The sequence below is a fragment of the Anomaloglossus baeobatrachus genome, chromosome 3, assembly GCF_048569485.1.
Source record: "Anomaloglossus baeobatrachus isolate aAnoBae1 chromosome 3, aAnoBae1.hap1, whole genome shotgun sequence".
Lineage (NCBI taxonomy): Eukaryota > Metazoa > Chordata > Amphibia > Anura > Aromobatidae > Anomaloglossus > Anomaloglossus baeobatrachus.
In genome coordinates this window covers 619,795,679-619,867,767 of record NC_134355.1, presented here as the reverse complement: position 1 = coordinate 619,867,767, position 72,089 = coordinate 619,795,679, and the positions used below count along the sequence as shown (strand labels likewise).

At 50.2% G+C, this 72,089-nt stretch overlaps 1 long non-coding RNA gene across 1 annotated transcript; it reads left to right on the top strand.

The window, feature by feature from the left end:
- The first annotated feature begins 20,822 nt into the window (after positions 1-20,822).
- Positions 20,823-53,705, top strand: LOC142295660 (uncharacterized). The gene is made up of 4 exons (XR_012751511.1): positions 20,823-20,931; positions 30,625-30,668; positions 50,776-50,926; positions 51,008-53,705. It is a non-coding gene; the product is annotated as an uncharacterized LOC142295660 (long non-coding RNA).
- Positions 53,706-72,089: the final 18,384 nt, after the last annotated feature.

Genomic DNA, 72,089 nt, shown 5'->3' with positions numbered 1-72,089 from the left:
TCTGTAGGATGTCTCCTATCTGCCTGTGCCATCTAGTACCTCTGCTACCTGTTTGTGGTCTCCAGAACATCTCCTGTCTGCCTGCGGCTTCCAGAACCTCTGTGACTGGTAACTGCTTAGCATTAGAACCCACTGTCAGTCAATGCAGGGGGGACACGGTTGTAACGGGGTACGGGGCGATAGCCATGGACAAGTGCTGCATTTTCTGTGCCTCGGCAGGCTACAGAAAATTGGGGTTGCTGGGTGTATGGTCTTCTTTCTACCATGAACACCTTCACCTTCAGGCCTGCCACATTCTGTATGTAACTTTATTATTATTATTATTATTATTATTTATTATTATAGCGCCATTTATTCCATGGCGCTTTACAAGTGAAAGGGTATACGTACAACAATCATTAACAGTACATAACAGACTGGTACAGGAGGAGAGAGGACCCTGCCCGCGAGGGCTCACAGTCTACAGGGAATGGGTGATGGTACGATAGGTGAGGACAGAGCTGGTTGCGCAGTGGTCTACTGGACTGAGGGCTATTGCAGGTTGTAGGCTTGTTGGAAGAGATGGGTCTTGGGGTTCCTCTTGAAGCTTTCCACGGTAGGGGAGAGTCTGATGTGCTGAGGTAGAGCGTTCCAGAGTAGGGGGGATGCACGGGAGAAATCTTGTACGCGATTGTGGGAAGAGGAGATAAGGGAGGGGCAGAGAAGGAGATCTTGTGAGGATCTGAGGTTGCGTGCAGGTAGGTACCGGGAGACTAGGTCACAGATGTAGGGAGGAGACAGGTTGTGCATGGCTTTGTATGTCATGGTTAGTGTTTTGAACTGGAGTCGTTGGGTGATGGGAAGCCAGTGAAGGGATTGGCAGAGTGGCGAGGCTGGGGAGTAGCGAGGGGAGAGGTGGATTAGGCGGGCCGCAGAGTTTAGGATAGATTGGAGGGGTGCAAGAGTGTTGGAAGGGAGGCCAGAGAGCAGGAGGTTGCAGTAGTCGAGGCGGGAGATGATGAGGGCATGCACTAATGTTTTTGCTGATTCTTGGTCCTTGATCCTTTGTCCCCAGGATGGGGAAGCCAGACAAGTGGGTAAAAACAAATTTCGCTTTACTTCACAATAAACTCATGACCCATCTCTTCCAACAAGTCTACAACCTACAATAACCCTCAGTCCAGTAGACGACTGCGCAACCAGCTCTGTCTTACCTATTGTACCATCACCCATTCCCTGTAGATTGTGAGCCCTCGCGGGCAGGGTCCTCTCTCCTCCTATACCGGTCTGTCTTGTACTGTTAATGATTGTTGTATGTATATCCTCTTTCACTGTAAAGCGCCATGGAATAAATGGCACTATAATAATAAATAATAATAATAATAATAATAATAATGTACACAAAGCAGCAGGCATTATACTTCAATAACACTTCTGTATCATATAGCGGCATGTTCATCATGATTACAGACGACGGCGCTTTAGTTGTGTATGATATACAGCCTAAACAGATGAAATTAACCTCTATCTTCCTGGTTCAGGGCCACACGGGTCATTGTGTTACATTGTGAACCCTGCAACCAGACTTCTGGCTGTTATCCCTGGCAGGGGTCACTCCAGGAGCCACAACCTTCTTCAAGTGTCCACAGCCGGGCAGATCCTTTTCCTCTCTAAGGGGCCCCACATGTGGCCGACACTGGACTCACTTCTCTTCCAAGTCTCTCTCTAGCAGGCTTCGCCCACCTGCCTGTGAGCTGGATCTCTGTCACCAATTATGCTTTCTTTTTGTTGTTCTTGCTCTTTTGTTCTTGTCTGTTCTCTAATGGTCTCCACAACACACTAACTGGGAAAAAACAGTCTCTTTCTTTGCACTCTAGCCCCTCCCACTGTTGGCTAATTTCAACTGTTAACTGTCTCTGACCCTGTAATCTGTTGCTGGGCAGACTTAACCTTTCACCCAGTTCTATGCAGGTCTACTATGCTTTACGCTTTAGTCTAATACACATACATTACATTATCGACAATGCTACATTTTATACATTACTATACCTTACATTATACATTCCTATAACACTGCTATACATAACTTTATTACAGCATACATTATACAGAAACACAATACAGTTCACATTACATCAATACAATTGGTGTCCTCAGGGGGAAAATGTGAGAGCTGTCCACATCCTTATACAATTACACAGAGCAGTGACTGTACCCACGCCTGCGCAACTCCTGTGACTGAAACCCAAAGGCTTCTAAAGTTACTTTGCTCCTAGCAGCGGAGTTCAATGTGCAGGCAACGGTCAGGTTCCAAATGCTATTAAGCAGCAGATTAACTTCAAGTCTGCAGAATAACAACTTTCTATGTCGCGGGCAGGGAGGGGACACTGCGCTCACCACGCTCGGGTCCGGCGCTGCTGCTGCTCGGTGGCTCGAGTGGTGGGCCGGATCCGGGGACTCGAGCGGCGCTCCTCGCCCGTGAGTGAAAGGGGAATAGTTTTTGGGGTTTGGGAAGTCGGTCCGTGACGCCACCCACGGTTTGTGGTGAGGTTGGGGACACCACCGCTGCTCTGGACGGGGATCCCGGGAGCGATGACAGGGAGCAGCCGAGATGTTTCTCTCCCCTCCATGGGTAGGGGGTTTTGGTGGTCCCGGGGCCCGGTGATGGTGACTGAAAGGTGGATGGCGGGGTTTGGTGAGGTGCAGGGTCGCGGGGGCAGCGCGGTGCCAGACGGCACGGTGGTACTCACTCAGCCAATAACGTAGACGGAGTCTCTGGTAAAACAAATGGCTGGATGGACGGGTCCCGCAGCCGGCTGCGGTGGTCACTCCAGGTAGGTTGGCGGTGACTGCCTCTCCCTGCACCTGTGATGTGTTTTCGGCTCCGATGGCTTCCCACCGGTAACCCACTCCCCAGCGGTGTATTTGCCAGAGGAGCCCCTTTTTGCCCGCAGGCTCTGGCCCTGGGAACTCTAGCTGTGGCGGTAGCTGTATTTCCCTTCACGGTTGAGCGGTTGCCTTCAGTCGGGTCTTTGCTGCTGGGAAACCCTGGAGGTTCCCGTCGCTGATGGATTTGACTGGTTTAACGGCGACTCCCAGCCTGGTCGGGGTCCGTAGGCCCTGCCGAATGGTGCTGGCTTCTCTTCGCTCCCCGGTTCGGTACCGGCGGGCCACGGTCAGTCTGCTCTTGCTCCTCAACTACCACTTCACTCAACTCTTTCCACTCCACTCCAAAACTCCACTAAAAACTTCTCTCTGACCTCCTTTTCCCGCCTCCAGGACTGTGAACTCTTCAGTGGGTGGGGCCAACCGCCTGGCTCCACCCCACCTGGTGTGGACATCAGCCCCTGGAGGGAGGCAACAAGGATTTGCGTGTGTGACTGATGTGCCTAACCGGGGTGTGGGGTGTGTTGTTGCAGTACCTGTGACGTCCTGGCTTGTCAAGGGCGCCACATCTACATGTGACAGGTTCCCTTTAAATGTGGGTATATGTGTATGATGTGTAGCGTGAGTGTATTAATATACTTACCTACTGCCACTCTCATCATATCCAGCTGGTCTACTCAGGGACACTGCGCTCTGTGTGACAGACAGTGACTATTAAAATTGACGTCTATGGAGAATCAGAACGATGTTCAGAAGGAGGCTCTATAGACTTACATTATAAAAGAGATCACTATAGGACAAGTTCTGCACCATGAGAATAGCAGATCAGATAAGAAAATGTGCATCTGAACCAGCAATAGGATTAACACAAAATGTTGGTGTTCGAGAATGTGATCACATAATTACAGTGCCTACAAGTAGTATTCAACCCCCTGCAGATTTAGCAGGTTTGATAAGATGCAAATAAGTTAGAGCCTGCAAACTTCAAACAAGAGCAGGATTTATTAACAGATGCATAAATCTTACAAACCAACAAGTTATGTTGCTCAGTTAAATTTTAATAAATTTTCAACATAAAAGTGTGGGTCAATTATTATTCAACCCCTAGGTTTAATATTTTGTGGAATAACCCTTGTTTGCAATTACAGCTAATAATCGTCTTTTATAAGACCTGATCAGGCCGGCACAGGTCTCTGGAGTTATCTTGGCCCACTCCTCCATGCAGATCTTCTCCAAGTTATCTAGGTTCTTTGGGTGTCTCATGTGGACTTTAATCTTGAGCTCCTTCCACAAGTTTTCAATTGGGTTAAGGTCAGGAGACTGACTAGGCCACTGCAACACCTTGATTTTTTCCCTCTTGAACCAGGCCTTGGTTTTCTTGGCTGTGTGCTTTGGGTCGTTGTCTTGTTGGAAGATGAAATGACGACCCATCTGAAGATCCTTGATGGAGGAGTGGAGGTTCTTGGCCAAAATCTCCAGGTAGGCCGTGCTATCCATCTTCCCATGGATGCGGACCAGATGGCAAGGCCCCTTGGCTGAGAAACAGCCCCACAGCATGATGCTGCCACCACCATGCTTGACTGTAGGGATGGTATTCTTGGGGTCGTATGCAGTGCCATCCAGTCTCCAAACATCACGTGTGTAGTTGGCACCAAAGATCTCGATCTTGGTCTCATCAGACCAGAGAACCTTGAACCAGTCTGTCTCAGAGTCCTCCAAGTGATCATGAGCAAACTGTAGACAAGCCTTGACATGATGCTTTGAAAGTAAAGGTACCTTACGGGCTCGTCTGGAACGGAGACCATTGCGGTGGAGTACGTTACTTATGGTATTGACTGAAACCAATGTCCCCACTGCCATGAGATCTTCCCGGAGCTCCTTCCTTGTTGTCCTTGGGTTAGCCTTGACTCTTCGGACAAGCCTGGCCTCGGCACGGGTGGAAACTTTCAAAGGCTGTCCAGACCGTGGAAGGCTAACAGTAGTTCCATAAGCCTTCCACTTCCGGATGATGCTCCCAACAGTGGAGACAGGTAGGCCCAACTCCTTGGAAAGGGTTTTGTACCCCTTGCCAGCCTTGTGACCCTCCACGATCTTGTCTCTGGTGGCCTTAGAATGCTCCTTTGTCTTTCCCATGTTGACCAAGTATGAGTGCTGTTCACAAGTTTGGGGAGGGTCTTAATTAGTCAGAAAAGGCTGGAAAAAGAGATAATTAATCCAAACATGTGAAGCTCATTGTGCTTTGTGCCTGAAATACTTCTTTTTTTTTTTTTAAAATTCTTTATTTAACAATAAACATGGAATCACACCAATCTGAGTCAATTACGATACAATTCCCAACCAGTACATGACAATGTATAACAGAGTAGCTGCGACACGAGAAAATTTTCAACAATGAGACCTTTCCATGTTTACCAAAAGTTTTATATAGCGGGAATACCAGTTTAAGAAGAGAAGAAAATAAAAACAAAAAAGAGGAAAAGCAAGGCGAGAGAGAAAAAAAAAAAAAAAAAAAAACGAGTCAGACAAGAAAGGTTTAGCGAGAAATGGGAGGAAAAGGGGGAACATAGGGGGAACGAGGTGGGGAAGGGGAATACACTGGGACACGAACAAACACAAAGCAGGGATCCACCCTCTCAGAGTAACTTCTTCCCACGGCGTCCACGGGTCCCCCCTTCAATCTGGGGGGATCCATGTGCCGTATTCGTTAGAATATTTAAACTCGATCCATGGGAACCAAGTCTTGTAAAAAGCCTCATGTCTATCGTGGACAGACGCTGTCAGGTCCTCCATATACAGCAGTTCGTTTACCCTACTTGCCCACATCGATAATGTCGGCGGGGAGGGGGATCTCCATCTCAGAGGAATGCACGTCCTAGCGGCCATCACCAGAAAGCTTAACAGAGACCCTTTGTACGCACGAACAGAGGACTCAGATAGTTGGAGCAGGAAGAGTTCCGGGCCCAGGGTCTGCGTGTATCCAGTCACATGCCTGATCACTCCCCGTACCCCCTCCCAAAACTGCTGTAGCCCCGGGCATTCCCAGAAAGTGTGTAGGAAGCTTCCCTCCCCTGTGCCACATCTCCAACACCCCGGATCTGCCGCGGGGAACATCCTGTGAAGTTTTGTTGGGACCCTATACCATCTGGAAATGCATTTATAATTGGCTTCTTGAAGTTTTGAACTGATGGAAGCTTTGTGAGTAATGGACAGAACCTTGTTCCTCTGCGTAGCCGAAAGTGTGAGGCCCAGGTCAGATTCCCACTGCAGGAGGAATCTAGGAGGTGACAGATCCGAGGAGTTGACCAGCATGGAGTGTGAGATGGAGAGTGAGTGTCTAAGGGTCCCCCCCTCCATACATAGCTTCTCGAAATCCGTAAGAGGTCTATCAAACTGACTGTAGTCCGGTAGAGAGCATAGAAAATGTCGAAGCTGCATGGAACGCCACGGGCCCAGCGGTCCGGGAACCCGGAAATTCCGGAGTTCCCCGGCCGTTGGCCAGTGCCCCTCGACCCCAATTTGGCAAGCCCGAAATCTATTTCTGGAGATCCATAGGCGAAACACCGGATCAGAAAGACCCGGGGAGAAATCTGGGTTGCCAACGATCGGGGAAAGGGGGGAGGGTAAAGGAATCAGAGATCTCCGGACCCCCTCCTGTGAGCAGCAGGAAAGCGTAGCACCAATCGTGGGGTGAGTCCTAAGTCCTGTACTAAGTGGGGAATTCACCCATGGGAGCGCCGCTAATGGAATATCAGTGAAGCTCTGCTCCACCGACACCCAGGGTTTGGCCTTGGAGTGCCTACACCAGTCCATCACTCTGGCTAAATGTGTGGCTACATAGTAAGATTTGAGATCCGGGAGGCCCAGCCCACCCCGGATTCTAGGTCTGCACAACAGCGACCGTGCCAACCTCGCCGGCTTGTTTGCCCACAGAAACTTCGTTTGCATATACGAAACTTCTCTAAAGAAAGACTTGGGTATCCCAATTGGCAGGGTCTGAAGAAGATACAGCAATCTTGGGAAGATATTCATCTTCAGAATCGCTGACCGTCCAAACCATGTGAACGTGCCCCTTGACCAGGTTTTACAATCTTCTTTTATGTTTTGGAGAAGAGGGGTAAAGTTCAACTTGAATAAGGAGCTCACATCTGCTGACAATTTGAGCCCCAGATATCGCATATACTGCGGGGCCCATTGAAAGTCAAAGGCTCCCCGCAGCTGCGAAACTACTCCCATGGGGAGGTTAACGCTCAGTGCCTCCGATTTAGACAAGTTGATCTTAAAGTTCGAGAGTGTGGAGTATCGTTTAAATTCCTGCATTAGCGCAGGGACCGATGTGATTGGGTCTGTGATGAAAAATAATAGGTCGTCTGCAAAGGCCGCTATTTTATGGGTCACATTACCTATCTTGGGGCCTTTGATGCTTGAGTTTGTCCGAATGTGTCGCAGCAGGGGTTCTAGTGTGAGTATGAAGATTAATGGGGAGAGAGGACAGCCCTGCCGCGTGCCATTGGCTATTGGGAATCTATCTGACAGCACCCCGTTAACCCGTATGCAGGCCGACGGTGAATTATAGAGAGATCCTATCCATCTGAGCATGTTGCCCCCTAGTCCCAGAGAGGCTAGGACCCCGTTCAAAAACATCCAGCCGACCCGGTCGAACGCCTTTTCGGCATCTGTGGACAACAGCATAAGCGAACCACCCCCCGACCTAGCCCTGTGGATCAAGTTGATGGCCCTCGTGGTGTTATCTCTAGCCTCCCTGCCCAACATGAAACCCGCCTGATCTGCATGGACTATATCCCCTAACAGAGGGGACAGCCGATCAGCTAGGATCTTAGCAAACAACTTTAAGTCCACATTGAGCAGGGAGATCGGACGATAGTTGGCACAACAGGTGGGGTCCCTCCCCTCCTTGGGAATGACCACGATGTTAGCCGCAAGGGAGTCTCTAGGTAATGGAGAGGATGTGCACGCTGAGATGTTATTGAATGCTGCCAAAAAATGAGGAGATAGAATAGGACTTAACCTCTTGTAGTAAGACAGCGGAAGTCCATCTGGACCCGGTGCCTTACCCGCGGGGGATGCTTTGAGGGCCAAAGCAAATTCCGTTTCTGTAATCGGAGCCTCCAGTATCTCTATGTCGTCTGGTCTAATCCTCGGGAGGCCTGAGGATCTTATGTATTCCAGGATGCGATCCCTAGCTATCTTCCTATCGTCCTCCGTCCGAGTGTCATCAATGGAGTACAGGGCAATGTAGTAATCCCTAAATGCTGAAGCTATGTCAACCGGAAGTGAGGCCCTCCCCCCTGATTGCTTCTGTATATGGGGGACATATCCCCTCAGCCTCTGGGTCCGCAAAGCCCTGGCCAAGGTCCTACTGTTTTTGTTACCGAATTCGTAAAAATGCCTCCGGCAGCGCGCTAGCGAAGCCTTGGCTTTATTAGAGAGTAACGATTTCAGCTTTTCTCTTTTTTGAATGAGAAGGGTTTTGGCACCGTCGTCTAACCGGTCTTTGTGGATCCTCTCCAGAGCGTGAATGTCAACTAGTAAAGATTCCATCTCCGCATTCCTCTCCCGCTTCATACGGGCTCCATGTTTTATAAACAGTCCTCTGACTACGCATTTGTGAGCTTCCCACGTTACGGCGGGTGTGGTATCACCCCCCGCGCAGAGGTCAAAATATTCTTTCACCGCAGTCTGTACCTCCTGCATAGTCATCTGATCTGCCAGGAGCGAAGTATTCAATGTCCACTGGCCTTGTTTGATGATCGGGCACGTCAGGGAAACACTAAGGATTAAGGCGTGGTCAGCAAACACTATTTCGTCTATTTCGGCGTCCAGCATGCGGTGTAGGTCTCTGTGTCTAACAAAGAAGTGGTCTAGCCTTGAGTAAGAGTCATGAACCGCGGAGTAAAATGAGTAGTCCCTGTCTGCCGGATGCAGCGACCTCCATGTATCTACTAACTGGTGTTCGTGTAAACCCCGTCTGATCCGACTGTGAACGGCCCTGGGCAAGCTAGAAATCTCCCTAGAAGTATCCACCTCTGGGTCCATAACAAAGTTAAAGTCCCCTCCCATTATCAATGTGCCCTCTGAAAACTCGTCCAGGGTGTTCAGGAATCTCAACAGGGCGCCACACTGTCCCGTGTTGGGTAGGTAGAGGGCCGCAAAAGTGAAGACCTGAGACTGGATCCGCCCCTTTATTAGGATCTGTCTCCCCTCTTTGTCCGTGCTGACCTCTATCAGCTCCCATGGCAGAGAGCTCGCAATTAGGATGCTGGTCCCCCTGGACCACGAGTCAGGAGATGGGGAATGATAGACCGTAGAATATCTCCGGTCTGAAAGCTTGTAAGGTTTGTCTAAACAGTAATGCGTTTCCTGTAGAAAGATTACCTGAAGTCGCCTTCTCCACAACAAATTCATGAGGATTGAACGTTTCTCTGGGCTGTGAAGGCCCTTGACGTTTAGGGATCCCACTCTTAGGTCAGGTCTGGATGACTGCTTCATGTCGGTGATGAGGGCCTACGAATAGACGATAAGGGAAAGACAAACACACACACCACCAGGAAGGACTCTGAGGGAGGAGGGAAGAGGGGGAAGGAAGGAAGAAAGCTGGAGACTGTGAAAGGAAACGGGAGTAGGGAGAGAGGAAAAGAGGGGAAGTTAGAAACGAAAGGAAAAAAGAAAAGGGGAGAACAAAGAAGCAAAAAGAAAGAGGAAAAAGAATAGACAGCTCACGAGGAGCTCGCAGACCTATGGACCAGCCCTAGGCCTACTAGGGTACTATCGGCGGGGTCGAGTATGAACACTCATGTGTTACCCCCCCCACCCACCACCCTTAAGTTATCTGACTACTGCCCCCCTGCAAATGCTAGAGGCGAAACAAATGTTAAACTCTGACGGCCTCTCCTCCGTCATCCCCCAAACCATGCAACGCCCAAAGACCCCCCCCAGCGAGGCGAAGAGGGGTGCAACAACACATGCCCCTCCCAAAATGATAGGCCACAGTCCCTTTCCAACATAAATAGGCACCGTTTAACCTCTCCTGGAACTAGACACAGTGCCAGGTTGACTTTTCAGCCCCATCCCCCTGATGTCGACGGTGTGGAATCCTTTTCTCTCCTCCGCGTCGGGGGGCCCATGGACTCCCAGGATAGCCAATCAGGGATGTTAAAGACAGGCAGTTCCAAAAACTTGAACAGTCCCGGCAACTCCGCAGGGCGTCTCAGCAAGAATGTAGATGGGCCCTTCCGGACAATGAGGTGGAACGGGTGCCCCCATCGATACGAGGCGTTCACCTCTTTGATTTTTGCCAATAACGGATGAAGCTGATGCCTCATGTAGAGCGTGCGACTGGAAACGTCAGGGAAGAGTTTGATAGTCGCCCCCTCCATCTTCACCGGTCCGAACTCCCAGGCCTTCCTCAGGATCTGTTCTTTATCCGTATAATAATGTAAGCGGCAAAGGACATCTCTTGCAATGGAGGGATTGGCTCCTTGGAAGGATCTAGCAACTCTGTGGACTCTGTCACATAGGTACGTAGCATCCGTTGGTCTGGCGGTGACTATATTAAATATTTCTTGCACTTTATGGCGGAGAGTCTCTGCCGGCCAGCCCTCTGGGACACCCTTTAATCTTATATTGTTTCGGCGACTTCTGTTCTCTTGGTCATCTAACAGTAATGCCATGTCCCTGGATTGGTTATTATATTTCTCACAGTCCTTTTCCAGGCGAGATACTCTGCTTTCCAAGGACTCCTGATCTTGCTCAGTGGCCGTGACTCTATCTCCTAGGACCTCTATCTCCTCTCTCACTGAAGCAATGGCTTGCTGGTGGGACTGCTCAATTCTGCGGACTAGGGCATCCAGGTCACTCTTGCTGGGGAGGGCCAGGATGAGCTCCCTCAGTGCCTGAAGGTCTTGTGTGGCCTGGGGGTGGTGTGCCTGCAGTGCAGAGTTGGGTGGGCTGCCCAGGGGGGGACCCTCCTCGAGGGGGGAAACCGCCGGATTATCCCCTCCATGCGATCCCTCAAGCAGGGGCACAAGACATCTCTCCCTCTCTGGACACTGGGGCGGCACAGACCGAGGCCCCGCCAGCGTCCCTCCACTCAGGGCCCCCTCCCCACTGCTTTGGGTCACCTCACCTTCCTCCATGTGGAGCCGCACCTCCCCCATCGCTGACCTGTGTGCCACGCTGCAGACCTGCTCTCTGCCGCCTTCCTTATCTGTCTGCGAGGACCCACACGCCGCTCCAGCTCCTGGCTCCACTTCCTCCTGCCGTCTCGCTCCTGTGGCTGCTGGCTGCTCCCGGGCCGCTGAGCCTGGGGATTCCCCTCCTGGAGGACGCTTTGTGGGGGACGGCGCCATCTTGCCGCCGCTGCTCGCCGCTCGCTTCAGGGCAGGAGAGGGCCCACTGAGGAACCGCTCCATCCTCCCTCCTGCTTTCTGGATCACCGGATCGGGGCCCGCGGTGAGTACTGCCTGGGGCTTCTTTTTGGGAGGCATTAGTCGGCGGAGAGGCCGAGATATATCAGAATTTAGGCGGTGGGTGTAGGAGCTCTGCAAGGAAACGTCCTCACACCATCATGTCCAGGCCACGCCCCCCCTGAAATACTTCTTAATACTTTAGGGGAACCAAACAGAATTCTTGTGGTTTGAGGGGTTGAATAATAAATGACCCTCTGAATAAACTTTTCACAATTTAAAAAAAAAAAAAAAAGAAATAACATTCTTTTTTGCTGCAGTGCATTTCACACTTCCAGGCTGATCTACAGTCCAAATGTCACAATGCCAAGTTAATTCCAAATGTGTAAACCTGCTAAATCTGCAGGGGGTTGAATACTACTTGTAGGCACTGTATATCTGAATAAATGTTGACTTTTTGTTCAAGAATAAATGTCCATTGTTGTTCATTGGAAAAACTAAGGGGTACTTTGCACGTTGCGACATCACTACTGCAATATCGTCGGGGTCAAATCGAAAGTGACACATATCCAGCGCCAGTAACGACGTCGCAACGTGTAAAGCCTAGATGCACCGATAAACGATCGCAAAAGCGTCGTAAATTTGTGATCTGTGTAGTGTCGGTCATTTCCATAATTTCACTGCAGTTACAGGTACGATGTTGTTCCTCGTTCCTGCGGCAGCACACATCGCTGTGTATGAAGCCGCAGGAGCGAGGAACATCTCCTTACCTGCGTCCCGCCTGCAATGAGGAAGGAAGGAGGTGGGCGGGATGTTTACGTCCCGCTCCTCTCCGCCCCTCCGCTTCTATTGGCCGCCTGCCGTGTCACATCGCTGTGACGCCGCACGACCCGCCCCTTAGGAAGGAGGTGGGTCGCCGACCAGAGCGACGTCGCAGGGCAGGTAAGTGCGCGTGAAGCTGCCGTAGCGATAATGTTCGCTACGGCAGCTATCACAAGATATCGCATCTGCGACGGGGGCGGGGACTATCGCGCTCAGTATCGCTACAATCGGCTAGCGATGTCGCAGCGTGCAAAGGCCCCCTAAGACATCCCCTGAAAATAAACCCTAGCAAATCTTTCAGAGCAAAAAATAATATAACACCCTGTCTTATTTTTGGGATAATATTGGTATATACACAATGATAAATGAATTGTCAAATGCAGGGTAGTACATATTTAGAGGCCTGCCCATGTAACTGTAATATCCTGACCCATACCAAGGACAGGGTGTAATTGATAGTCCATAGGTTAGCAATATAGAAACATGGTACTTGTTGGTGAATCTTGTATAGCTGCCTCAATGTGTTTCCCCCAAAAGTTCATCAGGAAGCCGATAGTCATTCATGACATTCAGATATACACAATGTGCAGAATTATTAGGCAAGTTGTATTTTAGAGGTTTTTTTTATATTATTCATCAACAACTATGTTCTCAATCAACCCAAAAGACTCATAAATATCAAAGCTTAATATTTTTGGAAGTTGGAGTGGGGTTTTTTAGATTTGGCTATATTAGGAGGATATATGTTTTTGCAGGTAACTATTACTGTGCAGAATTATTAGGCAACTTAAAAACCAAATATATTCCCATCTCACTTGTTTATTTTCACCAGGTAAACCAATATAACTGCACACAATTTAGAAATAAACATTTCTGACATGCAAAAACAAAACCCATAAAAATTAGTGATCAATATAGCCACCTTTCTTTATGATGACACTCAACAGCCGACCATCCATAGATTCTGTCAGTGCCTTGATCTGTTTACAATCAACATTGCGTGCAGCAGCAGCCTCCAGACACTGTTCTGAGAGGTGTACTGTTTTCCCTCCCTGTAAATCTCACATTTTATGAGGGACCACAGGTTCTCTATGAGGTTCAGAACAGGTGAACAAGGAGACCTTGCCATTATTTTTTCATCTTTTAGACCTTTACTGGCCAGCCACACTGTGGAGTAGTTGGATGCATGTGATGGAGCATTGTGCTGCATGAAAATCATGGGGTTTTTTTTGAACGATACCGACTTCTTCCTGTACCACTGCTTGAAGAAGTTGTCTTCCAGAAACTGGCAGTAGGTCTGGGAGTTGAGCTTCACTCCATCCTCAATTCGAAAAGGTCTCACAAGTTCATCTTTGATGATACCAGCCCATACCAGTACCCCACCTCCACCTTGCTGGCGTCTGAGTCGGAGTGGAGCTCTTTGCCCTTTACTGATCCAGCTTCTGGCCCATCCATCTGGCCCATCAAGAGTCACTCTCATTTCATCAGTCCATAAAACCTTTGAAAAATCAGTCTTAACATATTTCTTGGCCCAGCCTTGATGTTTTATCTTATATTTCTTGTTCAAAGGTGTTCATTTTTCAGCCTTCCTTACCTTGGCCATGTCCCTGAGTATGGCACACCTTGTGCTTTTTGATACTCCAGTAATGTTGCAGCTCTGAAATATGGCCAAACTTGTGGAAAATGGCATCTTGGCAGCTTCACGCTTGATTTTCCTCAATTCATGGTCAGTTATTGTGCGCCTTTTTTGCCCAACACGCTTCTTGCGACCCTGTTGGCTATTTGCCATGAAAGGTTTGATTGTTCGGTGATCATGTCGCGGGCGGAGGAGGGGACGCCGCGCTCTCCCACTGCTCGGGTCCGGCTGCCGCGGCTGCTGCGGCCTGCTGCTGCTCGGTGGCTCGAGCGATGGGCCGGATCCCGGGGACTCGAGCGGCGCTCCTCGCCCGTGAGTGAAAGGGGATTGGGTTTTGGGATAGTTTATTGTCCGTGACGCCACCCACGGTTGTGGTGATTAAGTGGACACCACCGCTGCTCTTTCTGGGGAGCCCGGGAGTGATGGTACGGAGCAGCCAGTTGTTGATTTGCCCCTCCGTGGGTAGGGGTTGTGGTGCTCCCGGGGCCCAGTGATGGGATTGGAATGGTGGACAGGCGGGTCTGGGGCCTGTGGAGGTGCAGGGGCGCAGGGGCAGCGCTGTGCCGCACGGCACGGAGGTACTCACTCAGCCAGTAAACACGACACAGTTCTCGGTAAACAAACGGCTGGTTGGACGGGTCCCTTGGACGGTTCACGGTGCTGATGTTCCCTGCAGTTAGCGGTGACGGTCTCTTCCCTGCACCTATGAAAGTCTCTTTGGTAGCGATGGGTCCCCACCGGTTACCCACTCCTCGGCTTCAAGCTGGGCCGAAGGAGCCCTACTTTGCCCGCAGGCGCTGACCCTGGGAAACTGGTGCCCTGGCGGTGGCGGTGTCTCCCCTTCACGGTCGGGCTGTTGCCTTCAATCGGGACTTGGTTGTTAGGAGACAGACGTCCCCTTCACTGACGGATTTGGCAAATTATGGCGACTCCTAGCCTTGCCGGGATCCGAAAGGCCCCTGCCCTGGTGCTGACTGTTCTTCGTATACTGCTCCGGTACCGCCGGGTCACCACCCGTCCGCGGTCCTTCCAGCAACCTCCAAGCAGTCCCCCTGCAGACTATCACCGCCGTCTGCTGACCTTGCTGTCACAGTCCGGGGCACACACCCGGACCAACTTCAGGCTTTACAAACTGTTTCTTTCCACTTTACTTCAGCTTCTCTCCTAAGCTCCTCTACCACTTCACTTCCTTCTACTTTCACTTCCCTCACTTAACTGCCTGGTTCCTCCCGCCTCCAGGGCTGTGAACTCCTCGGTGGGCGGAGCCAACCGCCTGGCCCACCCCCTGGTGTGGACATCAGCCCCTGGAGGAAGGCAACAAGGATTTTGGGTTAGCCTTGGTGTACCTGCAGGGAATGTGGGGGTGCGTGTGATGTTGTGACCTGTGACCCCTGGCTTGCCCAGGGCGTCACAATCACGCTTCAAACGTTTGGCAATTTCAAGACTGCTACATCCCTCTGCAAGACATCTCACAATTTCGGACTTTTCAGAGCCCGTCAAATCTCTCTTCTGACCCATTTTGCCAAAGGAAAGGAAGTTGCCTAATAATTAAGCGCACCTTATATATGGTGTTGATGTCATTACACCACACCCCTCCTCATTACAGAGATGCACATCACCTGATTTACTTAATTGGTAGTTGGCTCTCAAGCCTATACAGCTTGGAGTAGGACAACATGTATAAAAAGTATCATGTGATCAAAATACTCATTTGCCTAATAATTCTGCACACAGTGTAGATGCAGTCAGCTAGTGCCCTACATTTGACAATTCATTAATCATTGGGAATATGCATGTATCTGTAAGGTGACACTGGTCACAAATTTTGTCTGTTTTTCCTCACCCACTTGCCCTATATGTGAGATAATCCGTTTAATGCTCTACTTGTCTAATGTATCTACTTCCTCAGTGTCCATTCCTCCATGATTCCAGTGTGAATGATATTGACTATACAATGGAGCAGATATCAGTGACCTATACTTAGTGCAGTGAACTGTGACTCTTTAGTTTAGAGGAACAGAGTAATTACAGAATCCACACACATTCCAAGTCCTGAATCATTACATTTCCACAATAGTGAGACCCTCATGACACCAGCCTGTGCAAATGTTTGTCATTCCTGGACACCTACATAATGCAGTAAGGGGTCAAAGAGCACAGGATGAGATCATTGCTTTTTACACTGCATGTTGTAATGTGCACAGACGGCCAATGTCTAATGTCGGGTCATATGCAAATTGAAATTTGAATTGAATCAAACAACTATCTGATATCTATAATCAGAAAGACTACCAGCAAAATGTAAATTTTGCATGTGACTGTGTGGGGTAGGGGTCATTCACACACCAAAAATGTAAAATTGTTTCTTGTATGCAAAAATTGATCTGAGTTTCGGTAATATTTTTGATCAGGTTTTCAGTTTGGGCAGCGTATCAGTTTTTACCATCAGAAAAAAAAACTTGTAGATTTCTTAAAGTGAACCTGTCATCAGAAATTTAGCTATAAAGCTAAAAGTTCCCCCCACTGCAGCTCCTGGGCTGCATTCTAGGAAGCTTCCTATAGTTTTTGTGGCCCCTTTTATTACAAAATAAATACCTTACAAACTTGTACCTTTTCGTATGCAAATTTCTTAAATCTTCCATGGGGGCGGGCTGCCTGATGTACGTTGCTGTCCTCCTGCCGATTTACGCCGCACCCGGACGCTGAATTTCAAACCTCAGGACACCGCCCCTGGGCGCCCGTGGTCCCGCGCATGCGCTGTTGTTAAGGTGAACTCATAACCAGAGATCACAAGGTGCCTACTGCCTGGCCGAATTGATATGGGCCAAGTGCATGCATAAAAGAATCCACACCAGACACAGTCGGATGTGTAATCTCTTCTTGGTCACAGTAGAAAATGGCACCAAACAACAGACAGAGAAAAGCATGCGTCCTCTTGATATAGGCTAGGGGCGTACACAAGTTCAGATATGCACATTTAGTGGGACAGTTCATTGACTAGCCAATGGGGAGATCCGTGTTGCTGTTGATGGGCGGGTCTGACTCCAGTGGATGAAACCATGACGATGGCAGGGAAGTCATCTGGTGCATCCATGCTGATGGTTTGGTCTGTGATTTCCAGCTTGACCAGTCTTCCCTTATATGGTATCTTCTTACATCTGGACATTCCTTGCATTCCAGGCAAGGTGTGGAGAAACAGGCAATGGCAGACACCTTTATATCTGTGTCATTTATATGATCTGAAACCTGAATTATGTAAGGCAAATCGACATATTTCCCCCAATGCCTTGTCAAGAGGTTAATTAAGTATTTCATCTTATGGCTCTCCTCAACAGTCCCCCCTAAATACTTTATTAACCTTCTGACCCTACCGTGGTCCTCTAACACATCAGCTCTAATGCTTTAACTGCAACCTTTTTTTCATTTTTCCTATCTGCTATACAAGCAATACTAAGCTTTTGCCCCACTGATACAGACTGCTGATCAGAGAGTTGATCACATCCCGCACACACAGTTCACAGAGGCACAGGTAACTAGAACAGATTTATTTAATGCTGAAGAGCTTACTCAGAATTTGAGATTAATCGATTAGAAAGAGTAAGGCAATTGTAAGAATAAGCTTCTTACTGTTATGCTGCAGCTTTTAGCGTTACTGTTTCTGAAAGGCTGATTCTCAGTCAATATCCGAGTGCTGTCCGCGTCTTCGAGACTTTTCTACCCGAATATACCTGATTGTATCACAACACTAATGGATCTCTTCTTGTCTCTGGTCTATAATCTACCACCAGGAGGCCTTTAACAAGATTTCCCTTACACATGGATCCGATTACCTTCAGTAACACAGAGTAGCACTTTTACGGCTTCAAATACCAACAAATAAAACAATACCAGTTACCTATAAGTGTATGTTATCCTTAAGTCACTTAAACCCTTAAAATAATTGATCGGTTCAGGTCAGATAATGTCTTTCCCAACATGAGCCCTTATTTGTGTAATATTCCTGTACCCATTGTTCCCTTATGGTTATTTCCCATGTATCATCCCCAATCTAGAAATTCTCCATAAAGTTCTATATGAGATAATCCAGCACTATGTGTGTTGTGACCCTCATTCTGCTGGTACGATGGACTCTTTACAGCGGCTGCTGTCTCCAGATGGGTTTTCCCTCAAGCTTCATGGAAGTTGCTGTGGTTGGGATAAGCTGGATCGGTCCACCTGATTCTGACTCAGGGATCATTCTGACTTGTCTTTTTAGGATCACCCGGTCTCCTGGCTTGAGACCACGTGCTCCTGACACTGATATAGGATCTGGAATTGGAGGATACACATGTTTAACACACTATATAGGCAGTTGTATACGGCTCGTACATCATTGGTCAGGATATCACACTGTATCTGAAGTATCTGTGAGAAATATAATCACGTTCTAGGTACTAAGCCAAAAATACCTTATATAAAGATCGAATTATTAAAGGAAAACGAACATTTGTTACATGATTTGCAGCGTCCACCATTATCTTGTGGATCGTTACATGATTATGTTATAATCATTAAAATTCCAAACAACATACATGTGACTATAGACACAATAAGATATTCCAATACAGGAGGGGGCAGGGATTGGGGCAATAGCCCTAAACTCTCCCTACCTCGCAGCGGAGGTCGGCACCCTATAAGGCGAATTGGCGCCCCCGCTCACCGATGGCTCACCCTCCCTATCCCTACACTGCTAAGCTAATACGTGCTGCTAATGTCAGTGAGGGAATATAGAAACCGTGAGATACAGGGATAAAGAGGCGTCAATATGCAATTATATATATCCAATTCATTCCCAAAGATTAAATATTCACACTCTGTATTTACATAGCTGTTTGTAGCTTAAATCAATATGATACAGCAAAGTCAAGGACCAAACCCTAAAATAAATGAAATATCTCACATGTATAACATGTACCCACTATATCAATATAATAATAATAAGGCCAGGTAAAGTCATGAGGAGATCTCGTCCAATCATAGGCCCTCCACTGTACAATTCACACTCAGGCTAATAAAAATAAACACATATTTATCAGACACTTAGCATGAAAGAAGCCCAACGCGTTTCTCCCCTCTTCACAATGGCAGATGGAACTCCATCTTTACATACCACCAGCACCATGAGTTTTTCAGCAGTAACGTTTTCCACACTGGATATGTTTCAGAGCAGACCTGAAAAGAAATTCACACAACACGCACAAAACTCATATAAACCTACTCATGGTAGATGTATATGACTAATCTGCAATCACCGAAGCAGTAGAGCGGATGAGGGGGTGTTGCTACGAAGTCTTTACAGTTTTTTCTACCTTAATAGGCACACGTCTTACAAGACTGGATGTGTCTGGCCACCTGGGTACTGAGCAGTGGTGCCGCCCAGATCTTGTCCATCCCAACACCTTTGTCACATGGGTTACCTGGGCCATTATTGAGTAGAACGCTCACGGCAGAGAAAGCTTACCGCCCTTTATCCACAGACCTTCCTCAGTCACTGGCTCCCTGCGTCTCACACGCCGTTCCTTGCTGAATCGCTTGTTCCTGTAAGGATTTAAGAACACAAGGAGTGACCAATGTCACGGACGACGTGACAGGAGCCACCGAGGTACTGGTCTGCATTGGACTCTCAACTCTAGGCCCATTCACTGCTTCTTTGTTGCCTGCTCCATCAGTCACCGGCTCTTTTGATAACAGGAGAGCGCCTCCACCTGGGCTCATATACACTCTCTACGGTCTTTATAGATTTATGACGTCACACTCCACATTTTCCTATCTTACCCCCCTCCGCTCTACAAACCACAGTGATCGCAAATCTTCATCTCATTCTCCTATTACGATGAGACAGGAGGGAGTGGTTTGATTTTTAATACCTCATGTTGTGTAACCTCAGCATATCCAGTGCAGAATCAACCAGCATCTTGGTATCTGGATCCATCTACGGAAAAACTCAAAATCTGCATTAGCAATGGGCTCATCTGAGACATGTTCAAAACCTGACAATTCTTGTTACATCAGAGCAATCATGAGACATATGTGTGTCTGCTGTATCCTCCTCACAGATAAAAATATAAAGACAACTTAATAGAAAAACTCAATCGATGAACAAATTAAAACCTTAAATAATACGTGTGACTTTCCACATCATCTTTCCCCCCCTTTTTGAATCTATTATCCAAAGCATAATTAGATTCAAAAAGTGTGTGGCCCCAGAGCTCTACATTTAGGCATGAGAGTCACATTGTATAGATTGTACCTAACCGGGAACACCAGAAATATTGTTTTTATCTGTAACTTAATAATGGAAAACCCTTTCAATGGTTTTTATAACCTTTGCTTAAACCACAGAAATCTGCACTGCAAAGAAAGCAGATTATTCAATACATTAAATATAAAACACAGAATTCCATAAATAATCCACATTCCTTAAAACAAATTATTGTAATTATTAATAAATATATTAATAAATTTATTATATTATTATTATTATTATTATTATTATTATTATTAACTATAATAACGTAGCACACCTTTGGATATTGGATGTAGGGGCGTTCATTTTTGAGTCATTGAGGACATTATCAGCATCTCTGTGATACTGTCCTATAATAAATAAACTGGCCATGTGGGAAAACAAAATGTTGATTTGCCATAGAAAAATTATCTAACAGACCTCTATGCTTGAAAAGCTATCAATGAATCTAAAACATGTCCACAGTTAACTTTTATTTCTTTGGGATAAAATTAGTAAAATAAAACTATTGTCAATGACCTTTTTCCAATATAAATTGCAATGAATTAAATGCAAGAAGCACTTTTTTTTTTTTTTTTTTTTTTTTCTTGGGCTGCTCTCACAATAGATCGAAGGTGAGATAATAAGCCTGCCCTACAGGTTTTTTTTTTTTTTTTTTATCTCTAAAAGTTGTTCCTTCCCCCAAAAACACACTGTTCATTTTCCCCCCGGACACGAGTGATATCTCTCTCCTTCTGTTGGATTTTTTTATTATTTATTTTCCTTTCTGCAAGACATGGATATCCCATGGATGTATCTATTTATTTATTTATTTATTTTTTAAAACATTCAACTCTCAGGATTATTCGCCATATTCGTAATTGGAATATGTATTATTTATCATGACATCTGCCGCAAAGGTACGTTTATTTTAAGGTTTTTCTCTTATTCTTTTATTGCTTATTAATTAATAAGATATTCCTCCTTGTGACTGTCCTGACTCAATCCAACCTGCACACTGGATCTATATTAAGTGTCTTCCACAACCACCCAATCATTCAATATTCCATCTTTTAGTGCTATAAACATTTACTAACACTTCATGTTATTCAGTGGCTGCAGTTTTGTCAGCTGCACTGGAGGGCTCCATACAGATTTACTAACAAAATGGCCACTGCCAGAATAGCACATGGCTTCTTTTGTATAAGGGCGGCTGAACCACATGAAAGGGGGAAGGGAGAAACTGATTTTACTTCTGCTAAACTTACAAGTTTAACCAATTATCCTTCCTGCCTATATTCCATACTCTATACATATACACACAGATTTACATATCCACAGTCCTGGTCCAACTACAGTTAAAAACACTAATTTTTCTGTCTAAGTATGTACTACTCCATTCAGCCATGTGCTTCATCCACCATTTTAAAATCTGTAGGAACATGTGGCAGAGAAAAAGGGAAAACTGACCTCACATCTGCTCAAACTCTGTCTCCCCATTTTCTATAGTCTGTACTTATACATATATATATATATATATATACATATATATATATATATATATATATATATATATATATATATATATATATATATACATATACACACACACACACACACACATATGTCCTATATCTAAGTCTAATTATAGAAAAAAACACTTATTTTTCTGGCTAAGTATATAGTACTCCATCCAATCCATTGCTCAAACATTTACAGAGCACATGGTCTTCTTCACACAAACCCCTGACTCACTTTGTTTTCTTTGTCTCAATCATGCTGTAGCCATGTGCTTCGTCCACCATTTTAAAATCTTACCTAAAATGTCTGCCTCCATGACTAGCACATGGTTTATCACAGGATTGCGGCCTAGAGTCCCCACATCTCAACACAGTCCACTCATCCGGATCTTTCCGGCACAACTAGACGCAACTTCACCAATTTCTCCATCTTTCTCTCAAGATAAACAACACCAAACAATCTTTCTCTATGCAGACCAAGATAAAAACAACAGACAAACAAAGATGGGGAGATGATTCACAACTGAAACACTAAAGAAAACCTGCAGTTTGCAGCACACACTTCCAAATCCTTCCTTATACTGCCACGTGGTCCCTGTCTGATTTCTGCATTCCGTAATATACAAAAAACAAGGTGTCTATACCGGCCGATTCGCCTCTCTTGGAGGACTTATAACTAGCCTCTACAACACAGACTTCCGTTAACCTGCCTCTCTCGGAGGACATGTTAACTAGCCTAATAAAAAAAAACCACCTAGTATCACCCCTGACTACAAGGTGTCTATACCGGCCGATTCGCCTCTCTTGGAGGACTTATAACTAGCCTCTACAACACAGACTTCCGTTAACCTGCCTCTCTCGGAGGACATGTTAACTAGCCTAATAAAAAAAACCACCTAGTATCACCCCTGACTACAAGGTGTCTATACCGGCCGATTCGCCTCTCTTGGAGGACTTATAACTAGCCTCTACAACACAGACGTCCGTTAACCTGCCTCTCTCGGAGGACATGTTAACTAGCCTAATAAAAAAACCACCTAGTATCACCCCTGACTACAAGGTGTCTATACCGGCCGATTCACTCCAGGAAAACACTTTAAAAAAAGGTTAGATTTATGTATAACGTAAGACTCTGCACTCAGTCTAGCTAAAGCTGGGCCCTCACATCTGGCTCTGCACTCAGTGAGCTGGGCCCTTCAATCTGGCTCTGCACTCAATCTGAGCTGGGCCCTTCCATCTGGCTCTGCACTCAGTGAGCTGGGCCCTTCAATCTGGCTCTGCACTCAATCTGAGCTGGGCCCTTCCATCTGGCTCTGCACTCAGTGAGCTGGGCCCTTCCATCTGGCTCTGCACTCAGTGAGCTGGGCCCTTCCATCTGGCTCTGCACTCAGTGAGCTGGGCCCTTCCATCTGGCTCTGCACTCAGTGAGCTGGGCCCTTCAATCTGGCTCTGCACTCAATCTGAGCTTGGCACTACAAAAACCACAAACCGTATCACAGGCAACCACAAACCATATACTTTACACGTTTTACAGACACCACTCACAAACCCACATGCTCTCTTCACAAATACACAACAGGCAGCAGGCAACTGAATATGTGACGGTTCTTCCGAGATTAATATGGCCAATAGCCGTGAGACCCGTCTGCCCGTCAACAGATACCCCAACAAACCGGACACAGTCAGGCAATCAGTGCCACACACCCCACCGAGACCACGGGAAGACTACAGATTATGAAAAATCAGCAGACCTACCGTACTCTCGTTCGGAAGTGATCAGTTTCCTGGGGTGTCCAGCACGTCATGCCATTCCAGTTGCCGGTTCATCAGGATTTCAGGTGTCTTCGTCTATTGGCCGCACGTTGGGAGCCAATAATGTTAAGGTGAACTCATAACCAGAGATCACAAGGTGCCTACTGCCTGGCCGAATTGATATGGGCCAAGTGCATGCATAAAAGAATCCACACCAGACACAGTCGGATGTGTAATCTCTTCTTGGTCACAGTAGAAAATGGCACCAAACAACAGACAGAGAAAAGCATGCGTCCTCTTGATATAGGCTAGGGGCGTACACAAGTTCAGATATGCACATTTAGTGGGACAGTTCATTGACTAGCCAATGGGGAGATCCGTGTTGCTGTTGATGGGCGGGTCTGACTCCAGTGGATGAAACCATGACGATGGCAGGGAAGTCATCTGGTGCATCCATGCTGATGGTTTGGTCTGTGATTTCCAGCTTGACCAGTCTTCCCTTATATGGTATCTTCTTACATCTGGACATTCCTTGCATTCCAGGCAAGGTGTGGAGAAACAGGCAATGGCAGACACCTTTATATCTGTGTCATTTATATGATCTGAAACCTGAATTATGTAAGGCAAATCGACATATTTCCCCCAATGCCTTGTCAAGAGGTTAATTAAGTATTTCATCTTATGGCTCTCCTCAACACTGTGCTGCTGTAGCGGTGCCGTGCACTGCGTGCATGTGTAACCGCTGGTGACGCTTTTGCGCGGGCACCGACTGCTCCGTCCGCTCCTCCCATCTATTTCCTGCTGCTGAGCAGAATGGGAAGGAGATGACGTCTGGTCATCTGGCCAGCGAGCGTTTGCGCAGAACGCTGGATGAAGAGGGGAAAGTGCGGTCACGAGGTTATGGGTGGCACTTGCTGATGACACTCACAGCGCCGCCCATAACCTCGTGCCCACGCAAAGTGTCACTAGCGGTCACACGTGCACACAGTGCACGGCACTGCTACAGTAGCACAGCGCATGCGCGGGACCACGGGCGCCTAGGGGCGGCGTCCTGAGGTTTGAAATTCAGCGTTCGGGGGCGGCGTAAATCAGCAGGAGGACAGCAACGTACATCAGGCAGCCCGCCCCCATGGAAGATTTAAGAAATTTGCATACGAAAAGGTACAAGTTTGTAAAGTATTTATTTTGGAATAAAAGGGGCCACAAAAACTATAGGAAGCTTGCTAGAATGCAGCCCAGGAGCTGCAGAGGGGGAAACGTTTAGCTTTATAGCTAAATTTCTGATGACAGGTTCCCTTTAAGCTTCTATCCAACAATCATGAAAATAGGACAGCACAAAGATGGCAAGCAAGTGCAGTCTGATTTTGTTCACGAACCTATAGACTTGCCTTGCCTTGCATGGCTCTATATTTTGATATATAGCACTCAATCCTAAAAGTAATGAGACGTATGAACATCACCATCCCCACTATAACGTATACAAGTCCTGTATGCAAAAATCTGAAGTCTGAATGAGACCAAAAAGTTGTGTCAATGAAATATTCTCTACCCTTAATAACGCTACCCTTATTTATGTTGAAATATATTTGCACTCTATGCTGTAATGCAATGTTGGTGTCGTTGGGACTGAAAAATGGTGATTCATCAACATATGTTTTACTGTTAGTGTATAGCACGCACATTATGTACACTCTGTAGTGCACATAAATACATATTTCCCCATGTAAACCAAATGGACACTCTGATCAGTAGTATATACGCACACACAGCTCTGCTACATACAAACACAGTTCTTTTACATATACGCACACAACCCGGCTACATCGACACACTCACCATTGCTTCATACACACACAGATCTGCTACAGTGCCTCACGAAAGTATTCGGCCCCTTTGAATTTTTCAACCTTTTCCCACATTTCAGGCTTCAAACATAAAGATAAAAATGTTCATGTTATGGTGAAGAATCAACAACAAGTGGGACAGAATTGTGAAGTTGAACGAAATGTATTGCTTATTTTTACCTTTTTTAAAAATAAATAACTGAAAATTGGGGCGTGCAATATTATTCGGCCCCTTTAAGTTAATACTTTGTAGCGCCACCTTTTGCTGTGATTACAGCTGCAGTAGCTTGGGGTATGTGTCTATCAGTTTTGCACATCGAGAGACTTAAATTCTTGCCCATTCTTCCTTTGCAAACAGCTGGAGCTGAGTGAGGTTGGATGGAGAGCGTTTGTGAACAGCAGTTTTCAGCTCTTTCCACAGGTTCTCGATTGGATTCAGGTCTGGACTTTGACTTGGCCATTCTAACACCTGGATAAGTTTATTTGTGAACCATTCCATTGTAGATTTTGCTTTATGTTTTGGATCATTGTCTTGTTAGAAGACAAATCTCCGTCCCAGTCTCAGATCTTTTGCAGACTCCAACAGGTTTTCTTCAAGAATGGTCCTGTATTTGGCTCCATCCATCTTCCCATCAGTTTTAACCATTTTCCCTGTTCCTGCTGAAGAAAACCAGGCCCAAACCATGATGCTGCCACCGCCATGTTTGACAGTGGGGATGGTGTGTTCAGGGTGATGAGCTGTGTTGCTTGTACATCAAAAATATTGTTTGGCAGTGTGCCCAAAAAGTTTGATTTTGGTTTCATCTGACCAGAGCACCTTCTTCCACATGTTTGGTGTCTCCCAGGTGGCTTGTGGCAAACTTTAAATTACACTTTTTATGCATATCTTTGATAAATGGATTTCTTTTTGCCACTCTTCCATAAAGGCCAGATTTGTGCAGTGTTCGACTGATTGTTGTCTCATAGACAGACTCTCCCACCTCAGCTGTAGATCTCTGCAGTTCATCCAGTGTGGTCATGGGCCTCTTGGCTGCATCTCTGATCAGTCTTCTCCTTGTTTGAGATGAAAGTTTGGATGGACGGCCGGGTCTTGGTAGATTTGCAGTGGTATGATACTCCTTCCATTTCAATATGATCGCTTGCACAGTGCTTCTTGGGATGTTTAAAGCTTTGGAAATCTTTTTGCAACCAAATCTGGCTTAAAACGTCTCCACAACAGTATCACGGACCTGCCTGTTGTGTTCCTTGTTGTTCATGATGCTCTCTGTGCTTTAAACAGAATATAGAGACTATCACAGAGCAGGTGCATTTATACGGAGACTAGATTACACACAGGGGGATATTTATCATCATCAGTCATTTAGGACAACATTGGATCATTCAGAGATCCTCAATGAACTTCTGGAGTGAGTTTGCTGCACTGAAAGAATGGGGACGAATAATATTGCACGCCCCAATTTTCAGTTTTTTATTTTGTACAAAAATTTTAAATAAGCAATAAATATCGTTCAACTTCACAATTGTGTCCCACTTGTTGTTGATTCTTCACCATTAAATTTAAATTTTTTATCTTTATGTTTGAAGCCTGAAATGTGGGAAAAGGTTGAAAAATTCAAATGGGCTGAATACTTTTGCAAGGCACTGTAAATGGATAAAGAACCATGTGCTGGGTATCAGAGGTCAAACTGTGCAATGTAAAGACACCTTAGTAGGTTGCCACATCCCTTCAGAGCCGGAAAGAGCATACAGTTGAGTCCAGAAATATTAGTATAGTGACACAAGTTTTATAATTTTATCTGATTAGCAAAACATATTCAAGATAGTTATATAATCAATATGGGCTTAAAGAGCAGACTCTCAGCTTTAATTTGTGCACATTCAAATCGGAGTAAAGGGTGCTTTACACGCTGCGACATCGCTAGCGATTGCTAGCGATGTCGTAAGCGATAGCACCCACCCCCGTCGTTCGTGCGACATGTGGTGATCGCTGCCGTAGCGAGCAATATCGCTACGACAGCGTCACACGCACATACCTGTTTAGCGACGTGATTGTGGCCGCCGAACAATCCCTCCTTCAAGGGGGAGGTGCGTTCGGCGTCACAGCGACGTCACAGCGGCTTCACTAAACGGCCGCCCAATAGAACAGGAGGGGAGGAGATGAGCGGCCGGAACATGCCTCCCACCTCTTTCCTTCCTCCTTTTCGGTGGACGCAGGTAGGATGATGTTTGTCGTTCCTGCGGTGTCACACACAGCGATGTGCGGTGCCGCAGGAACGACGAACAACCTGCGGAATGAAACACCAACGACATTATGATTAGGAGCGACGTGTCAACGATCTACGATTTTTGCCGTTTTTGCGATCGTTGATAGTCACTCCTAGCTAGATGTCCCCAACATTGCCGGATCTGCATCACGACGATATATCGTTAGTGATGTTGCAGCGTGTAAAGCACCCTTAAGGGTTTAGGAATTACAGCTCTTTAATATGTAGCTGCCTCTTTTTCAAAAGTAATTGAACAATTATCTCAAAAGCTCTTTAATGGGCTGCATGGGCTATTCCCTCATTAATACATCATCAATTAAGCAGGTAAAAGTTCTGGAGCTGATTCCAGGTGTGGCATTTGCATTTGAAAGCTGTTGCTGGGAACCCACAACATGCAGTCAAAGGACCTCCCAATGGAAGAGAAACATACCATCATTAGACTGAAGAAAAAGAAGAAATCCATCAGAGCGATAGCGGAAATGTTAGGAATGGCCAAATCAACAATTTGGTACATTTTTCAGAAAAAAGAGTTCATTGGTGAGCTTGGGAACTCAAAAATGGCTGAATGTCCAGGGAAGAAAACAATGGTGGATGATCGCAGAATCACCCAAAAATCTGACGTAATCCATGACGATCCTCAGCTCTGCTACAGCCAGAGGCTGCAGAGAGGGAAAACATGGCTGCTTTCCAAAGGGTACCCATCTGTGAGCAGGTGATGTCACTTAGTTCACCGGAGATCATATCTGGGTTCCCAAGGTGGGACCTCAGGTGACCTGACTGCTGGACTGTTGGATTGTGGATCCATGGCGCCAGCTGCCGAGGTACCAGTGGAGGTAGAGAAGACTTGGTGGCGGATGCAGTTCGTTCCTCCAGGTCAGTGATTGGCACCTTCGGTCCAGTGAACCCACTAACCCCATGCTCGCCCTGCAAGCATAACAGTTTGCCCAAGCCATGGATTCAGCTGGCCTCGGCACCACTCAATTAGCCGGTCTGCAGTAAGGGGTGGGTCGGCAATGTGAACAACAGGATCGGATGCTGACTCATCTTCATTCACTGGACACCTGTTTTCAAGCCATGTTTCTGTTGAACATGGTACCGGCTGTGGTTTCTAGTCCAGCAGCAAATCGAACCAGTCTTCGTCTGATGTCCCCTCCATGGTTTGATGGTGATCCTCAATTTTTCAGGGGCTTCATAAACCAGTGCTCACTGCACTTCGAGCTGCTGTCACATATGTTCTCCTGGGATCGGACCAAGGTGTCCTTTACAATGTCGCACCTGAGTGGTGAAGCTCTGGCTTGGATTAACCCACTGTGGGAGAGAAGTGATCCAATCATCCAGAATCTGTTGTTCTTCTTGGAGACATTTCTCAATGTGTTTGATGAGCCAGGTCACATTTCTTCGGCCCCATCCTCGCTGCTCAGACTCCGCCAAGGGAACCTCACAGTAGGCCAATATGCATTCTGGTTCCACACCATGTCCTCCGAACTGGGCTGCAATAACGAAGGACAGGTGGCTGTATTCTGGGAAGGATTTTTTTGTAGAATAAAGGTTGAGCTGGTGGGTTGAGATGTGCCATCTCCTCTGGACGACCTTGTATCACTGGCTATGCATATCAATCTTCGGTTCCAAGTACAATCCAGAGACATGAACCGGGAGAAGAGGTCATTGTACCTGGCTCCTTTATTCTAGAGACCCATCATGCCACTACCAGTAACCTCTCCTGCTTCCTCCGAGCCCATGGAGGAACCTGTCAGCGGTGGACACCGCTATAATTCCTCCACGCCACCCAGCTATGCAGTGTCAGATGCAGCAGCACATTGAACTGACGATGGTCTAAATTAAGACTTAAACATTTTCAATCATAACTGGATTCACCGCATTGTTTAATAAAAAGCAATTATTTTCACACTTTTGTGAGTACTTGGATAATTTGATTGAAACACAGATGCCAACTGCTGCGGCTGCCACTGTACGAATGGTGAGGCCAGAACAAGCAGAGGCGGGTTTAGACTGGATGACTGAGAGTGTCTCCAGTTCTTTTGCTTTGTTTTCCGCCGGATCACCACTTAAAAATGGCCCCAGTTACGACAAACAACAAAATAGAACCTGAGTCCTATTCCTTGCTGGAGTATTCAGGCGTGGTTGTCTGCTTTAAACAATATTTTTTTCAAGGTAAACACTTTGGCCTCTAGAGTACTCGGTCAAAAGCATCGGGGGGGGGGGGGGCACAAGGCAAAGGGGCCAGTTTGATCTCAAATCCAACTATGAGCTTTTTAACTTCAGCAGCTGTAGTGTATGCTACTAGAGCTGAAACATTAACTTTGTAGGGGGAACTGTGAAAAAACAGGCTCTGTAAGGGGAGCTGTGAAAACAGGCTCTGTGGGGGAACTCTTCCAATTTTGACTCTGTGTGTGTGTGTGTGTGTGTGTGTGTGTGTGTGTGTGTGTGTCTGTGTGTGTGTGTGTGTGTGTGAACTCTGGAAACAGGCTCTGTAGGGGCACTGTTAAAATGATTGTTCTGTGGGGGAACTATTCAAATTTTGGTTGTGTAGGTGAACTCTGAATACAGGTTTTGTATGTGCATTTTTTACTGTTGCTATGTGGGAAAACACTTCCCATTTTGGCCGTGTGCGTGAACGCTGGAAACAGGCTCCGTAGGGGCACTCTTAAAATTGTTGCTCTATGGGGGAACTCTTCCTAGTCTCGTGGTGGACCACCAGCTCAATCCCAAATCCAACTGCAAGCTTTTTAACTTTAGCACCTCTAGTAGGCTACTGGAGCTGAAATGTTGGCTCCGTGGGAGAACTCTGAACTCAATCTCTGTGGTGGCACTCTTCAAATTTTATTTTATTCATTTACTTCCAATCTAACCATAATTGGTATGGTGACAGTACCCTTTTAAGTAATTTCCCTATCCACATTTGTTTTCTGGGCAATTGTACTGCTCTTACTCCTATTTTGTTTCTTTTTGCAGCCCCCTAGTCCTTACTATGATCATTTTACAGCACAGAAATTAGGTCCATATTCACTTTTAGGGGCTTCGAGGTCAAGTTTGAGGATGGAATTGAACTTTTAACTTAAGTCCGGCTGAACTCAGCAAACCCAAACTTCCACGGGTCCGCTCATCCCTAATAATGAGCTTCTTGTCCTTAAATTCTAATATGATTAATTCAATTTAAAGTCTACTGAATTGTCTTTTCTGTTTTCTTATCTTTTTCATATTCTTATTTTCAGTTCTTCGGTTTTAACATGTAAGATGCTGCCGGCTCACCCAGCAGGTATGGTGCTCCCTCCTCTTCATATAGCTCACTGGAAAATGTTTGAAAAGATTCTTCAAGAAAATTTTAGAGCGGAGAATGATCAAAGTTATGTTTGTAGAAGTGCACACTTAATACCCTGACCGCCACTGAGAGAGTTCAAAAAATATTTCTCTTAGAAATTGTGATTACTTTTTTGCTTTTCATCCTAATCACACACACGTCAATGTCAAATAATGCAGGAGAGAAAATTATTGATGTACAGAGGTAGGAACTCTCATAAACCCCTGTGGTGCTTTAAGGCGAGCCTGTTATAAAATTTTATTCCAGAGATGACACAGTGACATTTGGGATACATTGACAATAAGCAGACTGCAGAACGTCTGCTTGTTACATTATTTTATTATTTATTTTCTTTTTATGCCCTTCAGTGGCTAAGAAAATAATTGATCATAGATATCAGACGTCCAGGATATGTAGCTCTCAATGTAGGAGTCAGATCCAGTGTTGCCAACTGTCCAGAAATCACAGGACAGTCCGTAAAAATAAGGAACTTTTTGCCCTATTCATAAAAACAATATAAAGCACCCGTGATTTTTTTTTTTTAAGCTGAAGAAACTTCTACATATTATTTTGACTGTAATTATCATAATTGTACAGTTTACAGTGAATGATATCTTCATATCAGAATTATTGCCTTTAGACATGTATCACTTATATTCAAAAGGATTTATTATAGTTTTCCAATGTTTCCATAAAAAATATTATCTGTCCCTGATTTTTTTTATAAGTGGTCCAGAAAAAATAAAAAATAGAATGTCAAGTTGGCAACCTTGGTCAGGTTAGGATGACTCACAATCATTAATTCATGCATTTCTAATCAATTGCATGGTAGAGATCAACTGACAAATGAGCAGCTGATCATATTGTTCGCCAACCAATGCCAGCCTAAAAATGATCGTTGTCGGCAGCAAGTTTTCCTTTATAAATAGGGAGATGCGCTGCCAACAATATGCAAACTGTATATGGGGAATACTAAACAAAGGTCTAAACAAATACCGATCGACTTGTTAAATCCTCAATCCACGCGCATTTGGACAGGAAGTCTTCCCATGTATATTTTGCAACTGTCATGGTAAAGCGAGAAAAAGCCCGGCGTGCGGCAGCCCAAAAATGCGGGGAGGAGTCAGTTGGGCAGCAAGACACAAATCTTACTAATACGATAAAGCAAAACACTGAAAGAGACAAACAAGAGGGTATAAAACAACAAAGCAATTTCACGGCTGTGATGTGGGCAACTTCTCCAGGGCTATTAGCATACTGTATGTTCATAGGTTAGCAGATTCCAACGAGGCCATACGATCTGCTAATTGTTATGATTTTACGATCCCAAGCAACACACATGTGACAATAACTTGGAACTTTCATGCCCATTATAAAATGACACGGTAGTGTAGAGTGACGCCGGGTGGTAGTCATGGGCAAGGTGTTGCTTCGTGATGCTTGGGCTTGCTACATAAAAAGCACAGCCCTTGCTAGGTGTGTGGACTTCTGTCATGTGATATAGGCCCATGCAGACCGCATGTTGCCGATGGCTTTGGCTGGCCAGGACCAGATGACAACTTGGTTCCAATAAGGAGACCACCAGTTCAGTTCAAATGATAAAATTTTATTTAGCAGTTCTTCATCAACTCTATACACGAGATAGCCGCATATAACTTCCAGCATGTTTCAGCATTAGAGCATATTGAGACACACTTTCACTTCCATCTGGGTTGTTCCTGTTCTTACTGGTCCTGTGAGTCTCAGCTCAACCCTTCCTAGCACTGCAGTCCAATCCATGAAAATCACTTTCCCTTTTCTAGGCTTCAAATTTATTTTCCTCATTAGTGGCTTTGCCATTCTGGCCAGAGTTGAGCCTAAAGCGGGCTTTACACACAGCGACATCGCTAGCGATGTCGCTGGTGAAAGCTCCCGCCCCTGTCGGTTGTGCGTCATGGGCAAATCGCTGCCCGTGGCGCACAACATCGCTAGGAACAGTCACACATACTTACCTGCCTAGCGACGTCGCTGTGGCCGGCGAACCGCCTCCTTTCTAAGGGGGCGGTTCGTTCAGCGTCACAGCGACGTCACTAAGCGGCCGCCCAATAGAAGCGGAAGGGCGGAGATGAGCGGGCCGAACATCCCACCCACCTCGTTCCTTCCTCATTGTGGGCGGCTGCAGGTACGGTGATGTTCCTCGTTCTTGCGGTGTCACACATAGCGATGTGTGCTGCCGCAGGAACGACGAGCAAAATGCGACCTGCAGCAGCAACGATAATCGGGATAAGAACGACTGGACAACGATCAACGATTTGGAAAGTAATTTTGATCGTTAACAGGTCGTTCCTGCGTTTCACACGCAACGACTTCTCTAACGAGGCCGGACGTGCGTCACAAATTCCGTGACCCCAACGACATCTCGTTACCGATGTCGTTGCGTGTAAAGCTCGCTTAACTCTAGGATGCTTCTAGGAGATTCTGCCCTGCAAAATCAACTCAATTCACGCACTAGTCCATCTTTGCACTTTACCTTTGAGCTGTCAGCTACTTGGGGCCTTGCTGCTAGACCACCATTCTCTAGACCCTTGTGCCTGGGAGCCTCTCTGTTGGAAGGTAGATCTCTAGACTTAATGCAGTCCTGCACTCGGTGTCTCGTTAAACACTTTGTTCAATGTGCTACCTCGGCTTTGGTCTCTTTTCTCCCTTTCTTGCCACAGGTCACCCACTGCATGTGGCCTTAACGACCTTCAGACCATATGTCTGCTCTTGTCACACACTGGGTCTTCACTAGCTTTTAACAGAAACCATCTCTTTCGCTATGAACTGATCCCTCCCATTATGAGCTAGTGCCGAAACTTAACTACTTCTCACCCTATAGTCTGGTAACCACCTGCCACGTCCTCACCGGAGTCCACTCCTGCGACTTTTACTTCGGTCACTAGGCACTGCTGTATTCCCGCTGTGAACAGTGCTGGTGATAGGAGAGGAGTCGTGCCAGTGGCTCTGGTGGGCGCAGACTCCGCCAATCCACTAAGCTGAATTTCCCTGGGACCTTCAGTACCACTAGCTGACTGTAGGTGACACCCTTCTAATTCCCCCTCCTGTCTGCTGCTTACTGCCAGAGATAGTTTTGTATTCCTGCTTGTGTCTGGTTCCGCTCTATTCTGATTATTGATCATTGTGTTTTGACCCCTGCCTGCTCTCTGACTACTCTCCTGACTGCCATTTTTGTACCTCATTGGCATCTCCGGTTTTGACCTTCGCCTGATTTCCTGACTACGCCCTTGTATGTCGAATTTGTCCCTTTTCTGTATCTCCTGGTTTTACCCTGCCTGTCGACTAGTCTTCTTGGACTCAACCTTCCACAGGTAGTGATCTCCGGGGCCCTGTAGTAATTTCAAATCCCTGTATAGGAGTTAAAGGGTTTCAGGGTTCTCAAGATACTGCTTAGAGGGCGGCTTTCCTTTAAGCTGGGTTTACACACTGCAACATCTCAAACGACATCGCTGTAACATCACCGGTTTTGTGACGCAATAGCGATGTTGTTTGCGATGTTGCAGTGTGTGAAACCTATCAGCGACCCGGCCCCTGCTGTGAAGTTGCTGGAAGTTGCTGATCGCTACAAGTCGTTCAGGACCATTCCTAGGTCCTTTGTTTCCCGCTGTGCAGCATGAAGTTTCAGTGTGTGAATCCTTTTCAGCGACTTTGTTAGCAACTTCCCTTTCAAAAGGCTGCTTATCAACGTCCCCAACAACCAGCTAGGTCGCTCTGCACGTCCGGATCGCTGGTAAGTTGTTGGCCAGGTTTGCCGGTTTGAACGCTCACCAGAGATTTAGCAGAGACTTAGGGAGGTCGCTATTGCGTCACCAAACCGGTGACGTTACAGCGGTGTCCTTTGCGATGTTGCAGTGTGTAAACCCAGCTTTAGCCTGTCCGTGACAGCCATTCTGAGACTGTGGTTCCAGGCAGGCATTACACCACCTATAGTACTGCTATACAATACACATGAAAACATTATAATATATTACCTTATTTCATATATTCTTGCTGCGCATTACACATTACATCACAATTCACACATCACATTATTTACAAAGAAACTTGACACAATTCACATGACATTACAACAACGCGATTGATGTCTTCAGGGAAAGGAATGTGTCAGTAACCAGTCCACCTCCTTACAGCAAGTTAGATGTGTGGCACCCCATAATACATCAGGGTGCCACAGGGAACTGCATCCTTACCCAGGGTGCAGGGCCCAACCCCCATGGTTCCAGGTGCCCAAGAAACCGGTGTCACTGCCATCTGCACCACAAAACCCAATCACCTCACATCAGTCACTGCCAGACACATCATGTAGTTGGACTAGCTGGAAAATGGGCCAGCCACTTGGGAACTGAGCAGACTGTGAGAGGGAGAGGGAGGAGCGAAGTAGGCTCTGGAGAGTGAGATGCTGGGAGAGTGAGCTCCTGGGGAGCTAGGGTAACTGATTGGGTCGCAAGCAGTGATTCGGGTCCAGAGGAGTCGGGGACCGGTTGCAGGGACATTGGACAAGGGTGTTATGGACGTAGTCTTGGAGGACTGTCGGCACGAGAAGGGCCCAACAGAACTGACCGGTACTGAGCACGACGGGGTACAGGACCCTAGGTCAGGAGTCGATTCACCATCCTGACAATTCACCTGAAAGGGAGAGGATCTTCAAGGACTTCCCTATGAGCTCAGAGGTTGAGGGCATCAGCACAACGAGGGGGAAAGGGTTTTTCCAGATATAGCGACCTACTGAAGTCCCAAGTGCCAGTACTCAAGGTCACAGCTACACTACACATTGTGAGCAGGGCCCCCAACAGCTTCAAGCCACGGTGACCACCAACAGAAAACAAATTGTGCACGGAGGCAGGCTGCAAATCAAGTGACACCGGCGGGACCGAGTACTTGGACGGGCTCCCGACAGCGGCAGAGACTTTGGTTTACCTACAGTGTGTGTGTGTGTCTCCTTTCTAAACCTCATCCAACACCACGACTACCCACAGTGAGTACCCTGTTCCCCTGCACCCTGTCTTCCCAAATCTACCAACACCCTTAGCCCGGGGCCTTCCCTACCTGCGGAGAGACTGACACCTTGCTGCTTCATACCATCTGCCCCGGTACTCCTTCCAGCAGTGGCGGTACTCCCATTACCACAACCCGCAGGTGGCGTCACAAACTTTTCCCCTGTAAATATCCCACTTTTACAGATCAAAGTGTCCACCAAGCCAGATCCGAACCCCTCGAGCCACGACGATCCTGGATCCGAGCAGCCCGACTAACACCGGGCGGAACAGATGCACGACTGCCATTCCATTTTTCTCTATGGGGCTGCTGGAAAAAGCACTCAGCTCAACAGCCACATAAAGAATGAATGCAACATACTGCCACTCCTATTCTGTCAATCAGTGTAGGCTCTAGCAGTCGGACACCCACCTACGGATAGGTGATAACTTGTTTTAAAAGGAACCTGTCACCAGTTTTTTTGAGTGTTAAACCAAAAGTAGCACGTTCTGGGCTGCCTTTTATGAAGGTGCACCTTGTTCCCTGACTCCCCTTGCAAACCCCACAAATATCTGTCGCCACGTATGTAAATGAACCGCTGTGGTCGGATGGGCGTCCTTTTTCTTTCTCACAATCTCGCGTCTGCGCAGAGAGCTCCTCGGCTCACGCAAGCGCACTTATGTTTTTGGCTCTGGCTGCAATGGGGCAGAGCGAAGTGCGCCTGCGCGAGCTGGGAATGACTGCGATGGCACGCGATTTCGACCAGTACATGGATGATGATGGAGGCGTCTTCAGTGCCAAAAGGAGGGGCAGAAGCCGAAAAAGAGGACGCCCATCTGACCAAGAAAAGGACGCCCATCCTACCAGAACGGTTCATTTACATACGTGGCTGCAGATTTTCTAAAAGTATTTATGGGGTCTGGAAGGGGATTCAGGGAACAAGGTGCACCTTCATAGAATGTGTGTCGCCCACCTGTAGCAGTCACCCCAGGGACATCACTCCACCCTCAAGGACGCCACAGGGTCTTCACTTGGTTATCTCTGGCAACAGGTATGTCGGTTATATATATATATATATATAGATATATATCTATATATATATATATATATATATAGATTAGATATAGATTAGATATAGATTAGATATAGATATAGATATAGATATATAGATATATATAATATATATAGGAGTCGTGACGCCACTCACTGTTTGCGGTCAGGGTTATGGGTGACCACCACTGCAGGTTTAACAAGCGTCTGGGGCTGATGGAGTCTGCAGTCGGATGGTGTGGCCTCCCGTGAGTGAGGCTGGCCCCAGGGGCTCGGGTGTGTAGAACAACACGTCCCAGAATAACTCAGTCTCAGTCCGGAAAGTCTTTCAACTGGTTTTTACTCACTTTCAGATGTTTTGTGAGGTACCCGGGCGATGCTGAGATTAAACCAGGAGAAACCAGGTATCCTTTAGGCCGGTCTAAGGGTAACCGTTAACTCGCCTTCCTAGCACTTCTTGTTTCGGATAACCTCTGACTTGAAGTACCGTGAGATTCATCCAGGAAAGTCGCTACTGCCTTTTCTCCCCTTTTTGGCCCGTTTGCAGGCAGCGTGGACCAAGGAAGATGGCTCCAGGCTCGATCCTCCTTATGGGCCCTCTCGTTGCTGCTGAGGCTCGGACTCTAGATGGTTGGTGAGGGACTTATAGTTCCCCGCACCGGCAGGTTTCGCAGATCAATAAATGGACATCTACTCTAGGGACCTGTTCCCCGTGCGTGCCTAGTCACCAGAAGTCCCCGTACTCGACCGACTGACTCTCTCAGCGTCTTTCTGACTAACTAGCTGGTGACCGTTCTCCTCCGCTAACGGCTACTTCACGTGCAGGGTCTGACTCGCGTGTGCGCGCGCCTGCGTCTCTTAGCAACCGCGTTCACTGCTATCAGACTGGCTCTCCTCCTACTTTCCTGACAGATGCTGCAACCTTAGTTCCCAGCCCCTCCACTACACCCCTTGATGAGATGTGGAGGCAAGCCCCCTCTTGGGTCTGCCCAAGGGTCCCCTCTCAAGGTGTGGGAGACCTGGTTGCTATATGTCTGTGCGTACACACCCTATTCCAGCCTTCAGGATTACCTGGAAGTACTGCCCCAGCATGGGTGCAGTACTCAGTGGTGCCTGACCAGGTCAGGGGCGCCACAAATGCAGCACAGGAGCTGCAGAAGGTGCTACTTTTAGTTCAGTAGTGAAAAAACTGGTGACAGGTTCCCTTTAACTGGACAACTTTAAATAAACTTGCTCCCTTTTTGGAGGCCTGCACTAAATCATGACCAAGGCATGCATTGTAAGTCAATGGGGTCTCTTATGAACAGAAAGCATAAGATAAGTGTGAACAGAACCTAAAGGCCACTTTACACACAGAGATAAATCTGCGGCAGATCTGTGGCTGCAGTGAAATTGTGGACAATCAGTGCCAGGTTTGTGGCTGTGTACAAATGGTTTAGTGGTTTAAGGAGCAAAATCTATGCTGATTGCTCGTCTTGATACAACCCCTGTAAAAATCTTCTATGCTGCCAAGTAAGATTTAAATATACATATAGCCCAGCTATCGGAGGTAGCCATCCTGTCAATGTCTGACCTTGGCTAATATCTCGAGACATATTTCAAGGCTAGTTAAAACAGTGGACATTGACTTCCACGATAGCTTCCTCCAGTTAGGTGGCACTAGCAAGACAGTTTTCTTTCCATCCACGTTGGAACTAATTTGCATGTTTTTCCCATGGATCATTGCCAATAAATGGTCTCCACAATAAGAGCCAGGCCGCCAAAGCGTCTTGCTGTAACTTGATAGAATAAGGTCAGATTTTCCTTCTTCTTCCATTCCGCCTCATCCGAATGGTGCTGGATTACCTGCCTGGCAGTCAGTACATGTATGACTCATAGCAGTGATACCTGTGGATACAGAGATGATGATTTCACTACAGACTACAAGCCGCCCACAGAAAGTTACAGAAAACAAAGTGTTTGGACGCCGGGCCCTGTAAACCAGACAGAAAGCTTCTGTGCAGGGTGTGGTAATGGGTGTTGGCAAGGGAATCAGCGTGGTACCTAGGTTACCATAGAAACTAAGAAGTCTCACACATGCATAATTACAGCTCTGCCACAAGGAACAAGAGACTCAGGGAAATGTTCAGTGTCTGAAGATTCGAGAGTAAATCGTCCATATAGTAAATGCACGTATCATATTACAGCAATGATATAATGTGTGGCAACTATGGGACATTAGCAGCAATGGTGGCAGACGATGCTACTAGGAGCCCAAGGTGTCTAATCCACTGGTGGATACAGATAGAAGAGTGCCCCATATGTAAGAACGGTATATGGGCCCTTTTCAGTCGAATAATTCACCAAAACACACAATTCCACATGCTTTGGAGGGAGGTGTGCCGCCCCCGTGTCAACAAGCGAACTGCTCGGATCCGGAGTGGCTTGAGGGGCGTCCGGACCCGGGAGGTCGTGCGGCCACTTGAATGAAGGGGGGTATTTACAGGGGATGATGTATTGAGAGTTCGTGACGCCACCCGTGGTGTATGGTAAGGTGGAGTACCACCGCTGCAGCTGGGAGTACCTGGTGGCGATGGAGTGGGCAGCCAGGTGTTTAACCCCTCCACGGGTATGGGGAATGCTCCAGGACTCGATGATGGTGGAGGGACGTGCCTTTGGGGAGGTAGGGGTCACTTGTGTACTCACTCAGTCCATGAAGCTGACACCGACAACTTAGTAAACCAAAGTTCTGGACACCGCTGCCGCTGAGGGGGAGCACGTTTGGGTCCCGTTTCTGCTGGTGTTGCCTGTTGATCTGTGACCTTTCCCTTGGCATCTTGTTCTCTTCTAGTTGGTCTCTATAGCTTGAAACTAATCGGGTCCCACTCCCCAGTATGGCTAACTGAGGGAGCTTGCTCTCAGGGTTCACGCGTGGGATTTCCTGGACCGTATGTATGGAAAGTTCTATCCCCCTCGTTGCGCTAGTACCCCGATTTTGGAGCGTGTGGAGAGCGGATCTTGAAGGCTCCGTTCTCGTCGGGTGAATTGTCAGGTTGCCTGAAGCTACTCACTGACCTACGGTCCACGTACCCCGTCGTGCCCTGGTCCCTGCCCGGTGATGGTACAAGGCCGCCGGCTGTCCTCCACGACAATGCCGTGCCCATTGTCATGATTTCCTGAGACCAGGGGTCCAGCTCCTACCAGGCCCAGACCAACGTCTGCTAGCTAGTACTTCCAAGAAGCCCAGCTCCTGACCTCCTCTCTCTTTCACCTCCAAAATTCCATTCTCCTCTCTTGACACGCCGACCCTATTCCACTAAGGCCGGACACTGGTGTGTCTGGTGGGTGTGGTGCAGAGTGTTCCTAGGATTTTGATTAGCTGGTTTTGGCAATGTGTCGCCCTGGGCAAGCCAGGGGACACAGATCACACACCACCACACCCCACATCCCAGGTAGGCACACCTAAGCTGAACCAAAAATCCTTGTTGCCTTCCTCCAGGAGTCTGATGATGCACACCAGGGGGTGGGCCAGGCGGTTGGCTCCGCCCACCGAGGAGCTCACAACTCTGGAGGCGGGAAGACCAGGCAGATAGCTCCGGGCAGGGGAAGAGTGAAGTCCAGTGAAGGGCTAGAGTAAACAACAGAGAAGTGAAAGTGAAGGAAAGCAAAGTGGAAAAGGAGGAAAGCAAGAAGTGGTGACAGAGCAGAGAGTGTGCAAGCCTGAGAGCCCAGCTTTGTGTAGGGCCAGAACAGCAAGGTCAGCGACGGCGGTGACTGTCTGGAGGGGGACCATTTGGAAGTTCCTGGAAGGACCCCGTTGGCTGTGTGCCCGGTGGTCTGGAACAGTGTTCCGAAGGACAGTCAGCACCAGGGCAGGGGCCTCTCGGACCCCGGCAAGGCTAGGAGTCGCCAAATTTGCCGAATCCGTCAGTGAAGGGGACGTAGATTCCCCCAACAACCAAGTCCCGATTGAAGGCAACAGCCCAACCCGTACAACCGAGGCACCGCCACCGCCAGGGCACCAGTCTCTGAGGGCCAGCGCCTGCGGGCAAAGTGTAGTGCTCCTCCGGCCCAGCTTGAAGCCGGGGAGCGGGTTACCGGTGGGGACCCATCGCAACCATCCGTACATACAGGTGCAAGGAAGAGGGACATCACCGTCACCTACCGGGAAAGCAAAGCAGCCGTCTGTGGGACCGTCCTACCAGCCGTTTGGTTTACCGTACAAACTGTGTCCAAGTCTCAGGCTGAGTGAGTACCACAGTGCCGCAAGGCACAGCGCTGCCCCCGCGTCCCTGCGCCCACCAAGCCCTGCACCTCCCAAGCCATCACCGGGCCCCGGGATCACCAACCCCTACCCACGGAGGGGCAACACAACACCTGGCTGCTCCCCATCACCATCCCCGGGATCCCCGCATTGAGCAGCGGTGGTGCTACACATCACCACAACCGTGGGTGGCGTCACGGACATTATCCCAACACCCAACAAACCCCTTTCACTCACGGGCGAGGAGTGTCGCTCGAGAAACCCCGGGATCCGGTCCACCGCTCGAGCCACCACTGAGCCGCTGCCGGACCCGAGCAGAAGGGGTGAGCGCGGTGTGCTGACACCCTCCTCCCCGCCCGCGACAACTTGGCGTCACGAACAGGATCTTACCGCTCTGCCGTCTGGTAGAGGTGCGCCTTGTTACCGCCGGAGGTACCCGGCAGAAAAATTTCAGAAGCCGCCATCTTTGGCGCGAAAAGTTCCCGCTCGAGCGTCTTCTCGAGCAGTAGAGGCGCGAAGGCCAAAACCCCGCCCCGAGAGGGGAGGGGCCGGAAAGAGCTAAGGGGGACGCGATGGCGGCTGGACTCATGTAGCTGCGGCTATAAAAGCAGGGACGCCAGGACTCTGCAAACATCCCGTTCCTGGAAGAAAGAGAGAAAGCCATCATGTGGATGCCGTCCCGCGACACCGTACCCCCCGCGCCTGGAACCGCGGCGTGGGTGGAGATCCGGACCGCGCAGCTCTACCAACGGCTGCAGGTAAAGATGCAGCTCCTCATGGAGGAGTGGGAGGCCGACATGGCGGACGTTGTAGCCACCGTGCGGAGACGCGAGGAGGAAGCGGAGAAAGGGAGGGTGAGTGACCCACGTCCCGATGCCCAGGAAGGGCCGGTCATCGCGGCTGCGGGGCCCGGTCCAAGCCCTCTCCCTTCGCTGCCTCCCTCGCCACCCGTCCCGGAGGCCGTGACCCCGCCACTAGGCCTGCTACCACCGCAACCGGTAGCAGTACCCAGCGTCCCCGCCCAAGCGGGCCAACCTGTAGCCGGAGCCCGCAGCAAGTCAGCGGTGTTGCCGTGGAAGACTCCGAAGACCGAACCGGAGGCATCCCCTGAGAAACTCCCCGAGCCGGAGCCGATGACCCGCTCCGGGTCGAAGGCCCAGCAGCGGAAAGCCCCTAGGCCCATCCCCCACACCTCGGCTGAGGTTGCGCCGGGTTGTTGTTGTAAAGCAGCGCCCAAGGCCAAGACACCGTGGGACATGCCACCCGTAGTCCTGACAGTGGGTAATGTCCAGGATGTCCCGCGGGGCCCGACCCGTGCGCCGGCGCTGGCGGCAGCGCCGTATTGGGATAGGGAGCCGGTACCGCTGGGCCTGGAGATCGCCGAGAGGGAGCGGAAGAAGGCCGAGCTGGTGGCCAGAGCAATCCGGGAGAAAGAGAATCTCCGGCAAGCGACGTTCCGTGACCGGGGACCGCTGTACGAGGGACAGGTGAGGCGGTTTGATGTCCGCCGGGGCTACGGGTTCATCTACGAGCCGGGCCTGGAGGCCGAAGTGTTTGTAGCCCGGCGGGATGTGCATGCTCACCTGCCCGAAGAACATCCCGGCCGTAACCTGATGCCGGGAGACATTGTGCAGTATACCCGGCACTTTGGGGAGCGAGGGTGGTTTGCGCTGGACGTTAACCTCAGGAGGGGCCCGGAGGCCCGAGCGAGCGCAGACCTCTACCCCTTGCCAGCAGCCCCAGCGCTTGAAGAACCGGAGTAGGGCAATGAATGCCCGTAGCACCGTCCCCGTTGGGACCACCTGCTTGCTTGTTTGTGTTGAAAAGTTTACAAGTTGAATGATAAGAAGAAAAATGAAAATGATGATGATTACCGAACAGTAACCAGATTATCTTTGTGATTTGCAACCGGCTGGAGCCGGCACCGTTGTCCCCGTGGGGACCGTTTAAAAAAGTTATGCATGGGAACTATCCATGGACAAGCCCGTGAACTTTGCAGGGCAACCACAAACGTTAGTGGCTTGTAAATATGTTGGGTACCATTACCGTTTCCGCAGGCCACCTCCGGAGAGGCAGGTTGGAGGGAGGGCCCTGAGCAGAGCAGGCCAGGGCCCAGCCACCAAAGGAACCGGTGGCTACCCTCTGGAGGGAAGGACAGATCCCGCTCGGGTACCGTGTGCTGGACTGTGGGTCAAGGGGTGCTGCCTGGCTTTTAGGGGCAGCATCAGGGCCAGGTTACTTGGGTGGGAGAGAGCGGAAACCGTAACCGTATACCGTTGCAACGTTAAAAGTAAATGTGCCTCCCGTCTTGGGAAGAAGTTATTAAAAATGTTATTATTGTTTGTTTAACCCTGTTACCCCTTTTTCAGAAAAATAAAACCGGTGTAGGACGGCAGCCCGCGGACGGTCTGCATTTTGCTAAGGGGGAATGTGTCGCCCTGGGCAAGCCAGGGGACACAGATCACACACCACCACACCCCACATCCCAGGTAGGCACACCTAAGCTGAACCAAAAATCCTTGTTGCCTTCCTCCAGGAGTCTGATGATGCACACCAGGGGGTGGGCCAGGCGGTTGGCTCCGCCCACCGAGGAGCTCACAACTCTGGAGGCGGGAAGACCAGGCAGATAGCCCCGGGCAGGGAAAGAGTGAAGTCCAGTGAAGGGCTAGAGTAAACAACAGAGAAGTGAAAGTGAAGGAAAGCAAAGTGGAAAAGGAGGAAAGCAAGAAGTGGTGACAGAGCAGAGAGTGTGCAAGCCTGAGAGCCCAGCTTTGTGTAGGGCCAGAACAGCAAGGTCAGCGACGGCGGTGACTGTCTGGAGGGGGACCGTTTGGAAGTTCCTGGAAGGACCCCGTTGGCTGTGTGCCCGGTGGTCTGGAACAGTGTTCCGAAGGACAGTCAGCACCAGGGCAGGGGCCTCTCGGACCCCGGCAAGGCTAGGAGTCGCCAAATTTGCCGAATCCGTCAGTGAAGGGGACGTAGATTCCCCCAACAACCAAGTCCCGATTGAAGGCAACAGCCCAACCCGTACAACCGAGGCACCGCCACCGCCAGGGCACCAGTCTCTGAGGGCCAGCGCCTGCGGGCAAAGTGTAGTGCTCCTCCGGCCCAGCTTGAAGCCGGGGAGCGGGTTACCGGTGGGGACCCATCGCAACCATCCGTACATACAGGTGCAAGGAAGAGGGACATCACCGTCACCTACCGGGAAAGCAAAGCAGCCGTCTGTGGGACCGTCCTACCAGCCGTTTGGTTTACCGTACAAACTGTGTCCAAGTCTCAGGCTGAGTGAGTACCACAGTGCCGCAAGGCACAGCGCTGCCCCCGCGTCCCTGCGCCCACCAAGCCCTGCACCTCCCAAGCCATCACCGGGCCCCGGGATCACCAATCCCTACCCACGGAGGGGCAACACAACACCTGGCTGCTCCCCATCACCATCCCCGGGATCCCCGCATTGAGCAGCGGTGGTGCTACACATCACCACAACCGTGGGTGGCGTCACGGACATTATCCCAACACCCAACAAACCCCTTTCACTCACGGGCGAGGAGTGTCGCTCGAGAAACCCCGGGATCCGGTCCACCGCTCGAGCCACCACTGAGCCGCTGCCGGACCCGAGCAGAAGGGGTGAGCGCGGTGTGCTGACACCCTCCTCCCCGCCCGCGACAGCAACACCTTTGGTTAGGGATCCGTAACCAAGGAGGAGGTGGATATTGCACAGAAGGACAGATTGAACAATACCCTGTGACGATCTGATAGGCCAGGGCATCACATAAATATGGGCCCCCAACCTCTTGGGCCTCTGTGTTGCTGCACATGCCCAAAGATATACCCTCCTCTGGTCAAATCTGTGGTGTAAATTGAAGCTCATTGGCCCCAATGCAAAAGCTCGAACGGGGCCTCCCAATTATTGCATTGGTCTTTTCATATAAGCCAAAAGGACTTTTGGGACCACATAGGCCCCAGGACCTGGATGATAATATTGCACGCCCCACTTTTCAGTTATTTATTTTTTAAAAAAGTTTAAAATAAGCAATAAATTTCATTCAACTTCACAATTGTGTCCCATTTGTTGTTGATTCTTCACCAGAACATTAACATTTTTATCTTTATGTTTGAAGACTGAAATGTGGGAAAAGGTTGAAAAATTCAAGGGGGCGAATACTTTCTCAAGGCACTTTAAACTATTGGTGTCTGAAGTTGTTAAAGTGAACCTACCTGGTCCACTGACTGCATCCGTTTTAAAAGCCAAACTCACTGAAACATCTATTGTAGCTTAGTGTATGGGGATGTAATTAATGTTACAGCAAGAATAGATCATATTTGATCATATACTGTACTACCACCAGTGAGACCCGCAACACACATCCGTTTTTTTTGTACGTGTGCGGTGCGTATTTGCACGTACCGGAGACTCGTACACACGGAGACCCATGTTAATCAATGGTAGATGGCACACGCACGTAAAATCACACGGATTGTGTGTCCGTGTCATAAGTACGTGTGTGCGCTTTTTTACATGGACGACATGTCCGTTTTTTGCCGGCAGCACGCAGGCACGGACCCGCTTTAGTCTATGGGTCCGTGCCTGCACGGACCGCACACGGAGTATGTCCGTGTTCAGCACGTATCGTCCGTGTACGTTTTTCATCACAAAATCTGAAACACTTGTTACCAATCTATTAGGTCAATTGTAGGCCATTAATTCTGGCGCCAAACATACATTTCCTGTCTCATTTGCACGCCAGACAGCAGCTGGGCACCTGTCCTCTCACTGCAGGGGAACTTTGAGCACAGAGAACAACACAGGTACTGAGCATGGCGCCCAGAATCGATACAGAGAGGCTGATTGGAGAAGTGGAGAGGCATCCAGAGCTGTGGGACACACGTGTTGATGGCTACCATGACAGGTTAATGGTGGAACGAGCATGGATGTCTGTGGCAGAGATAGTCTACCCTAGGAATGGATGGTCTCAATGTACCCCTGGAAAGAAAAATAGGTATGGTGAGTATAGATATTTGCATTGCTTCTGTCTTTACCTACATGTGCTCATTCTGTAGGCAGATTAGATCCATATTTGTATAGTTTGTTTTGCATGTATTAATGGGCCTGACTCATTTTGAGCTACACTGGAGACTCACAAACAGGAGAGTGTATTTTATTGGCCTTTTGAAGTATTCATTGCAGTTTACTAGTAATGTCAGCATGTGTATATGTCGCGGGCGGAGGAGGGGACGTTGCGCTCTCCCACTTCACGGGTCCGGCTGCTGCTGGTGCCGCTGCTCGGTGGTGGCTCGAGCGGTGGGCCGGATCCCGGGGACTCAAGCGGCGTTCCTCGCCCGTGAGTGAAAAGGGGATTTTGATTGTGGGGGTTTTGGTTATTGTCCGTGACGCCACCCACGGTTGTGGTGATATTGGTGACACCACCGCTGCTCTGGACGGGGATCCCGGAAGCAGTGACAGGGAGCAGCTTGGTTGTTATTTCTCCCCTCCGTGGGTAGGGGGTTGGTTGTCCCGGGTCCCGGTGATGGGGTAGGGATGGATGGCAGGCAGGTTACGGGGCCTGGCGAGGTGCAGGGTCGCGGGGGCAGCGCTGTGCCGCACGGCACGGTGGTACTCACTCAGCCAATGATGAGGACACAGTTCTCGGTAAAACACACGGCTGGATGGACGGGTCCCACAGACGGCTGCGGTGTTGTTTCTCCCGGCAGGTTGATGGCGACTGCCTTTCCCTGCACCTATGTACGGTAGATGGTTCCAATGGGTTCCCACCGGTAACCCGCTCCCCAGCTTGGATATGGGCTGGAGGAGCTCCTTTTGCCCGCAGGCGCTGGCCCTGAGAAACGGTTGCCTTGGCGGTGGCGGTGTCTCCCTCACTTGGTTGGACTGTTGCCTTCTGTCGGGACTTGGCTGTTGGGAAACCCAGGAGTTCCCTTCACTAACGAATTTGGCAAATTCACGGCGACTCCTAGCCTTGCCGGGGTCCGTAAGCCCCTGCCAGATGGTGCTGGCTTCTCTTTGCGTACCGGTACGGTACCGCCGGGCCACCGCCCATCCACGGTCCTTACGGTAGACTCCAATCAGCCACTCCTGCAGACGGTCACCACCATCTGCCAACCTTGCTGTCTCGCCCGGGCCACACACCCGGACGCTGTCAGTTAGTTGCTCCACTACCACTTCTCCTCCTTCCACTTTCACCTCCAAAACTATTCTGTCTCTTTTCCCGCCTCCAGGACTGTGAACTCCTCGGTGGGCGGGACCAACCGCCTGGCCCACCCCCTGGTGTGGACATCAGCCCCTGGAGGAAGGCAACAAGGGTTTCATGTTTGACCTCGGTGTGCCTGCTGGGAGTGTGGGGTGTGTTGATGTTGTTCTCTGTGGCCCCTGGCTTGTCCAGGGCGCCACATTCCCCCTTAGTTAAATGCAGACTGTCCGCGGGCTGCCCGTCTATCACCGGTTTTATTTTCACAAACTGAAAAATATGAAACGGTTAAACGGTAAAACAGATTACATTTATAATAACATCTTCCCACATCGAGAGGTACTCTTGCTTAAACGTTGCGTAACGGTTACGGCTTCCGCTCTCTCCCACCCAAGCAACCTGGCCCTGATGCTGCCCCTAAGCAAACAGGCAGCACCCCTTGACCCCAGTCCTGCACAAGTTGCCCGAGCGGGTTCTGTCCTTTCCAGGGGACCCACGTCCATGGGGAACCCCTGAAACCCCCAAAGGATCGCCACCGGTTCCGGTGGTGACTGGGCCCCAGCCTGCTCCACTGCGGGCCCTTCCTCCAATCTGCCTCTCCGGAGTCGGTCACGGTATAGCCACAACAACATTATTTACATGCCACTAGTTTGTGGTTGCCCTGCTAGTTCTCGGGCCTGTTCATAAGGAGTTCCTTATGCAAAATGGTGAAGGGGGTCCCAACGGGGACCAGTTGCCGGCAACGACCGCTTCAAATCAGCAGCAAATCAGGTGAACTTCATCAATAGATTATTTACTTATCATTCATCTAACTTTCAAACGGTACTTTTAACACACACAGCTGGTGGTCCCAACGGGGACAACTTTTAGGCGGGGGACCGCCGACTTCACTGCGCACTTTCATCATCCTCCGCCAGCCCTGGGTGGAAGAACACAGGTACCAGCCCCTCCAGCGCATAACAGGCGCGACGGGGAAGGGCCGCCCGGTAGCCGTTATTTCCGCTCCGGGGGATGTAAGTGGCCTCCATGCCATCCAGGGCGATGACTCCTTCGTCCTCCTCCGAAACAGGCTCTGTGTCAGGACCGGAGTCACTATCATCCGACCCTGCGCCAGGCGGGTTGCCGCCAGCTGCCGCAGTCTCCGGGCTTGCCACTCTTCCGGCTACCGTTACGAGGGGATGTATGCCAGACGGACCAGCATCAGCAGGGTACACGGGCGGGGAATACGGGGGCAACATGGGGGCCAGGGGTAGACCGGGTCCCCCAGCCGCAGTGGCCGGTCCCTCAGGGACACAGGGGCGTGGGTCACTCACCAGCTCCTCCATCATTGCTTCCATTCCGTACACCCGGGCGACCGCAGCTACCTCCTCCACCTCCGCGGTCAACTGCTCCATCAGCCTACATATCTGCCTCCGGTAGTGTCGGCAGATCCCTGCCGTTCGGGCCCTCAGCCATGCCGCTGTTCCGGGCACTGGCTCGGTAGCCTCCGCATAGCTGGGTGGAACGGACATTCTTTGCAGGGGTTAGCGGATCGTGGGGTCTCGGCGTCCCTGTTCGTATAGTCGCGCTCACATGCGACCAGTCGCCATTTCATCCCCCTTAGCCTCTTTCCGGCTCCTCCTCTACAGGGGCGGGGTTTTGGCCTTCGCGCCTCCACTACTCGAGGAGACGCTCGAGCGGGAATTCTTCGCGCCCAAGATGGCGGCTTCTCAAATTTTCCGGCCGGACACATCCGGCGGTAACAAGGCGCACCTCTACCAGACGGCAGAGCGGTAGGATCCTGTTCGTGACGCCAAGTTGTCGCGGGCGGAGGAGGGGACGCTGCGCTCTCCCACTGCTCGGGTCCGGCTGCTGCTGGTGCCGCTGCTCGGTGGTGGCTCGAGCGGTGGGCCGGATCCCGGGGACTCGAGCGGCGTTCCTTGCCCGTGAGTGAAAAGGGGATTTTGATTGTGGGGGTTTTGGTTATTGTCCGCGACGCCACCCACGGTTGTGGTGATATTGGTGACACCACCGCTGCTCTAGACGGGGATCCCAGGAGCGGTGACAGGGAGCAGCTTGGTTGTTATTTCTCCCCTCCGTGGGTAGGGTGTTGGTTGTCCCGGGGCCCGGTGATGAGGTAGGGATGGATGGCAGGCAGGTTACGGGGCCTGGCGAGGTGCAGGGTCGCGGGGGCAGCGCTGTGCTGCACGGCACGGTGGTACTCACTCAGCCAATGATGAGGACACAGTTCTCGGTAAAACACACGGCTGGATGGACGGGTCCCACAGACGGCTGCGGTGTTGTTTCTCCCGGCAGGTTGATGGTGACTGCCTTTGCCTGCACCTATGTACGGTAGATGGTTCCAATGGGTTCCCACCGGTAACCCACTCCCCAGCTTGGATATGGGCTGGAGGAGCCCCTTTTGCCCGCAGGCGCTGGCCCTGAGAAACGGTTGCCTTGGCGGTGGCGGTGTCTCCCTCACTTGGTTGGACTGTTGCCTTCTGTCGGGACTTGGCTGTTGGGAAACCCAGGAGGTTCCCTTCACTAACGAATTTGGCAAATTCACGGCGACTCCTAGCTTTGCCGGGGTCCGTAAGCCCCTGACAGATGGTGCTGGCTTCTCTTTGCGTACCGGTCCGGTACCGCCGGGCCACCGCCCGTCCACGGTCCTTACGGTAGACTCCAATCAGCCACTCCTGCAGACGGTCACCACCGTCTGCCAACCTTGTTGTCTCGCCCGGGCCACACACCCGGACGCTGTCAGTTAGTTGCTCCACTACCACTTCTCCTCCTTCCACTTTCACCTCCAAAACTAATCTGTCTGTTTTCCCGCCTCCAGGACTGTGAACTCCTCGGTGGGCGGGACCAACCTCCTGGCCCACCCCCTGGTGTGGACATCAGCCCCTGGAGGAAGGCAACAAGGGTTTCGTGTTTGACCTCGGTGTGCCTGCTGGGAGTGTGGGGTGTGTTGATGTTGTTCTCTGTGGCCCCTGGCTTGTCCAGGGCGCCACATTTATGTGGCCTGCAAAGCATTTTATGCATGTACAAAAGGCATTTCAGGGTGGTCAAGCCACTATTAAACATGTTTGGGTTTTTTTTTGGTTTGCTTTTTTGTGCTTTTTCTATTGCAAATGTGCTGTGAAATGTCTATACATTTTGAGTTGTATTTCTATGTTTGGTTTATTATGCATGTTCATTGGTGTCACCATGTCTGGAATGGTAACAGTAATATGTAGTGTATAATGGGAAATCTTTGTGGAACATATGGCATTTCATGGGTTTGTTGTCATTTTGTTTCTCATGGCTTACTGATGTTTTTTTTTTGGTTTTTTTTTTGGTAATTTACAAGGAGATAAATGATTATACAGTGGTTTAAGATTTTTATTGGTGAACTTGTTTTCTTTCTCATGCTTATTGTGTTATTATGTCACTATATGAGTGTTGTGGGTTGTTGTTTTCATACACAAGGATGTGTGTTCCAATTTTTTACAATTGCTGCAATACAAGACTAATGTCTTATTTTTTAAATCTTTAATTGTTAGAATTTGTGACCTTATTTTACAATTTATTTTTTTTTTAACAGTGGATCTTGTAAAACGGCAATGGCGCTCAGCACGTGACCAGTTCAGAAGAGAATATAACCCGGTGGCCACCACAGCTGCCGCAGCAAAAAAGAAAAAATATGTCCATTATGAAAAACTGAGCTTCCTTATGCCCATTATGGAAGTACCAAAGTAAGTTTAAACCGTTACATCACATGGTGTGTTTTTTTTAAATGCACACATTAATTTTTTTTTTTTTTATTTCATCAAAAGTACAGAGGATAATCTTGAAGATAGTGAGGAAGCCCAGTCAGCAGTATTAACAGCGACCTCTGCTTCCGAGATGGAGCCTACCTCATATCAACCTCCACCAATCCCCAACACCAGCCAGCCAGACGCAGAAGAAATGTCCTCTGATTTGGGTTTGGGCACAAGTCAATCCACTAATATAATTGCAGGCCAGTCTACAGGGCAACAAAGTGGCCCTTCACCAGTTCTTGCAGAGAGTAGTCCACAGCAACATGCAGGCACACAGTCAAGAATATCAACTAATACCATGCGCACAGTAGCCCAATCTATCCATGGACGCCGACATAGGCGTTATGAAGATTTACGTTCCCTGCCAGATATCATTGATACTAGAATTATTCACATGATGAATTCACTGATACCAGAGAGTGATGGAGAGAGATTTTGCCACTCCCTTTCTCCCTCTCTTGCATTGGTTGCACCTGATAGGCAGGACAGATTGAGGGCGTCCTTAATAACACTAATATCTGCTACCCAACGTGAGCCAGAACCCATATATTGTTTTGAAGTGATAGAACAATGGAGAGCCAATCCACGTGGCCCACACACAAACACAACTCAACAAACTGTGGAAACCCAAACAGAGGAACATTTCAACTTAATCCTGTAGTGCAACAAACACATATACAGTGTCCATCTTCTTCTATGGTAACTGATGTACAAATTATGCTAACAGTTGTCCCACACCAAACAAGTACATTAATTACAAAAAGGCCATCTCAACAGCCATCATTTGTCCCACAAGTACCCCAACAGACACCAATGCAAACCTCTTTTAACTATCCTAGTATTGTTAGTAATGTTCATAGACTACCTCAAATGTTTCAACAACCAACAGCATACCATGTTCCTAATAATCCACAACAGTACGTTCAACAACAGACTTACCCAACTAACTTCACATACACACATACTCAGCCTCTTCCAACACATCAATATGTACCACCTACACTTGGTCTTCCATCTGCTCAAACAACTGCATCATTATTTGATCCAAGTACAACAACTGTTACTAGTGGAAACACTGATCAGTCACTCACTACAACATCTACTGTTGTGCAGCAAACATATTCTGTAGATGTCAATGCAATGGAGACTACACAGGAAAGCATCACTAGCCTAGAGGATTTAGTTGAATCATAATGTGATATTGTATGTATTATTTTACTTTTTGGTATGTTTTCTAGGGTATTGCTGGTGGGAAAACATATCAAAATGTAACACATTACTTACTCTATATGCATGTGGTCATATTTGTGTTTTACTTCCCAAAAAATCAATAGAAATTACTCTATCACTTCAAAAACATTACCTGCCTGTTAGAATGATGCCTTGCTCTGGACATGTTGTTTGGACCATCCATTAGAATAAACTGGGTTTAGGGAAAAAATGCACGCACATAAACTACTACACTAACATTCAGACACCTTTTATTATTAAAAATCCAGCCACTATGCAGTATCTGCATATGGTCTAGTCCCATATTTGTATTCCAATAGTGTCAAAAAATTATGTTTGCGTGACATTATTGCATAATAAAGTATGGTGTTTTGTATGGGCTAATGTCCCTGACAAAATTGATCAAAACAAAACAAAAAAATACAGGGTGTATTGCAAAAGATAACATACGTAAAATAATAATTCTGGACTAAATTTTTCAAAAACAATTTGCCATATTTTTATTAGTCATGTACATTCAGTAGTACTGTTTTTAGAATAACAAAAATTCCAGATTTTCTAGCAATATAGTTATATCACAATAGCTTATGGGGACCACAAACACAACCAACCACCAAAATAACACAAATTATACCTATGTATGGTCATTTTCTCTGTTGTATTACATATGTGTTTGTGCTTATGTAACCAAGTGATAAAAACTATAACAATGTCAAAATTATACATGACTATGGCGATTTAAACTAAAATAATCTTTAAACTGATTCCTCACTTGTAGACCAGAAGTGGACACAGTGGTTCTAACACTACCATTCTCTACAAATGGTGCATTTAAAGCTGGCAACTCCTCAATGTCTTCGTCATTGCTTTCATGTAATCTACAGTAATTATGTAACACTACAGTAGCTTTAATGACAGCCTTGACGGTGGTTGGTTGGAGTTGGATGGTGGTTTGATAAATGCGCCATCTTGAGGCCAAAATGCCAAAGGCACGTTCAACATAGCAACGTGCTCTGGCCAATTTGCTATTAAATAGGGCTTTTGATCTGTCCAGCCCCCTTCTGGGATATGGACGCATCAAATGCCTAGACAATGCAAACCCCTGATCTGCAACCATTACAAAAGGAACAATAGGGCCATTAGTACCAGGCAATGGTCTTGGTGCAGGGAAACTTAAACTATCAGACATTAATCGTCTTGCTAAACGTGAGCTTCTGAAAATGTGTGCATCTAGAGGCACTGCCATAGGCCCCAATATCAGCAAATAAAAAGCAGTAGTTTGTATCTACCATGGCCAAAATAACTACAGAAAAAAACTTATGATAATTAAAATATCTTGATGCAGAGTTCGGTGGTTTCTTCACTCTAATGTGCTTTCCGTCAATGGCGCCAATACAATTAGGGAAAGCTGTTTTCTCCAAAAATTCATCTGAAATGTGCATCCATTCCTGTGTTGAAGGCAGCTGCATGACATGATGCCTAAAGCGGGCTTTACACGCTACGACATCGCTAATGCGGAGTCGTTGGGGTCACGGAATTTGTGACGCACATCCGGCTGCATTAGCGATGCCGTTGCGTGTGACACCGATAAGCGATTTTGCATCGTTGCAAAAACGTGCAAAATCGCTAATCGGCGACACGGGGGTCCATTCTCAAATCTCGTTACTGCAGCAGTAACGAGGTTGTTCCTCGTTCCTGCGGCAGCACACATCGCTGCGTGTGACGCCGCAGGAACGAGGAAGCTCCCCTTACCTGCCTCCCGGCCGCTATGCGGAAGGAAGGAGGTGGGCGGGATGTTACGTCCCGCTCATCTCCGCCCCTCCGCTGCTATTGGGCGGCGGTTCAGTGACGTTTCAGTGACGTCGCTGTGACGCCGCACGGACCGCCCCCTTAGAAAGGAGGCGGTTCGCCGGTCACCGTGACGTCGCCGGACAGGTAAGTATGTGTGACGGCTGTGGGCGATGTTGTGCGGCACGGGCAGCGATATGCCCGTGTCGCGCAACAGATGGGGGCGGGTACCCACACTAGCGATATCGGGACCGATATCGCAGTGTGTAAAGTAGCCTTAAGGGTCTCCCATAGCACAGTGCAGGTATGCAGGATAATCTTGCCAATTGTGGACCTTCCCAATAAGAATTCGAAATGTAGACTGTTGATGGATTGCCCAGTTGCTAGGTAACTGAAATAGAAAAAAAACATGACATTACTTTGACTATTCATGTAAGCTGTATTTCACACCAAATATTTGTATCATCCAATGACTGGCGAGATACTGTGTATGACTTTTTTTATTGCTTTTGTTGGGAAAACATATGTGATCTTTACTTTCCATATTGGAAAAATATTTATTTTTCTGTTTAATAAACAAGCTTGTTTGATTTATGCCTCTTGTTTCTTTTTTTTTTTTAGAGATAGAATGGTAGATGTGAACTCTCAGATCTTATTTTGAGATTGCACTGAGGTTATGTGATCAATATAAGTTTTCAACAAATAACTAAATTTTAAATTACATAATTTCAACAAAATTATGCCTTTGAGATTTAACATGTATTTCAAAATAACAGATAAAGCATGAGTATACATGACAACACCTACCGTAAAGTCACCAACAGTCGTTCCTCAGGGGAGATGCTGAGGCGCATAGAGGTGTCCTGATGTTTCAAACGATGGTACACAAGGCCAAGGATGTTGTCAAATGAATTAATGGTGAGATGGCAGTAGGCTTGGAATTTTGGTGGAAATTTCCGTACTTCGCCATAGAGAATATTAAAATGCCCATGTGTTTTCCTGAGCTCCACAAGGGGGTGAATCCACATCCTTCTCTCCAGTGGTGGCTCTTCTTCAATCATATGTCGCCTAACCCCAAATCTCCTAGATATCAACCAGAGCAAATACATGGTTGCTTCATTGGAGAGAGACATTTTGGAGTGTGTCTAATGTGAGAATGAGCTCAGAAGCCAAGTTTTTTAAGGTTTTTTAAGCAAACTAACCAAATTGGGTAGTTAATTGACCAATTTAACACACCAGGAGCACATTATGATGGGCTAACAAGGTTATTTGTGTGAAAATACGGATCTGAAAAACGGACGGCACACGGACTGCACACGTACGTATTGTATGTCAATACGGACATTCCACACGCACACACGGCTCGCATACGCTATCACACGGATGCCATACGTACCGGAGAAGCGCCCCAAAAAACGGAACACGGACCCGAAAAACGGACCGTGTCACACGGACGTTTTTTTTGCGGAAGTGTGTTTTAGGCCTGAGGAATAGAATATTGCATTGATACTAGCCAATTTGCTTCAAATCCAGAACAAATCTCCAGCACACTCTGCATGTTTAATATGATTTGCATTGGATTATAGCTTGAATTTCACCCCACTATGTTTGGCCTTCTTGCTGAGACTACTACCGTCTTATGTTAATTTTTGCCCCCCAAAAATGTTCTAGCGCTTATGTGATGCCCTGGCAAAACTAGGTAGTCACAAATAGGCCCCTGCATAACACCTTCCCTCACTAGGAAACACACAGCGAACCATTAAACTCTAGTCACCCCCCCCTTAGGGAAAGATAGACACACCAGTGGGCGTGACCAGGCGGTTGGGACACGCCCACCCAGGGGTCCAGACAACCCAGGGTGGGAAAACAAGCAGTTAAGCTTTAGATGAGTCTTAGAGTTCAAGGACAGAGGAGTGTGGAGTGGAGGTCAGGCCTGTGTGTCAGGCCTGAAGTTGACTGACAGGTACCAGGGTAGGAGCCCTGGTGCCTTGGCTAGGAGGCAGACGGTGGTCTCCATCAGCAGGAGACGGGAAGACAGCTCGGTGGAACCGAGGTGGACCGGGCCAGGGTTGTAGCCCGCCGGTACCGACCCGTGGAACCGACCCGGAAACCGTAGCACACAGGGCAGGGGGGTACTTGGACCCTGAAGCCAGGAGCCAGAAACAAGTGGAACTGGTTAATTAACCGATTGAGGTCAGGACTACAGGTCCTGTCCCACCCAAAATCCCTCATAGAAGACAACAGCCCACCGATTAGGGATAAGAGGTCACCGCCAGGGCCCATAGATCCCACGGGCCAGCGTCTGCGGGCACGGCTCCTTAGGCCATATCCAGCCGGGAGCGGACTCCTATGTTTCAAACTGGGAAGTCTTTTCTACTTAAGCAGTGCAGGAAAAGGATAGAGACCACCAGCCGGGTGGGGGATCCCGAATGCAACCGGACACCTCCACCTTGGTTTACCAGAGACTTGTGTGTTTTACTGAAAGTGAGTACACCAACACCCCCTGCGGTCGTCATCTCCCCTGCACCAGAGCCATCGGGTCCCGGGGCCACCATCCCTGCCCACGGAGGGGTTAACATCTTGCTGCACAACATCTCCCCCAGGGTGCCCCGTAACAGCAGCGGTGGTGTCCCACCTCACCACACACCGTGGGTGGCGTCACGAACCTATTACGGCCTAGCCCGTACATCTACGTCCCCTATTTTAGTCGGCGTGTCCGCGAGACCTCCATGTCCGGAGACCCTCGAGCCACCACCCCTGAAGGTCCGGATCCGAGCAGCGGCGGCTGCTGGCACGGGGGCGGCACACCCCGAAACTTGGCATCACGAACAGGATACTTACCCATCCACTTACCTTGTGGAAGTGCGCCTTGTATTGGACAGTCAGCGGTGATCCATTGCCAAATTTTTAGAAGTCGCCATTTTGGTCGCCATTTTGCCGCGAAAAACTACAGCCCAGCATATTCTTCCCCATGAAAAGGGTGCGAAAGCTGAAGCCCCGCCCCCTGGGAACGCGGCTGGAAAGTGAGGCCAGAAGTTACAAAACGAAACTTACAGGCCTGAAAGAGGCGTGCCAGCAAAAGATGAATGGGGGGCGGGCGAAGATTCTGCAGCATGTGATCGAGCAGATAAAGGGCAGGGATTCCAGGACCCTGCCACCCTTCTTGTTCCTGGACGCTATCAGAACAACATGGCCGACCCATCTGGCAAGCCCGGAGTGCCGGAGCCTGCGCCCGGAACAGCGGTCTGGGTAGAAGCCCAGACGTAACGCATGTGCCGCCGGATCCAGGCGCAGGCGCGCTATATCATGGAGCAATGGACGGCCAAGATGGCGGAGCTGGGTGCAGCAGTGCGGGCTCATGAAGTGGAGGCAACCTTGGAGGAGCGGGTGAGCGACCCACGCCCCTATGTCCCTCAGGGACAGGCCGACCAGGCTGAGGGGCCCGGGCTGACCCTGCCCGCCACGCTGCCTCCCTCGCCGCTCATGCCTGCCGCTGACGCCCCACTCGGTTCGCTGCCACCAACACCGGCACCCGTCCCGTCGGCCCGTGAGGACCAGCCAGAGGAAGCCTCCGGCAGCAAGCCCGTCACTGCCCCGGCACCAACACCGGCTCCACGCAAGTCCAGTGCCCACAAAGTGTCCCGTACGGCCGAAGCTCCGACAACGAAGCCCGGTCCCGAAAGGAGCCACGCCAAAGACGACAACGGCCTCGGCAGTCAGCCCGGCCACGGCAGAGGCAGACCGGAAGCCAGTCCCACAGGTCACGCTGACCGCTCCCAGGTACCCGGCCACGGCGAGGATGTAGCTGCCAAGCGGCAGAGCAGGCCACATCACAGCGGGGTCCCCCATTGAAGAAGATGTCGGTCGTGGCCAGCACGGAGGGACTCCGGCTGGGTCCATCCCCCACACAAGTTGACCCGGAGCAGCCAATAGAAGCTCTGGGAGTGTCAGCGGCGGCAGCCTGGGAAAGGAAATCACCGCCAGGGAGAAACGGAAGGCGGAGGTCCTGTCCTGAGCTTATAATGAAAAGGACAACCTGCGAAACGCAACCTTCCGGGCGCGGGGCCCGGTTCATCAGGGCCAGGTCCGGCATTTTAACCCCCAAAAGGGATGGAGGTTTATCTACGAGCCGGGCATGGAGGCGGAGATATTCGTATCCCGGAGGGATGTCTACCCGCACCTGCCCATCGGCCAGCCCGACCGAGACCTGGAGACCAGGGAGTTGGTGGACTACACCCGGCACTGTGGGGAGAGGGGGTGGTTTGCCCTCGTTGTGAAGAGGTGGGCAAGAGCCAGAGCCCAGCGCCACGTCCACTCCTCTCTGCCACTTTCCAACCCTGATGAAGATGAGAAGTATTAGGTAGCGGTTCCCGGCTACCCACAGTTCAGTTCCCCGTTGGGACAGTGTGCCTTTGATGTTTCCCGTTTGCAGTTAAAAGTTAAAACCAAAAACAATGGCTCAGAACTTGCAGGCCAACCCATAAACTTTTGGGCCTTGTAAATAGCCCCCAGACCATCCTTTTCACCAAACCGCAGTCTCTGGAGAGGCTGATTGGAGGACGGGCCTGCAGTAGAGTAGGCCGAGGCCCTGTCACCAACGAAACCGGTGACTACCCTCCGGGTCAGGAGTCCCCTGGACGTGGGGCCCTTGAAAGGACTGCCGGGTAAGGAACTTTTTACCCGGCCGTTTGGGCAACAGCCGGACCTAGCCTAGATTTGGGCAAGGGGTGCCAACCTGTGTTTTAGTTCTGGCACCAGGGCTAGGGTGTTTTGCGTGGGTGAAGTGGAAAGGACCCGGTCCGTCCCGTCCCGGTTATGTATGTTCAATGTTTAAGTAACCTGCCTCCCGTAAAGGAAGAAATCAAAATATTCTTGAAATGTAAATATGTTATTATACTTGTAATTGTTTTATTCTTTTATCTTCTTGCAGTACAAATAAACCGGTGGTGGTCGGACAGCCCGTGGTCTGTGTTTAACCAAGGGGGAGTGTGACGCCCTGGCAAAACCAGGTAGTCACAAATAGGCCCCTGCATAACACTTTCCCTCATTAGGAAACACACAGCCAACCATTAAACCCTAGCCACCCCCCCTTAGGGAAAGATAGACACACCAGTGGGCATGACCAGGCGGTTGGGACACGCTCACCCAGGGGTCCAGATAGCCCAGGATGGAAAAACAAGCAGTTAAGCTTTAGATGAGTCTCAGAGTTCAAGGACAGAGGAGTGTGGAGTGGAGGTCAGGCCTGTGTGTCAGGCCTGAAGTTGACTGGCAGGTACCAGGGTAGGAGCCCTGGTGCCTTGGCTAGGAGGCAGACGGTGGTCTCCGTCAGCAGGAGACGGGAAGACGGCTCAGTGGAACCGAGGTGGACTGGGCCAGGGTTTTAGCCCGCCGGTACCGCCGGTACCGACACGGGGAACCGACCCGGAAATTGTAGCACACAGGGGGGGTACTCGGACCCTGAAGCCAGGAGCTAGAAACAAGTGGAACTGGTTAATTAACCGATTGAGGCCAGGACTAGAGGTCCTGTCCCACCCAAAGTCCCTCATAGAAGACAACAGCCTACCGATTAGGGATAAGAGGTCACCGCCAGGGCCCATAGATCCCACAGGCCAGCATCTGCGGGCACGGCTCCTTAGGCCATATCCAGCTGGGAGCGGACTCCTACATTTTAAACTGGGAAGTCTTTTCTAATTAAACAGTGCAGGAAAAGGATAGAGACCACCAGCCGGGTGGGGGATCCCGAATGCAACCGGCCGCGGCACCGGCCACCACCACCTTGGTTTACCAGAGACTTGTGTGTTTTACTGAAAGTGAGTACACCAACACCCCCTGCGGTTGTCAACTCCCCTGCACGAGAGCCATCGGGTCCCGGGGCCACCATCCCTGCCCAAGGATGGGTTAACATCTTGCTGCACAACATCTCCCCCCGGGTGCCCCGTAACAGCAGCGGTGGTGTCCCACCTCACCACACACCATGGGTGGCATCACGAACCTATTACGACCTAGCCCGTACATCTACGTCCCCTATTTTATTCGGCGTGTCCGCGAGACCCCCGGGTCCGGAGACCCTCGAGCCACCACCCCTGAAGGTCCAGATCCAAGCAGCGGCGGCTGCTGGCACGGGGGCGGCACACTTATTTTAGGGGTAGAGCTTATTTTTAGGGAAACACAGGTTGGGGCTAAGTTTCCCCCCCAAAAAAAACCTCACGAGAATCATACTTACCAGACCCCGGATATCTACATCACTCCCAGGTCCTCCTGTGATCCACAGCGGGAACTCCCAGCAGGTCCTTGTGTGCCCCACTGCGGTCCTCCCCTGCTTTCGGCTGGCACTCACACACACACACACACACACACGCGCGCACAGAAACATCCGGTGATACCGTAGTACTTTCTGTCCAGCAACGCTGTGGAATGCGAGGACCTGCGGCAGAACACATGGAGGATCTTCGGTAGAATGCATCGATGCATTCCATTGCAGGTCCTCGAAGCGTTCCACTGCAGGTCCTCGTGGTCCACTGTGTCCCAGGTCCCCAGATGAGTACGGTAACACAGGATGTGTGTGTGCATGTGCGCTCCACCTCAGGTCCTCGATGCGTTCCACTGCAGGTCCTTGCTTTCAACAGTGTCCCGTTCGGGATATGGTGAGTATGATTGTGGAGTCTATCTTCTTTCTTTTGTGGGTGTCTGCTTTCTTTAGTGAAGTGTCCTGCAGTATTCTTTAAAGGGAACCTGTCACCAGATTTTTCCCTATTAAACTAAAAGAATCACCTTCTAAAACAACATTTGTGGAGCAAAATACTGCACCAAAAAAACCCAGTGATTTCAATGTAGTAAAATAGATTGTTTATTTATTTAGTAAATATTAAAAATATAAATGTAAAACAAAGACATGTATTATAAATAATGGTGCTTCAACAAGAGGGACGATATGTCAGCATAGATATTAGGATTATAATACGCACAAGGCACAACTTAAATATTCGGTACAAAGTGAATGAATTATTGTCTGGAAGATTCAAGTGTAGGTAAATATATCTGGTTTATATACATCTTAAAAACACTCACAGACAAGAGTATTCATAAATACATAGATCCATCTAAATACAAAAGTATTTGAATAAAAAGTGACATTAGATATACATTTCTTAGATAATAAATTAGTGTGGGAAAAAAATAAATAAATAAAAAAATAAATAATAATAAAACAAATTATAAATTGTAAGGTAGAAATAATATAAATATATGCAGTGTGTTTTAGTTAGCTGTCTCACAACAAGAGAACTACGCATAATCACAAGGGAACACTGTAGAGACAGAAAAAGCAAAAACGGAGAAAGATGATGTCCTTTTGAAAACTATACCCAGGCACTTTAAAACACACCATAACTGTAACACTAGATTCCTTAACATCAGAGGAATCGACCAGGTAAGTATCGGACAGAGAGGGGGAAATTTGGGAAAAATACTGGCTCAAATTGAAAGCCGCTGGATTTACCGCTTGGGTAGCTTAAAACCTGGGGGATTAAATGAACAATTTGGCTTTGGTGCTTATCTATAAAGTTTTAGTTTTTGCATTTTACTTAATCTTATTGATGCCAACAGAGATTTCTTTCTTTGTTATGGGTGGGAATTTTAATGGGTCTTAATATTTTGGGTAAAGTTTTAATTAAACATTTTTTGTTTTAATATTCATTGATTTTTAATTTGTCATTATTTAATTTACAGATACATATATTTTCATTATCTGTGGCGAAGACTCGTATGAAATGAACTAAATAAAGCAGTTATGGAATTAGAGAAAAGAATTCGGGGACAACAAAAAAACCAAAACAGTTTTTCTTCATATATTTTTTTATTTTAAAAAATTGCCTCACTTACTCCCTTATTACCGTATTTGTTTTTTTCTTAATAAGATGTCTTACTTTGCAATGTCATAATTGATATATATCTAATATGTCATATATGTATATGCACGAACATTGATATTGTACCGCCCCGCTCTCAGCAGTCGAGCTGCTCGGATCCGGCCCTTCTGTGGGTGGCTCGAGGGTCTCCGGACCCAGGGCCCTTACGGTCACTTCAAATGAAAAGGGGTAGTGATGGGATGGTGGATGTGGGACATATATGTACGGGCTGAGCCGTACGGAGTTCGTGACGCCACCCACGGTGTGTGGCGATATTGGACACCACCGCAGCAGTTACGGGCCACCCAGGGGAGATATTGTGCAGCAAGTTGTTAACCCCTCCGTGGGCAGGGATGGTGGCCCCGGGACCCGTTGTGGGTTTGGTGGTGCAGGGAGATGGGCGACCGCAAGGTGCTGGTGTACTCACTATTAGAAAACACACGAGTCTCTGGTAAACCAAGGTGATGGTGGTCGGTGCCCACAGCCGGTTGTGTTCGGGTTCCCCCACCCGGCTGGTGGTCTCTGTCTTTCTCCTGCACCTGTTTAGAATGGTGGACTGCCTGCACTTGCAACTTCAGGAGTCCACTCCTGGCTTATGGTCGCCTAAGGAGCCCTTTGCCCGCAGACACTGACCCGTGGGATCTCTGAGCCATGGCGGTGGCCTTTTATCCCCCTCGGTGGGCTGTTGCCTTCAGTCGGGACTTTGGGTGGGACAGGACATCTAGTCCTGGCAGCATTCAGTTAATTAACTAAGTCCAGTCGCTTCTGGGCCTAGCTTCAGGGTCTGAGTACCCCCCTGTGTGCTCTGGTTTCCGAGTCGGTTCCCCGGGTCGGTACCGACAGGCCACTACCCTGTCCCGGTCCACCTCGGTTCCACCGAGCCGTCTTCCCGACTCCTGCAGACGGAGACTGCCGTCTGCCTCCTAGCCCCTACCCTGGCGCCGTTCAATTTGGGATATTCGGCTCTGCTGGAGCTGGACACAGCTCCAGCCCACACTCCTCTCCCACTTGAACTCTAAACACCAACTCCGCTTTTTCCCGCACCAGGCTGTCTAAAACTCCTAGGTGGGTGTCTTCCAACCGCCTGGTTCCGCCCGCTGGTGTGTCTATCAAGCCCTTAGGGGGTTGACTAGGGTTTTGAGGTTGGCTGTGTGTTACCTGTGAGGGAAGTGTGTAATGCGGGGCCCTATCTGTGACTACCTGGCCCGGCCAGGGCATCACACTCCGCCCTTGGTTAAACACAGACCGTCCGCGGGCTGTCCGACCACCACCGGTTTATTTTGCTTTTTGAACTGAAAAAGATAAAACATTTACAATTATAATAACATATTTACATTATATGAAGGCTTGGTTTCTTCCCTTAATGGGAGGCAGTTTACTTAAACGTTGCAATAAAACGCACTTTATTAACCGGGACGGAACAGGACCGGGTCCTTTTCACCTTAACCAACCCAAGCAAACCTAGCCCTGGTGCCACCGCTAAGTACTGGTGCTCACCCCTTTTCCCCAGTCGAGGAAATGGGTTCGGGTCCTGGTGTTGCCCACACAGGCCGGGTCATAAGTTCCTTACCTGGCAGTCTCTCTCAGAGGCCCCACGTCCAGGGGACCCCTGACCTGGAGGTTAGTCACCGGTTGCCATGGTGACTGGACCTCGGCCTCCTCTGCCGCAGTCCTTTCCTCCAACCAGCCTCTCCGGAGACTGCAGGATGATGAAAAGGGTGGTCAGGGACTATTTACAAGGCCCATTAGCTTTTGGGTTGGCCTGCCAGTTCTCAGCTATGTCTTTTTGTATAAACGGGGTAATTAAACAACGGGAACGTCAACAGGGTCCTAACTGGGACTTTGCAGAAAAGGTAGCCGGGAAGCACTACCTAATATTCTTCATCTTCAAACAGCAATCTCATGGCGCAGCTGCCATTGCTGCCGCTCCCAGTACGGAGCATCGGCTGCCTACTCCAGGTCAGCCTGTGGGGGGAGGGGCCCAGTCAGAGTCCCTCTGTGCCGGCTACGACCGGCACCTTCGGTAATGAGGACCCCGCTGTGACGTGGCCTGCTCTGTCGCTTGGCAGCAACATCCCCGCCGTGCCTCAGCCAAGGCCGGGTGTATGGGAGCGGTCAATGTGACTTGCGGTGCTGGCTTCTGGTCGAGGACCGCCTCTGCTGTGGCCGGGCGGACTGCTGGAGCCGTCGCCATCTCCGTCGCAGCCGGGCGGACTGCCGGGGCCGTCGTCATCTTCGTCGTGGCCATGCTCGTGGCCGGGTGAGATGTCATCAGCGGTGTGGCCGGGATGGAAGCTGAGACCGGTGCCAGGGTGGTGACAAAGGTAAGGCCCGGGGGCCCCAGATCTGGGCCCTCTCCCACAGACGCTGCGGGCTCCGCTACCGGTGACAGGGGTAACGGGTCGGTCGGGGCGTTGATCGCGGGCATGGGCAGTGAGGAAGGTGGCATGGTGGATGGCAGCAGGCCGGGTCCATCAGCCTGGCAGGCCGGTTCCTGGGGAACATAGGGGCGTGGGTCACTGCTTACCTGCTCCTCTGAGACCACCTCAACTTCGCCTACCCGAACGGTTGTGACCAGGCCCTTCATCTCTGAAGTCCACTCCGCCAACACGGAGTGGATCTTGGCCTGGAACTTCTGGCACATCTGGCCGATGTGTCTGCAGAGTCCTGGCGTCCCTGCACTTATCAGCCGCGGTTACATCAGCTCTTCCTGCTTCTCCCCCTTGGTCTTTTTCTGGCACTCCTCTTTTTGGCCGGTAAGTTTTGTTTTTCAACTTCCGGCTCTGCTTTTCGGCCGTGTTCCCAGGGGGCGGGGCTTCAATTTTGTGCCCTTTCTCGGAGAAGGAGACCTTGGGTGGGAATTTTCGCTCCAAAAGATGGCGGCAAGATGGCGTTTTCTTGAAATATTTCAACGGATCACCGCTGACTTCAAGACAATGCGCACTTCCACAAGGTAAGTGGATGGGTAAGTATCCTGTTCGTGACGCCAGAAATTTGAGGTGTACCGCCCCGCTCTCAGCAGTCGAGCTGCTCGGATCCGGCCATTCTGTGGGTGGCTTGAGGGTCTCCGAACCCGGGGGCCTCACGGTCGCTTCAAATAAAATGGGGTAGTGATGGGATAGTGGATGTGGGACGTATATGTATGGGCTGAGCCGTACAGAGTTCGTGACGCCACCCACGGTGTGTGGTGATATAGGACACCACCGCTGCAGTTACAGGACACCCGGGGAAGATGTTATGCAGCAAGTTATTAACCCCTCCGTGGGCAGGGATGGTGGCCCTGGGACCCGTTGGAGGTTTGGTGGTGCAGGGAGATGAGCGACCGCAAGGTGCTGGTGTACTCACTATTAGAAAACACACGAGTCTCTGGTAAACCAAGGTGATGGTGGTCGGTGCCCGCAGCCGGCTGCGTTCGGGTTCCCCCACCCGGCTGGTGGTCTCTGTCTTTCTCCTGCACCTGTTTAGAATGGTGGACTGCCTGCGCTTGCAACTTCAGAAGTCCGATCCCGGCTTGTGGTCGCCTAAGGAGCCCTTTGCCCGCAGACGCTGGCCCATGGGATCTCTGAGCCGTGGCGGTGGCCTTTTATCCCCCTCGGTGGGCTGCTGCCTTTAGTCGGGACTTTGGGTGGGACAGGACCTCTAGTCCTGGCTGCAATCAGTTAATTAACTAAGTCCAGTTGCTTCTGGGCCTAGCTTCAGGGTCTGAGTTCCCCCCTGTGTGCTCCAATTTCCGAGTCGGTTCCCCGGGTCGGTACCGGTGGGCCACTACCCTGTCCCGGTCCACCTCGGTTCCACCGAGCCATCTTCCCGACTCCTGCAGACGGAGACCGCCGTCTGCCTCCTAGCCAAAGGCACCAGGGCTCCTACCCTGGTACCTGTTCAATTTGGGTCTTCGCCTCTGCTGGAGCTGGACACAGCTCCAGCCCACACTCCTCTCCCACTTGAACTCTAAACACCAACTCTGCTTTTTCCCGCCCCGGGCTGTCTAAAACTCCTAGGTGGGCGTCTTCCAACCGCCTGGTACCGCCCCCTGGTGTGTCTATCAAGCCCTTAGAGGGGTGACTAGGGTTTTGAGGTTGGCTGTGTGTTACCTGTGAGGGAAGTGTGTAATGCGGGGCCCTATCTGTGACTACCTGGCCCGGCCAGGGCGTCCATTGGGATTCATGCGCCACATGTGAGCTAAGTTCTACGTGATTATAGGGGTATGTAAGATTTCCTCTACCCGGACATATGAACCCTGAGGAAAAATATATTGAAACGTACGTCGGGGTAGAGGGACGACTCAGCACTACACACAAGGTAATCACTATTTATTGGCACCTTATTGTTTCGGTCATCGAACCTGATCCCAAAGCATTACTCTTTGCTTATAGTAACCACTATTGGAACTAAATACTGAAGCACTTTATATCACTGATCATTGATTATCACTTAGCATTTAACAACACCAATACCTCATCGAATCAGATAACTAAAACACACTGCATATATTTATATTTTTTCTATCTTACAATTTACAATTTGTTTTATTATTATTATTTTTTTATTTCCCACACCCACACTAATTTATTATCTAAGAAATTTATATCTAATGTCACTTTTTATTCAAACACTTTTGCATTTAGATGGATCTATTTTTATACCACTTATGAATTTTATTCTTGTCTGTGTGTTTTTAAGATGTATATAAACCAGATATATTTACCTACACTTGATGCTATGTTTTCTGCTCTGCCTGCGATATAGCAGACCGAACTGTGCCTGCGCGGGCCGACCTAACTGCACAGGCGCAAGATTTGAAAATGCGACGAGAATGATAACGGAGGTGTCATCCTGTCAATCAAGAAAGGAGGACGGCGATCAGCGGCAGGAGGGGGGACAGGAGCAGAATATAAGCCCGCCCATCTGGCCAACACAGGTAATTAGCATACCTAACGGCCAAGTTTTATGAAGTTATTTTTGGGGTCTTGAAGAGGAGTCAGGGCCATGGTGCACCTTCAGAGAAGGCAGCCCAGGAGCTACAGAAGGTGATTCTTTTAGTTTAATAGGGAAAAATCTGGTGACAGGTTCCCTTTAACTTTTGTAGCTGCTTGGACACTTCATTATTTAATTTGCAACTAGTGATTATTTTCGGGGTAGGGCTTATATTTAAGCCTTAAGGCTACTTTACACACTGCGATATCGGTCCCGATATCGCTAGTGTGGGTACCCGCCCCCATCTGTTGCGCGACACGGGCAAAGAGCCGTCACACATACTTACCTGCCCGGCGACGTCGCTGTGACCGGCGAACTGCCTCCTTTCTAAAGGGGCGGTCCGTGCGGCGTCACAGCGATGTCACTGAAGCGTCACTGAACCGCCGCCCAATAGCAGCGGAGGGGCGGAGATGAGCGGGACGTAACATCCCGCCCACCTCCTTCCTTTGCATAGCAGCCGGGAGGCAGGTAAGGGGAGCTTCCTCGTTCCTGCGGCGTCACACGCAGCGATGTGTGCTGCCGCAGGAACAACAGTGCTTATTTTCGGGGAAATACGGTAGCTCTGCTGCATCCTCCTGTCTGGAGGCTTTCCTCCTGGCTTTAGCGAAAACTCTGCTGGAATTTATATCATTGTGTCCAGCTTCCCTGACCTGTCCCCTGTCAGCAGGTGTCATATTAGACAGCTCGTCCCACCGCTCTGGTTCTGATCTTTTAGTTTACTGTTTGCTTGTAAGCTATGCTCTGTTCTGTCTGTCCATTTGTTCTGTATTACTCCTTGTATTGTCTGCCTGTTGGGCTCTCTTTGTCTGGTCAGTACATTTTTGTCTCCTCTTCATCAGTACCTTCTTGCCCTGGCATTTTCTGTTTGTTCCTGACCCCTCATCTCTAGTCCCCATCTGTTTCCTATACCTGTGCAGTTTGTCCCGTCCTCATGCTCTTTGTCAGGATTTCTGGGTTCGGGCTTATGTCCCCTGCACCCAAATTCTCCAGTCATCTGCTGCCGCCCCGCGGACTGCCCTGGAGTGGTATCTGGTGACAACCTTCAGGAAAATCTAACCTCATGACCAGACGCTCTAGTGAAGACCAGGCAGTCGCTTAGTTATGCCTCTCAACACAGGGTAAGCCCAGGACCAGGGCCGTATTTGCCACTAGGCACCCGTGGTCCCGTGCCTAGGGCGGCACGTTGCGGGGGGCGGCACTTTCTGGCAGCAAAAAAAAAAAAAAAAAATATATATAATTTTTTTTTTTTTACATCCCCTCCCCCCGTCCCTCCCTCCGTTACACTCGGCTGTGTTCGGTGGGGGGGGGGTGTTGAGAGGGAGGAGAGGCGCACTTCTGTCTATTTAAATACACGGCGGGCGCCAGGCATAGTGAGCTGATTAACCCCGGAAGTTCCATTGCCTGTACTTCCGGGGTCAGAGGCGCGCGGGCGCGACAATCAGCTCACTGCCCCGTGCTGCAGCGTCCAATGCTGCAGACAACACACGCCGCGGAGGAGGACGCGTCTGAAGCTGGAGCAAGCCAGCAGAAGAGGATAATCACCAGAGCAGGGCAGCCGGTAGCGGAGCAGATAAGGCAGAGCCTAGAATGAATGGGCACCTTACAGGTTAGTTGATGATGATTGCGATGCCTCTTTTTGTCCACTATAGTCATGCAAGGGGAGGCTGGGGGGAGAGAGGCTGAGGCTGGGGGAGGCTGGGAAGAGAGGGAGGCAGGGAAGAGAGAGAGAGGCTCGGGGGAGGCTGGGAAGAGAGAGAGGCTGGAGGGATGCTGGGAAGAGAGAGGCTGGGAAGAGAGAGGCTGAGGCTGGGGTGAGGCTGGGAAGAGGGAGGCTGAGGCTGGGGGGAGGCTGGGAAGAGGGAGGCTGAGGCTGGGGGGAGGCTGGGAAGAGGGAGGCTGAGGCTGGGGGAGGCTAGGAAGAGGGAGGCTGAGGCTGGGGGGAGGCTGGGAAGAGAGAGGCTGAAGCTGGGGGGGAGGCTGGGAAGAGAGAGGCTGAAGCTGGGGGGGAAACTGGGGGGAGAGAGAGGCTGAGGTTGGGGGGGAGGGTGGGGGGAGAGAGAGGCTGAGATGAGAGAGGCTGATGCTGGGGGAGGCTGGGGGGAGAGGGAGGCTGGGGGGAGAGAGAGGCTGAGGCTGGGAGGAGAGAGGCTGATTCTGGGGGAGGCTGATGCTGAGGGAGGCTGATGCTGAGGGAGGCTGATGCTGGGGGAGGCTGGGAGGGGGAGGGGGAGGCTTGGAGGAGGGAAGCTGATGCTGGGGGAGGCTGGGAGGAGGGAGGCTGATGCTGGGGGAGGCTAGGAGGAGGGAGGCTGATGCTGGGGGGGAGGCTGGGAGGAGGGAGCCTGATGCTGGGGGAGGCTGGGAGGAGGGAGGCTGATGCTGGTGGAGGCTGGGAGAAGGGAGGCTGATGCTGGGGGAGGTTGGGAGGAGGGAGGCTGATGCTGAGGGAGGTTGGGAGGAGGGAGGCTGATTCTGGGAGAGGCTGGGAGGAGGGAGGCTGATGCTGGGGGAGGCTGGGAGGAGGGAGGCTGATGCTGGGGGAGGCTGGGAGGAGGGAGGCTGATGCTGGGGGAGGCTGGGAGGAGGGAGGCTGATGCTGGGGGAGGCTGGGAGGAGGGAGGCTGATGCTGGGGGAGGCTGGGAGCAGGGAGGCTGAGGCTGGGGGAGGCTGGGAGGAGGGAGGCGGAGGCTGGGAGGAGAGAGGCTGATGCTGGGGGAGGCGGGAGGCTGATGCTGGGGGAGGCTGGGAGGCTGATGCTGGGGGAGGCTGGGAGGAGGGTGGCTGATGCTGGGGGAGGCTGGGAAGAGGGAGGCTGATGCTGGGGGAGGCTGGGAAGAGGGAGGCTGATGCTGGGGGAGGCTGGGAGGAGGGAGGCTGATGCTGGGGGAGGCTGGGAGGAGGGAGGCTGATGCTGGGGGAGGCTGGGAGGAGGGAGGCTGATGCTGGGGGAGGCTGGGAAGAGGGAGGCTGATGCTGGGGGAGGCTGGGAGGAGGGAGGCTGATGCTGGGGGAGGCTGGGAGGAGGGAGGCTGATGCTGGGGGAGGCTGGGAAGAGGGAGGCTGATGCTGGGGGAGGCTGGGAGGAGGGAGGCTGATGCTGGGGGAGGCTGGGAGGAGGGAGGCTGATGCTGGGGGAGGCTGGGAAGAGGGAGGCTGATGCTGGGGGTGGCTGGGAGAAGGGAGGCTGATGCTGGGGGAGGCTGGGAGGAGAGAGGCTGATGCTGGGGGAGGCTGGGAGGGGGAGGGGGAGGCTTGGAGGAGGGAGGCTGGGAGGAGGGGGGCTGGGAGGAGGGAGGCTGATGCTGGGGGAGGCTGGGAGGAGAGAGGCTGATGCTGGAGGAGGCTGGGAAGAGGGAGGCTGATGCTGGGGGAGGCTGGGAGGAGGGAGGCTGATGCTGGGAGAGGCTGGGAGGAGGGAGGCTGATGCTGGGGGAGGCTGGGAGGAGGGAGGCTGATGCTGGGGGAGGCTGGGAGGAGGGAGGCTGATGCTGGGGGAGGCTGGGAGGAGGGAGGCTGATGCTGGGGGAGGCTGGGAGGAGGGAGGCTGATGCTGGGGGAGGCTGGGAGCAGGGAGGCTGAGGCTGGGGGAGGCTGGGAGGAGGGAGGCGGAGGCTGGGAGGAGAGAGGCTGATGCTGGGGGAGGCGGGAGGCTGATGCTGGGGGAGGCTGGGAGGCTGATGCTGGGGGAGGCTGGGAGGAGGGAGGCTGATGCTGGGGGAGGCTGGGAGGAGGGAGGCTGATGCTGGGGGAGGCTGGGAGGAGGGAGGCTGATGCTGGGGGAGGCTGGGAAGAGGGAGGCTGATGCTGGGGGAGGCTGGGAGGAGGGAGGCTGATGCTGGGGGAGGCTGGGAGGAGGGAGGCTGATGCTGGGGGAGGCTGGGAAGAGGGAGGCTGATGCTGGGGGAGGCTGGGAGGAGGGAGGCTGATGCTGGGGGAGGCTGGGAGGAGGGAGGCTGATGCTGGGGGAGGCTGGGAAGAGGGAGGCTGATGCTGGGGGTGGCTGGGAGAAGGGAGGCTGATGCTGGGGGAGGCTGGGAGGAGAGAGGCTGATGCTGGGGGAGGCTGGGAGGGGGAGGGGGAGGCTTGGAGGAGGGAGGCTGGGAGGAGGGGGGCTGGGAGGAGGGAGGCTGATGCTGGGGGAGGCTGGGAGGAGAGAGGCTGATGCTGGAGGAGGCTCATGCTGGGGGAGGCTGGGAGGAGAGAGGCTGATGCTGGGGTAAGCTGGGAGCAGGGAGGCTGATGCTGAGGGAGGCTGAGGGGAAAGAGGCTGATGCTGGGGGAGGCTGGGGGGAGAGAGGCTGATGCTGGGGGAGAGGCTTCTGCTGGAGGCGGGGGGAGAGAGGCTGCTGCTGAGGGAATGGGAGAGAGGGGCCAATGCTATGGGGGGAGTGTAAGGACTCAGAATAAGAGGGGGGCAGCATTGGGAGCTCATTATGGAGAAGGGGCAGCATGTGTGGGCTCAGTATGGAGTGGAACAATGTAGGGGAGTCAATATCAAGAGTGGGGTAGTGTGTGTGTGTGTGTGGGGGGGGGGGTGTCTCAGCATAAGCGCTAGTGTGGTGGTCTTAGTATGATGAGTGGGGCAGCATGGAGGTGTCATTATGGAAAAGAGGAAGGCAGCATTAGGAGCTCATGGAGAGGGGCAGCATGCACGGGACACTGTGAGGAGGGGGCAGCATGCATGGGACACTGTGAGGAGGGGGCAGCATGCATGGGACACTGTGAGGAGGGGGCAGCATGCACGGGACACTGTGAGGAGGAGGCAGCATGCACGGGACACTGTGAGGAGGGGGCAGCATGCACGGGACACTGTGAGGAGGGGGCAGCATGCACGGGACACTGTGAGGAGGGGGCAGCATGCACGGGACACTGTGAGGAGGGGGCAGCATGCACGGGACACTGTGAGGAGGGGGCAGCATGCACGGGACACTGTGAGGAGGGGGCAGCATGCACGGGACACTGTGAGGAGGGGGCAGCATGCACGGGACACTGTGAGGAGGGGGCAGCATGCATGGGACACTGTGAGGAGGGGGCAGCATGCATGGGACACTGTGAGGAGGGGGCAGCATGCATGGGACACTGTGAGGAGGGGGCAGCATGCATGGGACACTGTGAGGAGGGGGCAGCATGCATGGGACACTGTGAGGAGGGGGCAGCATGCATGGGACACTGTGAGGAGGGGGCAGCATGCACGGGA